The sequence below is a fragment of the Anarhichas minor genome, unplaced genomic scaffold (assembly GCF_050575085.1).
Source record: "Anarhichas minor isolate MPS153535 unplaced genomic scaffold, ASM5057508v1 ptg000006l, whole genome shotgun sequence".
NCBI lineage: Eukaryota > Metazoa > Chordata > Actinopteri > Perciformes > Anarhichadidae > Anarhichas > Anarhichas minor.
The window spans coordinates 593,660-665,748 of record NW_027466452.1 but is presented as its reverse complement, the minus strand read 5'-3'; the positions used below and the strand labels follow the sequence as shown (position 1 = coordinate 665,748).

The 72,089-nt window shown below is 42.4% G+C and overlaps 2 protein-coding genes across 7 annotated transcripts in view; both read left to right on the top strand.

Moving 5' to 3' along the window:
- The first annotated feature begins 17,384 nt into the window (after window positions 1–17,384).
- Window positions 17,385–47,252, top strand: paxip1 (PAX interacting (with transcription-activation domain) protein 1). 6 transcript variants are annotated; one of them, XM_076078846.1, is made up of 23 exons: window positions 17,385–17,578; window positions 19,332–19,478; window positions 19,787–19,830; window positions 20,069–20,132; window positions 20,547–20,657; window positions 20,778–20,853; window positions 21,873–22,403; window positions 23,787–23,899; window positions 25,788–26,649; window positions 27,707–27,801; window positions 28,022–28,117; window positions 28,754–28,891; window positions 31,413–31,534; window positions 31,814–31,998; window positions 32,310–32,353; window positions 37,494–37,552; window positions 37,666–37,768; window positions 38,045–38,213; window positions 38,344–38,444; window positions 38,663–38,797; window positions 40,752–40,827; window positions 44,313–44,377; window positions 46,933–47,252. In XM_076078846.1, exons 1-23 carry the CDS (start codon window positions 17,498–17,500, stop codon window positions 46,942–46,944), a joined length of 3,429 nt encoding a protein of 1,142 aa, XP_075934961.1. In that variant the 5' UTR covers window positions 17,385–17,497; the 3' UTR covers window positions 46,945–47,252. The 6 variants fall into 6 exon arrangements, 5 of the variants coding, with proteins under 5 accessions (XP_075934961.1, XP_075934971.1, XP_075934953.1 ...); XM_076078856.1 differs by having other exon boundaries at window positions 19,344–19,478; window positions 44,313–47,252; XM_076078838.1 differs by lacking the exon at window positions 46,933–47,252 and having other exon boundaries at window positions 44,313–44,395.
- Window positions 47,253–69,173: 21,921 nt separating this feature from the next.
- The window catches only part of LOC142934048 (voltage-gated inwardly rectifying potassium channel KCNH2-like), an 88,320-nt gene continuing 85,404 nt past the window's right edge, over window positions 69,174–72,089 (top strand). Inside the window, exons 1-2 of the mRNA XM_076078405.1 lie at window positions 69,174–69,249; window positions 70,121–70,351. Coding sequence (XP_075934520.1) covers window positions 69,174–69,249; window positions 70,121–70,351 — 307 coding nt within the window. The remainder of the gene's footprint in view (window positions 69,250–70,120; window positions 70,352–72,089) is intronic.

Genomic DNA, 72,089 nt, shown 5'->3' with positions numbered 1-72,089 from the left:
AGACAACAAAACAGCAATCACAAAATCCAAAAAAAAGAAATGAAAAAAAAGAAAGCAGGAGGTGTGAGTGTTCCTGAAGTAGTCACAGAGCATCACAGCTCACACACACTCACTAAACACTCACGTCCCGAGTTATGAATATAATGAGAGACACGCTCTGTAACTGACATCATGATGGTGAGAGACAGACTGCTGTGTGCACAATGTGTTGATCTGATTTATCAAAAATAAATAAATATATAGATCATACAGAAATTCATATTCATTGAAACATATCGAAGACGAAGGTACCCTGAATATATATATATATATATATATATATATATATATATATATATATAAACGATACCGGGTTTTATAGATATATCAGACTATATATAATATGCACGCATTCATTATTATAATTATTAGTATGCATATAATGTGTTGTAAATATTTATGTATTGCTATTTAATGTGTGTGATCTTATCATCTAATATTGATTGGTTATAGTTTTGCACACGTCACTAACACTTCTGCTGCCTCGTCTGAAACAGTCGGCTGTGATTGACTAAAGATAAACACAGCACTCGTTTACAGGAAGGTCTGACTGCTGCTGGTCTCAGGTGTGTTCACCACCAGACGTTCACAGTCCTCACAGCACAGTCTCACTCTCAGGCCCACCATCATGTGTGTGATATAAAGTATTATCTAAAGCAGAGTGTGATCTAAACAGTCTGTTCACTAATGTAATGACAATAACAAGTCATGTAAATACACTTTGACAAATGTGATTCCATTTCACAATGTGTTATGAAAGTTAATAAGCTATATGTAAAGAAAGTGTAACTATGTCTGATCCCATAGAGGTAACGGTGAGGTAGAGGAGCAGCAGCAGTCACATGTTTCCACTGTGACAGCATCCTCAGAGAGCAGCAGGGACATTTCCTCCTCATCACAACCAGAGGACATGGAAGTGTATGGGAAGCAGCATGGAGGAGAAGATGAGCGGAAGGATTGAACAGGTTTTATATATGTGAAATAAAAGGCAGCAGAGAGCAGACAGGACGGATACCTGATGACCAACAACAACATCTCTCATATCAATTCCATATCTCAGCCTCTTGAGAGACGGGCTTTGTGACACGCTGAATGCTGCTGTCTCCTACATTGTGCTGAAGCCCAGATGTGAGATGAGCCGGGAGACAAAGCAGAGGTCAGCCGGGACCATCAGCTTCCTGTCCGCTTTACAAAAGCTCCCTGAGGGGGAGGAGGGACCAGGGGAGCTCTGAGGTTAGGGGACACTTCCTATTCCACTCTGTCTGCTCCGTGTACGCAGGGACGGGGGAATTAGTGCAGGGACACACACTCTGATGAAAACGCTGGGTGAACTATGACCACAAGGCTAACCAAGACCAACAGAAAGCTTCTGTGTGTAGTTTATGATTTGTATGTTTCTTTTATTCTGTCATATCTTTAAGAGACCGTCTAACTGCAAGAACAGCTGGCTCACCTCGATTTTTTGGTTTTATTTCTTTAAGACTTATTTTTCTCAAACAGCAAAAAATGGCCAAATGTCACTGAAGCAGATCACTACAAGAAGAGAACATCTTCAAACAGATGCTGAATAAAATGTGAGTGTGGGCTGAGCCAGACCTCATACATGTTGAGGAGCAGACCTAACACATGGCTGAGACATCTGGATATTAATATTAGTATGACTAAGGACACAGTTTGTTCACATCTGGATACTCATGTTGATATCAAACTAAAAACATTCATGCTGTGTTTAAAAGGCTCTATTTGCTCAGGAAACCGAGGTTCTTCCAGGTTAATATAAGTCCTGTTTGATGCAGTTGTACGATGGAGGAGCAGCACGATTGCTGAACCAGACTGACATGAGGGTCCAGAAGCTGGCTCTGTAATCCGTTTCAGGAGAAAAGGTAGAGCAGGAACAATAGTTCTATTGGTTGGAGGAGCCGTCAGACCAGAAGTGTTTCCACTCACACACTCCTTCCTCATTCCGTCTCTCAGGCCTGATCTTTATGTAAAGTGTCTTTATTGTGTTTCAACTGTATTCTAATGATACACATACACATCTTTTTATTTGTGAATGACACAACTATTGGAGAAGTACTTTTCAGAAGGTTAGTTAACAGCTGATTTAAAACCAGTCAGGGTTCTGAGATCTATCTCAGAACTTTGATATTGACGGTCCTAACCTGACATTTATTATATTATATTCTTTATCTTTTGTAACTGAAAAACAATACTGAATTAAAGTGAAACATTTACAAAACTGAAATATAGATAAATATGAACCTCCACCACCTCGGTATAATGAATGTAGGTGCATTCACCCTCATCTATAACAGCATAAAGTCTTACTGTAACACTCAGTCCTACCTGGACTCAGTCCCCGTCCTCGTCCTCGTCCTCGGCTCTTCCAGCTCCACTCGGCTGTGTCTTTCTCTCCTGGCCTCTGACAGCATGTTCAAAAGGCCGTGAGCAGCCTTGTTGCTATCAGTTACTGCTCTAATCCTCCTGATCGTCGTGCCGTGGATAAACCCGGGCTGAAAGCAGCCTGTAGGCCAGACTGATGGGCCTCCTGGGCTCCAGCGGAGCTTGGCATCCCAGACCGTAGCTCGGTCCTGCATGAGTTCACAGCAGTGCTGGCTGACAAAGGAAGGTTTTGCTCCGTTGCTTTTTTAATTTTAAAGGGCCTCCCTAACCTTCTCCTCTTTAGAAGAGAAGGATGCAGCACACAGGCCTCTATAGCAGGAGCCTAAGGGATGTGTTTGAAGTGGAGGAAACGCTTGTTGGAAAGGCCAAAGCTGAGCTGCTGTTTGGTCCTGAAGGAACAGGACCAGCTTCTTAAGGCCAGCAGAACCCTCTATGTGCTCTGGTTTCTCCACATATGCACTGCCTTGGATCCCGAGTCCTTTATCATCTAAAAACGATCCACTGTTGTGAATGCAGATGTGAGGAGAGTGACCTGATATGATCAGAGGCGGTGCTCTCATTTCTCCTCATGTTTTACATTCAAATGATTCATTCATTAGTCACACATGGCTGGTGTTGAGGTGGTGTGTAGTGCTGCTTTAAACTCACTTTACTCTTGTTGTATCTTATATTTCTCATGTTCCTTCATGTGTTTATAACATACCTTGAAAAAAGTTTTCCTGTTGAAGAATTCTGAATCTAAATAAGCAAATATCTTTTTGTTATAATATTATACAATGAAGCTGCAGTGGGTTCATATATATTATACAATGAAGCTGCAGTGGGTTCATATATATTATACAATGAAGCTGCAGAGGGTTCATATATATTATACAATGAAGCTGCAGTGGGTTCATATATATTATACAATGAAGCTGCAGAGGGTTCATATATATTATACAATGAAGCTGCAGTGGGTTCATATATATTATACAATGAAGCTGCAGTGGGTTCATATATATTATACAATGAAGCTGCAGTGGGTTCATATATATTATACAATGAAGCTGCAGTGGGTTCATATATATTATACAATGAAGCTGCAGTGGGTTCATATATATTATACAATGAAGCTGCAGTGGGTTCATATATATTATACAATGAAGCTGCAGTGGGTTCATATATATTATACAATGAAGCTGCAGTGGGTTCATATATATTATACAATGAAGCTGCAGTGGGTTCATATATATTATACAATGAAGCTGCAGAGGGTTCATATATATTATACAATGAAGCTGCAGAGGGTTCATATATATTATACAATGAAGCTGCAGAGGGTTCATATATATTATACAATGAAGCTGCAGTGGGTTCATATATATTATACAATGAAGCTGCAGAGGGTTCATATATATTATACAATGAAGCTGCAGAGGGTTCATATATATTATACAATGAAGCTGCAGAGGGTGAGTTGAAAACAACAAGTTGTACATTACGTAACACCGTGTCATATATTTATGGCACAATGGAGTCAACATCATCACAGTCGAGGAACACAAAGTGAAACACTGTTGTGTGCGTTTAATGAAGTGGAAGCTGATGCCTGAAGACCTGAGATGTTTGAGTGTATTTCTACATTCAAGTCCTCTGCTTCTGCTTCTGTTTACTTCAGAGTTCTACTCTCTGGCTCAAGATAGAAAGTGTCCCAACGTAGAATATTCATGTGTGTGTGTGTTTGTACTTGTTATGGAACTGGCCTAGGGTTTATGCAATTACCATGCACACATGCAGCTGTGTGTTGTACTGTGTTTATTCTTTTGTGTGCACTTATTTTATTCTTATTATTAGCGGTCATCATTTTTCTATCATTGTTCTACTGCTGCTATTACTACTCACAATATGATCATGTTGTTCATTCTTTATGGCATCCATTGCTCTCCTGCCCAGCCCGGGAGAGGGCTCCCTCCTCTAGTGCTCTACCTCACCTTCCTTCCTTTTCCCTGTTGAAAGTTGTTTTGGGGGATATTTATCTTATCCAACGCCAATAAACATGTAAAAACAAATGAAATCATTGAAAGCCCCTCTGAGGGGATCTTTTGCCTATGAATTGTATTTATTGTATTAGGATCCACAGAGTCGTTGTGTGAAATGTCCCAAAAGCACATTTGCCTTCATCATGTGACACACATCTGAAAATGATGGGATATTTCTTACATGTGATATGGATTTCCTTAAGATGTGGTTTGTCAAACAAAAGTGTTCCAACAAGCACATAAAGTGTTTTAAAGTAATATCTGTTGATGGAGGATCAAAGGTTTAGTGCAAATCAAATTGCCCTTTTCAAATTTCTGAAATAATTTCAACACAAACTCTAACAAAGACATTTGATTAATATTTGGTATAAGGCAGTAGTGTATGACATTTATAAAAGAGAGTCACCGCAGCAGGAACGTGACCTTGGCCTGATGTATCACAACCATCTCCTCTTACTTTCCATTATCTTCTCTCCTTCTGTCATCTTCACACCAACCATCAGACAAAAGCTATTATCATTCCAGCTGAATATCATACTTTAAGTGCCCTAATTAAAACTGTGTTGCTTTGTGTCTTTAATCTGGTGGTGCTGATTGAATGTGGTGGCAGTAAGCACCACTGTCTGTGAAACCCTTGGGAGCTTTTCTATTAGACAATCCCAGGCTTCTCTCTCTCTCCAGCTCTGGCTCTTGGAGGTCATTCTCTGTTTCTCTTCTATTAACACCGAGGTATTAAAATGTACTGCTGCTCCATAATGGCCCGATGACAACATTTCGTCGACGGAGAACAGACTGTGTACGGACGTCTGTACTGGTAGAAGAATCTGTACAACAGGAGCTGTCTCATTTAAACAAAGGCCTATAACTCCACATCTCTCCCTGCTGTGATGCTTTTGCATGCTGCATCATACTGATCATCTGTCAATCAAACAGTGTGGGCGGATACAATTTGGATTTTTATGAGATTTCATCTTCATCTTTCCTTCGTTTGGCCATGGCTACCCTGTTCAGCTCGTCCTTTATATATTCTTCATTGTCCTACACTATTACACACTTCACTATTACACTGCTCAATATACATCTCTTGTTCCCTCTATTTAGTTCCCTTGAAATAATTAATTTGTCCCCTCAAAAAAAAAAAAAAGCATAAAATGTAAGCATTTGGAATATTTGGAATCATTTGGATTGTTCTGTTCAGTTCTGACCCTAACCCTAACCCCACAATGGTGTAAATGTTGCTTCAAGCGACTCAAACCTTGGTGCTCTCCGCATGGTACTTCTGCAGGTAATCTGAAGAAATATGACAGAACAGTGTAGCTCATGTGCTTCTTCGCTGTGGATTAAGAGCAAATGTTGCTATCATGCATGACAGTTTCTCCTGGCTTGATGTTACAACACATTATTGTATTTATTACCTGTTTCTATAAGAAATATCATAATGCATCACTGCAGAGCACTCTGGTCACAACCTGTTTCATCGTCTCCCCTCTGGGAGGCGCTACAGAACACTTTACTCTAAACAACCAGACACCAGACCAGTTTCCTGCTCCAGGCCGTCCCTCTGATGAGCACCACCAAAACATTCACTTACCAACAAATTATAAATGATACAGTTTAACACACACATTGTGCTTTAACATGTACATAACAACAGTGTTGTCAAATATAAATTCTGCATGTTATACAGTATAAAGACATGTATATAAACCAGTGGCGGGCCAGCAGGGCCTTCTCTGCTGGCCTAAACAGAATCACAAAGTTATAGCTATTTTATAATTTAATAATTCTTCTTAAATACACTACATGTATTATAATTTATAAAAATATTTTCCCCATTATCTTATTTTCTCATTGCACAGCTACTGTCTTCCTCAGTTGCTCTGCTTCCAGTGCAGCTTGTTTTAAGTAGAGCTTTTATCCAATCAGATTTCACCTCTGTGTCTCTAGGTAAGAACAGAGGCAGAGGCCTGCAGACTCATAAGTGAATCCATGTGCAGTTTAAGTGAATGGGAACGATATTGTTGATTGTCATAGTGTTCAACCAATCAGATCTTTAGTTTTACATGTTGGGCGTATTCTTTGACGTGTCAGAGCCTGCTAGCTGGCCTACAACTACGTCAGCATTAACGGGCAGCTCAGTTTTAAGGAGCAGCTCTGCAGTGAGGTGCAGCATGTGCTGTGATTGGTCAGTGGGCGAGCACGTGACTATTGTGAAGCGAAACTTAAAGTAGCCATCAGTTGGAGTAGTATTTTTTTTGCATTTAGCTTGGTGTAGATTATTATTTTTTTAGCTAGCTTTGTTTTTTTAACACTCAATGTCTGAAGGAGGAGAATCGGATTTGTGAGTTGGGATTTAACCGTGGGATTAAACTCTTTGTCAACAAAGAAAGGAGGATGGAGTTTGTCTTTAAGTGATCAGCATTCGGTAAGTCAACTGAGTTTGTTCTTTTACATCTAATATCTGAATGGCCCTCCAGTTTGCAGCAGAATGCGTGTTGCTGCTGTTGTTTTCCCGTTAAGCTAGTTTAGCGTAGCCTCCCAGAACACGTGCGGTGCCTCAGCTGTTTTTGTTTTTGTTTTTTTTGTTCTGGGTTCAGAGGTCACAGCCCGTTGTCTCCTACGTGAGCGCAGAAAACATTATATTTCACACAATTTAAGCTTCTGCATTTTCCAAATGTACTAGTATTATTCAAACATATTGTTCGGTTCGTAAACCTCGTACCGAACGGTTTAATACGAATACGTGTGTTCAGCTGCAGGACAGCAGTGAAGGCCCAGGTATAAAATGCACGGCCCACCACTGATATAACGTACAATACCGGTTCAATATGTATTGCACTGTGCTAGTTGTTTACAGTTTACAGACATTATTGCCATATATATAGATGTTTTATGTTGTTGGTCATTGTTTTCCTTATATACACTTTTCCCATATACATAACAGATGTATTTTTATTTTGTACCTCTCTTTGTTCTGCTTATTGTCAATGTCTTTAGCCCTGTTATCTCCCTGTAAATTGTTCTTGCAGCGGTTTGTAACTGTGATCATAGAGAGCAAGTTAAAACCGAAAGTCACATTGCTTGTATGTGTACACATCCCTAGCCTATAAAGCTTATTCTGATGGTGTATGTAATGGATGAAATCACCACAGCTACTGATCTGGATCCATCTCATTGACAGGGACTTCCTCTGCCGATAAACACTGTCATGTGATTGAAAGCTCTAGAAAACCCTATTCAGTGAATCTTGAGTTAGGATTGCAAAAGGATCTAAGCAACATTTGGCTACATGAACGGGGAACTCCGGCCATTTGTATGGCATTTCAATACAGCAGGGGGACTCACAAGAGACAGGTTTGAAAACAATGGTGAATGAAAGCAACACAGGCCGAGCCAACCTGACTCTGAAACTCCTCTCCTGACCAGATGATGGCATGGAGATGCACAATTTTGTTATTTGCTAACTGGAAGTAGTGGAAGAAGAAGCCGGTTCCATTTGGATTTTGTTCTTCATCAAAAGGCTTATGGTGTAAATAGTAGATTATAATCCACAGATGGGAAGAACATACATGTTCCAATCTGAAAGGCCTGTGAGTGAGTTCAAACCATCTTTCTGTGCAGCATGATTCTCAAGAAAGGTGACAGTATTAGTTGTTTAAGCAAATGCCCCGAAACAGCAGTTGCCTATGTTCAAGTGACAAAGCCCTCTAGAATCTGTAGAAGTTCTGACTCCTGTCTGTCTGAGGATTATTCATCTTGTCAACCAATTCTATGCGCAGCACCAAACCAACAGTGAATGTTCCTAATAACAGTATTTTGTGTTTCAAAGCCTGATATTCCTCTGTGCCATAGAGCTCCATTGTTGTCCCATAACTATTAAATCACAATGAGCCTCACTGTTGCACTAGGTGACATGTGTAGAAACTATACACAGTGTAGTTTATTTTGACTCAATCCCACACCGTCCTGCTGCCCCAAATACTCACTAGAGCAGCAATCCACCAGACTGAGACTATGTATTTATGAAGCGTTTACAATGACTGACATCTTGAGGTGTGACCAGTGTGTTTGGAGCTGAGAGCCACAGACAGAGTAGGTCTTTTAATATGTTTACAATAGGTCAAATGCAGAACAATGCTAGACTGGTCCTTTAGATACATCAACTCTTCTACCTGGAAAATGGCTGCATAGAGTAGTTAACACGTAGTCACATGAGACATTTTCTCCTGATAGGGCAGGATATCTGGAAAATGTTAAATGGACATTTTTAACGCCTTTCTAGTCTTCCAACCACTCAAAGCTACAGTAAGAGCCAAAGACAAAATTGGTGTTCAACGTCGAGCCCAAAGACACTTCAAAGTGCTGATTTGAAAAGTCAGGGACCGAACGCTGCTCTACCCTCTGAGCCACAGCTGCACAGAGAAGGTCATATCAGTTTACTGTCGATCGTAGCTTTATGTGTAACATCCTGGAGAAATGACAGGGCGGTTGAGATGTGTAAGTGGGTTCCCAAAATGAAATATCACCCTGGTCCCCATAAAGATGTAAGGCCAGCCCTGTTACACCAACATACATCACAATGGTAACAAATAGAAGACCAACTTTGTCTTACTGTCTCAATATTCATTGACTGTTATTGACACATTTCTTCCTGTTCATCAGCTTTCATTCAGAATCAGCTGCTGAGTTCTGGACACTCAGCATGTGATCATTATTATTGTGCACTGTGTGCGATATACACACAAACAGTCTCATGGCAGTTAGTGAAATAGTCACCAAATGCAATCTATTGGTTCTGTGCACAGGGACACAAAATTTAGTTGCAAAACAAAAGTAATGTTTAGGCAACAGAACCTCTTAGTTAGGGTTAGGAAAAACATCATGTTTGGGCTTCAAATAACTTCATATAGTTATGTTTAGACAACAATACAAACGTTAGGTTTATGCACAAAGAGAAACCTTTAGGAAAACTGTCACAAACTTGATGATGAACCAGTTTAATGCACAACCACCAGGGACCCCAGTAAAGCCAACACACCCACAAGGAGACAGGGATCATTTCATTGTTCAACACTACAACTGGCATTCTATTGGTTGGGTCATTTTGCCAGAATTATTGCACAAAAGCATCAGAGAGCAGAGGAGAAACCCTAGAGCAGATCATTCCTGAGTGTGAGGGCAAGGGCTGAAGCTGGAGCACAATCTGTGCAACAACAATATATCAGTGTGCACGCATACAGTCTGAGCAGAAGTAGAGCAAGGTGGGACGACAGGGTTCTGAGGGAAAGCCTTACAAGATCTCAATGTGAACTCAAGTAATTATGTTCTTTAATTGTAGGAACACTACATTTTGAATAAAGATAGAACAAAAGCTCCATAGTTTTGAAGACCTCTAGCAAACTATTGAATGATAACTGACACATATGATGGAAAAAATATATATGAAAGGAATAAAGAGGAAAATGTACTTGTAGTGTTTGTAGACTCTAGAGTCTAGAGTCTCTAACTATTATGATCCCACCAAAACGCCTTTCTCGTTATATTTTGCTGCAAGCCTACATCGTACTGCATGCTAGATTTGACTTTGCTGTATTTTTTCAAGAGGTAAAAAAGAAAGGCCTAGACGTACAGTATATCAGAAATGAGAATGTATTATGATCACATAATTGGTCTAGTCTTATTCTACCCAGATCTGGTCCTATCTTGATTATAAATCTGTTCATTTACACATTCACAGAGTCAACATGACAACATGTGTCTGTTTACCCAGCTTTGATTGGTCAGTAGTTGCTACTTTTATACCAGTTGATCTCTTATCTCCAACATAACCTGCTCTGGAGCAGTTTAGGTGTTCAGCATAAGTAACCATGGTGATTTATTCCAATAAGAAGTGAACCTCCATCGTGGAACTAAAAACCCAAAGTTAACCCTGAAGTAACCTTGATAACCCCAAATCCTGCTTCGTGGTACAAGACCCAGTTTTATTCTACCCAGATCTGGTCTCATTCTACCCTTACCTATCAAACCAATTACAGAATACTTTAAAATAATTGTATTACAAATACAAGTTGCAAAGACACTGCCCATCTGTGATTGGAAATCAAATATCAAATATGAGGGCAGACGGTGGCCATTTTGAATTTCCTGGATTTAAGTATTTTCCCTTTTGGGATTATACATGAATACATTTTGTATGTCGAAGAGGATATATTTAGGGGTGTGATGCAAGTAAAATCGTTTCAGTTGCAGTGTGAGGTCAAGTTACATTAATGCTGGACTATTAATCAGATCCTCTATGAAGAGAATCCCATACTCCTTACACAGCGTAATTCTTGGAAGATCTTGATTATTCTCTCTCTGGTGTTCTCGCCCATGTTATCTTTCCTAACGTGGATACAGAGATTCAAGTGCCGGCTCTTACTCTCCAATATGAGGTCTTCATTTTCAAATGTAACTATAGACACTTGCCCTTTCCAACGTTTTTTCTTTGCTTGCTCTTCACCTGCTGTCTTTGATTTTTATTTACAGATAGTATAGCAATCAGCAGGTGTTCCTCTTTGATTGGTACTCTGTTAACAGCCATTTCCCCAGAGGTTTGCATCAGTTATAGTTATCAGTTGGTTGGTTTAGTTCTCCAACAAGGTCCATTTTTACAGATGCTTTCCAGAACATCAGATCTCCAAAGGGTTCAGCTTTCCGGCAATCGTGTTTTGCATACGGTCAACTCGTGTCCAAAGGGAAAAGTGCAAAGGTCTGCAGATCTTAGATATGACCTCGGCCGCGCCTCGCCATTCTGTTTCCATGATGTTATTGACCCACATGCATGTGTATGTATTTATATTTTGTATAATACTAATATTGCGTTTTTATATGTCTAAGATTAGTTTATAACTAATCCATCCATATCATCTCTCCACTTGTTTAAACATGCTTTCTCTTCTTATTAGAAGTTAAATTGTACATATCCATAATAACACCTCTGTATACGCTCTTATTGTTTTGTGATACTTTTTCATATTCGGTCAGTACACATTACCTTATTTCAAGTTAAAAGACACACTCGTAGCCTGTTAGTAAGTTACAAAGGCTCATGGTCTGTGATTATGTTAGAGTCTCTGATGAGGTTAAAAAGATCATATTCATACATACTCGCTGATTTATTTCTTCTTAAAGTCAGCGCACCTCATTTACATGAACAGAGATAAAGTGATCAGATTAAAAAAAAGAAATTCAATTCACTTATAAAGATATAACTCCTGTAGCTGTGGGAGAAAACACCACATGGGTGAGTGCTCCTTAATCAGTCTGCTACATCATGTCAGATCCTAAAGAGACATGTCTAAATCGAATAGGTATACGGTCACCAGGTGACCAGCTTCAGCATTAATGTAGCTGTCAAATGGCTTTTCCAATGACTGCTCCCACAGCTGCGTCTCAGTTTGATCAGACTGGGAGGCGACTGAAATAAGGACCAATGGTGCAACATGGTGCATTATGACAGGTGGTGTGTCTAATGTAATGTCTGCATTTCATACCAACAAGGTCAAGAGGCCACCATCTACATCGGTAATGTAGCTGTCAGAAGGCTCCTCCAATTACTGCTCTCAATTGGCTGCAGCTTGTCAAGGTTCTTTAGCACTGATGCATCTACGATTCACCGTGCAGTGTGTGTGTGTGTGCGTGCGTGTCTGTGTGTCTGTGTGCGTGTCTGTGTGTCTGTGTGTGTGTGTGTGTGTCTGTGTGTGTGTGCGTGCGTGTCTGTGTGTGTCTGTGTGTGTGTCTGTGTCTGTGTGTGTGTGTATGTGTGTGTGTGTGTGTCTGTGTGTGTGTGTGTGTGTGCATGAGTGTGTGTGCGTGAGTGTGTGTGTGCCTGCAAGCAGGCTTACCTGTTAGTAGGGGCTTCACAAATGGCTTGACACCTACTAATGAATGAAGTAATTAACTACTTCAGGAACAAATTGTAGAAGAAATGACATCTTATAAATCAGAATGACACATCCTTCAGTAGAGAAGCAGAAGCTGTCAGGCTGGTTGTGACAGATATGTGCTGCTGGTGGTGATGTTTATGGAAAACAGAGAATGATCACGTTGTGTATAAAAACAATGGTGAGGCTACATTTCTACATTGTGCATGTTCATGAGGCTGAGAAACAACAACGAATCACATCGTATGAAACCGAACAAATAACAAACTAGACTAATGATACCCGATAAGTTCATTCCTTAACGGATAAGTCTGGGGATTCTCTCTTGTCCTTGTAATCTCCAAATCACATGTGCAGAGCCAAACCAACAACCAATGTAGCTATTAAACAGTATTGTGTGTGTATGAGGCAAACCAGGGGGAAAAGCCAAGCAGATCCAGCACATAGAGCGTATCCCAAGCTCAGGCTGAGGGAGGTGATAGAGGGAGTGTTCTCTCCGGGTCAGGTGCTGCAGCCACTAGGCACATGGCATTGATTACACCTGCTGCCCGTCAGGTGGTCAGAGCAGACATATGTTCCCCCAGCTTCTAAGCAGCAGTGGCAGACAGGCTGGGCAGAAGACCAGGAGGATCTCCCATACCACTGGAGACAAGGGGTGCTGAACAGGAGGTGATAAAAAAGACTCCTCTCTCTCTCTGCTCTACCAGGAGAGGAATTGACAAAGACCCCGAACGGGAAGAATCTTCATGCAGTAGGCCCACGTCAGTATGCGATTTACAACAAAGCAAATTGACTCAAAAGCAAAGGCGGCAAGTCCCGGCTTAAAACGGAGTAATTCTGCCGGTGCCAGTGCTATTACTGATAATAGCATGTTAAAAGCTAACACAATTTGAGGTGCAACAGCAGAGTAACACTGTTCCATGAAGGCTTCCTGCTCGTTCTTCTCTTCCAGGGAAGAGAAGAACAGTTTGGTTGCTATTCAGCGTCCATGTAGCATTAGCAGGCTAGATCCAGCATCCAGCAGCAGTGAACTGCAGTCAATGAGCTGCCGTGTGCTCGCTGCAGACGAAATGCTGGACTGCAGAGCCTCGAATCTGCGCCCTCGCTGCTGCACAGAGTGCTGTGTGCTTGTTTATTCAAAGTTCATTAATACAGAATGCGTCGCATGTCCAAATTGCACCAAAACCGCACTTCCTTCAGTGGCGGGCCGTGCATTTTATACCTGGGCCTTCAGTGCTGTCCGACTACAGTTGAACCACCTCCTAATAACCTCATTATGACCTAATAACCTCACAGCTACAGGTTATTATTTGTTTCTAGGGGTGTAACAATACACATATTCGTATTAAACCGTTCGGTACGAGGCTTAGGAACCGAACAATACGTTTGAATAATACTAGTGCATTTGGAAAATGCAGAAGCTTAAATTGTGAGAAATATAATGTTTTCGGTGGACTGCGCTCAACCTGGCAACATGTTGTCTGACCCCCCGGAACCACAACATTGTACTCTGGTGAGGCGCGTGTGTTCTGGGACGCACACCATGCTAAGCTAGCTTAGCAGTAAAACAACAGCAGCACACATGCTACAAACTCTCCCCGCAGCGTTTAGCTGTTCTCTACTGATTCAAACAGGGCTAAAGCGATCGCCACACAATCCCCATTTCTCCAGACCATAATTCTTGCTTCTTAAAAGAAAACAAAACCCCAACAGAGAATCACATGTCCGACCCTAACCCCGTGCATAACGGGATGCTGTGTCATTAACGGACAATGCATAGAGTCAAAATCAATGTAATTAACACAATGACAAGAACAAACTCACAAGAACCAGTCACATATATTTATATTACAACAAAGCAACACACCAATCCAGCAACACTGCAGCGCTACAACACGTATTCATCCGCACACTGAAGAGCACGAGCCATTCATATATTATTCACATCAGAGGGAACAATATTAACCATATCATAAACATTTTTATTTTTTATTTTATTATACTATATTCATCCCGGAAGGGGAAATTGGTCTCTGCATCACTGTATATAGGGAGCAGTGGGCTGCCCATGACAGGCGCCCGGTGAGCAGTTAGGGGTTCAGTGTCTTACTCAGCGACACTTCGACACAGGACACGTAGCAGCCAAGGATCGAACCGCCGACCTTGCGGTTACTGGATGACCCTCTCTACCCAGTGAGCCACGGTCGCCAAAATGACACCATTGACAAATGAACACGGTAGTAACGCTACTGCAGATGTAAAAACACAGAAGCACTTCACTTACCAAAGCTGCTGTTCACTTCAAGACAAAGTTTATCCTCCTTTCTTTGTTAACAAAGAGTTTAATGACGCGGTTCAGTTCCAGCCAGAGGTCCTCCTGTGAACGTGTTCGTTGAGTTGTAGATCCACTCGGTTCTCAGCAAAAGTTTTCAAAAGCACCGTAGCTTGTAAGTGCTATGGTGTCGTGTTGCTGCCTTGGTTAGCCACCTCAGGCTAGCGTAGCGTAGCTCCAAACACCAAGACGCTCAGTTGCAAATGAAACACATTCCCAGCCATAAAATGTGCAACGCTTCTCCGACGCTGATAGCCAGAAATACCATTCGTACAAATCCTTTTCGATGCTGGGTCAGGGCTGCTAGCTGTGGAGTTGGGCGACCCTTTGATACGATGTCCATTTTTTCCTGAAATGTCCTTTTCCAGAAAGGCGTTGCCAGTAACTCCGCCACCAAATCCATTTCTCCTCCTTCAGCCATTGAGTGTTAAAAAAAATGAAACTAGGTAAAAAAAAAAGAATCTACACCAAGCAAAACGCTAAAAATGTCATGTCAATGTCATAACGTCTTACATATCTTTCAACTTGAACTGTTACTACTAAGTTCTGCTAGCTAGCTTCAGCGTCACAACAGTCACGCTAGCCCACTGACCAATCACGGCGCACGTTATTGCTGAGCTGCACGTTAATGCTGACGTACTTGTAGGCTACCTCGGTAGCTCTGACACGTCAAACAATACGCCCAACATGTCAAACTACAAATCTGATTGGATGAAGACTATGACAATCAACAATATCGTCTCCATATACTTTAATCTGCAAAGTCTACCTAGAGGACATCGGTCCTCTCTTCTTACCTAGAGATTCAGGGCTGAATCTGATTGGATAAAAGCTCTCCTTAAAACAAGCTGCGCTGCAGGCTGGAAGCAGAGCAACAGAGGAAGACAGGAGCTGTGCTATGAGAAAATAAGCTAATGGGGGGAAAAATGATAATACATGTCGTGTATTTGTGAAAAATGATTTAATTATAAAATAGCTATAATTTTGTGATTCTGTTTAGGCCAGCAGAGAAGGCTTTGCCCAGAAATAAACCCGCCAAGTGTGAAGCAGATGAGTGGTTCTCCACATACAGTATACGAAGAACACACAGACAGACAGAAAGATGGAGAGAGAATCCTTGCATCTGTGAGGAATTAAAGTTTAAAAGCATTCTTAGTATGATTACTAGCACCCCTAGTGGTGGATATTCAATGTCACAATATATTCAATGTCACAATATATTTACTTATAGAGGATATTATATGTTACAGTATATTTACTTATAGAAATGTTAAACCATAAAGCATAATCATTGAATGTATTAAACTAAAAAGTACAGTACAGTTACAGTTTTGAACCATGAGGGCCAGTGAGGGATTTCTGAGCGAGGCTTTGCAGACAACCATATATGGGAGTACCTGAGACGCAGAGACGCCGTCAACAGGAAGTGGTCAGCGAGGAGGACAGACTATCGTGTCTGAAGCCAGGCGGAGACTATTGGATTTCAGCCAATCACTGAGCTGATACTGGACATTTGAAACTTTCGGACAAACAAGGGACATTGTTTCACAGAAGAATCAGATCACTTGGGACCTCTGGGCAGCTAACTAGCTTGGCTGGACTGTGTGGAGGAATTCATTTGATCCCTGCTCCATGGAACATATAACTGTTAATAGTGTATTCAGTTTGCAACTGTTATGCCTCTGTAGATATTAAACATCTTTTGATTTGATTATAACTCGAACCAGCCGTTTTTTTTGGTACGACTGCTGACGAAAGATAGCAGCAGCGGGAGACGTGCGGCCTTCCATGATTCAGAGAGGTTTTGGACTCAACACATCATAGTTAGTTTCCCATGAAAACCCCCATGCATAAATTCTTAGTGTCACCTAATAACAGTTGTTGTTGTTGTGTTGTGCTACTTGCAGCACGGTTGGTTGTGTTTTCTCTACTTGCAGCTTCTAATGCTACGCCCGTGTTGTCATATTAGTGATTATGTTTTCTTAAATTGCTTGTGTTTTGTCTATTTGCATAGGCCTACCTATTTTGTTATCTTGCAGTGTTGAGCTCCCAGGGACCCCATATTATTTTGACATTAGCTGATGCTTTCATAACAATGTACTATTTGCTTAACAGCAATTTATTTCTAACAATTCAAATTGTTCTTATTACCTCAGACTATTTATTATCACTTTACCATGTTTTACAGTACTATATGTTATGGGTCTATTTCGTTTTCTGCTAAATTATTAACGATGGGTAGATGAACACCGTCTACGACGACATGCTCCCAAACACTGACATACAACAACAGAGTTGATCTTGCCATGAATGTCGCCTTTTGGTTTTGTTTTTTACAAACGACGCGGAATAATGAAATGTCCTCCTCACCTCACTGTCTCATTGGCATGGTAATCTAGGTTACACGTTTGGATAAAACATCAACTCTCATATGACAGGGGGATTACATATCCATTAGAAAATATATGTATTCATTTCCGTTCCTGTAAGTCGGTGGTATTGTATTTCTGATAAAATCCACTTCATGCAGAGACACATAAGACAATAAAATGCATGGTAGGGTTATAAAAGACGAAATAAAGGAATATATGACTGATAACATAATACAGACCCCCCTCAGTATTCGGAATGTTGCAGTCCAAGGCGCGCTCAGCGATTTGGCGCTAGAGTGTCTCCGGTTTACTGTATGCTCTCTACCAGCTGCTCTGACATAGACTCTTTACTCTTTCAGGTTTTGCCTGAGTTTTCAATACGTAACCCTATGACGTTAATGGGCAATCATGTCTGAAGAGGGAAATAAGGTTTCCGACGAACTTTTCAAAGATGTCAAATTCTACGTCGTAGGGGACATTGACCAAAAGGTGAGGCTCTGGACGTTAGCTTCTTGTAGCTAAATTGGTAGCAGGCTAAGTTGCTAGCACCATTCAATCTAAATGAAGTGCTGCAGGAGAAGCTAACTACCTAGCTAACATGCTACATGGAAAACAGTGAGCTTGATCTTTGGCTAGCATTAAAGTATTGTGACGAACCCTACATAATGTCTTGCAAACATGTGAAGCTGTATCCATGATAGTCTACTTCACTGTGAGTAATATGTGCAGAAGCTAACTTACCTAGCACTAAGGTTACACTTTTCATGCAGTCCCTTAGCATTAGCTATGAGTTTTGTAGTTGCATAGATGGTAAACTGCTAGCTTATTGCTTGCGGTTTAACGTTTTATGGCACGGGGTTTGCTAAATTGGTAATAAAGATGGCGTGTGTTAGCTTGCTTTTTCCTAAATCATAACAGCTGAACAACCTCAGTACAGTAGTGCGCTGTTCTGGGGGAGTGAAATACCTATGTGCACAGGATTATGCACGGGGTTATTCTGCATCAACCTGTGACTATTAGCATCTTGCTCAATTGGGCGCCCCTTACTGCGCATGTGTCAATGCTGTTTCACTCGTTGGTGCTGGGGACCTGTGGCACGGAGCTGTACTTCCTGCCAAATAGTGAACCCCAGTCGCACCTCTTTCTCACCGTGTTTATATACAGCGAAAGTGATGTATGGGCTGATGTTAGTTAGATACACCACCCTGTGAGCTTATTGCTCAAGTGAAATAAAGACATGATATCATAACATTATAGTAGTTGTTCATAGAGACTTTTCACCTAAAACGTAAACTTATTGAACAGTCTGGCCAACATCTTATTTTGAATTCTTCGGGAACTATGGTTCAAATGTTGATAAATCATCTCATTTCCGGTTGTGTAATGTAAGCACAATTCTTTTTTTCTTCCTGTTTACATTTCGGTCCTAACACTGACTGTTTTAGATCGAAGATGGCACTGCATGTCTCTTCTTTCATTTCTTTTTGCTGAGGCCTCATGCATGGGTTTCGATGGATGCCTTGTTAAAATGAGACCCTTGCAAACAAATTCAGGGTTTGAGAAAGCTTTAATGAAAGAATGTCAAAATGTGTGAAACTTGCAGCAGTGGGTCTGTGACCAAGTAGCTGTTAGATGAGGGACAAAGTGCAGATGTATCTGATAGAAGTATCAGGGTTTGAACAGGATCTTTGATAAATGGTTTGTTGAAACGCTGCAGCCTTTGAAATCTATTAAAGTTTGATAGACACATAGTCATTACTAACTAAATTATTACAAAAGAGAGATGCTGTCGGGATTCTGTGACAGTGATTGATTTCTTTGCTTCATGGTTATCAGTCCCAGCAGCATGTCGTAATGCTGTGGAGATGAAGACCACACGGAGCCACAGCTCTGTCTTTGTGTATGAAGCAGCACTTGAAAACATCCTGAATTTCTAGCTGTAATCTCATTTTGAATATAATAAGTATCATGCTCCAAAACTTGTCTAATGACTTAATTTTCAAATATTCGTATGAACTGAACTGTGCACAGTCGCTTCATCTCAGACAGCTCCTATGTTAGTGGTGTTGCATTGCTATCAGAGTAACTCCCAGAAGTGATTCAAGTATTTTTGAGAACTTCCGTGCTTACTCTCTCTAAATTTTGAATGGTATGATCTTTGGCCAGAGTTGACACTGTGAAGAGTGTCTGCGTCATTGTCTCAGCTAGTCTGGACTGAAGTAGAATTTGACTGAACCTTCAGCTGATGTTCCAGGTTGTGCAGCTGCTGAAGGCAGGAAAAGGGAAGGAGGTGTCCTACAATGCTTTGGCCACTCACATCATCGCAGAGGACGGGGACAACCCCGAGGTGGGCGAGTCAAGAGAGGTTTTTGACCTGCCTGTTGTCAAGGTAAGGGTTGTACCATTTCTTCCTTTTTGTTTTGGGCTAAAAGTGGTTCTGCAGCCGGTCAGCTTATCCCAGCATAAAGACTGTAAACAGAGGGATGACGGATGAGCATATTTTCCAACATGTCAACGTATTCCTTTAATGCATAACGATAGAGCATGTGGGAGGCGATCACTTGGTTAGTTTCCTTATTGTTGGTGTTTAACCTCTCTCAAATAGTAGCAGTGAGTTAAAGCCACTTTGAACGAGTGTAACTAAGAGAAAGAAGTAGAAATCACACATTAACATGTTTTTCTCCTCATGTTTTCCAGCCGTCCTGGGTGATCCTCTCAGTCAGATGTGGAGACCTGTTACCGTATCCTTCCACCATCTAGTCCACAAACGCCTCAGCTGGGTGTCATTTAAAGACGTTTTGAGAAAACAATAACTGAATATGACAGCTGAATATTAATGTTTAGAATTCCATAAGTAAAACAAAACAAAAAAAATGTTCTTAGGGAATCATTGACAAAAAAAAGATTATAGAATTCGTGGAATTAATTAAAATGTCACAATAAGAGCGTGATGTTTTTCCATAACCATGTACTCCACAGAGTTACAGGATTCTCCCCAGAATCAGGACAGATATTCTTTGGTGTGACAGCTTGTCTTCCCAGGGTAAGTGTGTGTGTGTGTGTGTGTGTGTGTGTGTGTGTGTGTGTGTGTGTGTGTGTGTGTGTGTGATTTGTTCTCTCCATGAACTTATCATGGGATTTGAGAGATATGCAGATGGAGGGATTAGTTTAATTATTCTGCAATCAAGACGAGGCTTGTTTCTAAACAGAAGAAGAACACTCATGTTGCTTTACTCCTCTATTTAACTTTGGGAAGTATGTCCTTGGGCTGGTATTGTTTACTTGTGAAAGACAAAAACTAGTCCAGCATCTTCAGCTCATTATTGTGTGTGTGTGTGTGTGTGTGTGTGTGTGTGTGTGTGTGTGTGTGTGTGTGTGTGTGTGTGTGTGTGTGTGTGTGTGTGTGTGTGTGTGTGTGTGTGTGTGTGTGTGTGTGTGTGTGTGTGCGCGTACACAGCTTCCAGACGATCTCAACACTTTGTGGGCTTACATAACATTTTATGGAGGAGAATGTCAACTTAACCTCAACAAGAAGGTCACTCACTTAGTAGTGAAGGAACCAAAGGGGGTAAGTGCATGCTCCGTGTGTGATCTTTACCATTTAAGTTCAACTGCGCATGTTATTGCTCAGAATCTTTATCATTATGTGCACTTCTAATTCAACTTTTATTTATTTTTTTACCTCCAGGCCAAGTTTGAGTGTGCCCTGAAGCACCTGGGCATCAGGATTGTCACCCCGGACTGGATAACAGATTGTGTTAAAGGTAATGTTAGTGCTGCTTTAGCTGAAGAATTCATGCATTCATTTTACTTTTGGATTATTATCTGATGTGCTGACTGAGTTTTGAGGATGTGTTTCTATAGTTGGGCTAAAAGTAACGACCAATCTGCAGATTATTGTCTCCATTAATTGATGTATTGTGTGGTTATAAATCAGAGAATAGTGAAAAATGCCTGTTGTAATCTCCATGTGTTCAGATAACTTGTTTTATTGGACCAAAAGAGAAAAAAAGGAATCTTCTGAATCAGAAGAAGCTGCAACCAGAGAATATTTGGCACTTTTGCTTGAAAGATGTTGAAAAAGATTAATCAGTTATTGAAATTGTTGCATAAACATTTCTTGCGGATTTATTGGCTTATCATTATAGCTCTTAATCCACTAATAAATTCATAAATCATCAATATATATAATATATATTATGTTCTTTTAATAATCCGTAATCTGTTTTATTTTCTTCACGTTAAAATATCACAATTCCACAACGCGGCTGTAATTACTGACCAAATATATACTGATGAAATCAGATTTACCATCTCTTCTGAGTCCGTCCAAGCAGCTATTTGACAAAAACATAATTGACAAAAAAAAGCATGTTGAAGTATTATTTCACTGTTGTCTTCCAACAGTGAGAGTGACATTCTCTTAACAAACACCACTTCAGCACAACTCAGCTCTTTCTACAGTTACTGTGGTGTCTTCCTGATGTCAGCAGCTTTTCTCTCATCAACTTCTCATAGAACTGAATTTATTTTCATTTTGTGGGTTGTCGTTTTGAAAGACTCGTCATCGTCCTAGCTGCAGTACCACTCTCTGCCTGAACTGTTATTGGTGGTGGGGCGCTGTTTTTTCAAAAAAGCCTGATGAAACACTGTTTAATGTGATATGTGGTTAACTATCAAAGAAATCACATAAACCATAGAACCATGGTGGCCGACGCGAATGGCGCTCTCTATGATCAGATACAAACCACTGTGACTTATTCCCTCTTTCCACCTTTTACAGACAAAAGCAGGAAAGATGAAGTGCTCTATCACCCCAGACTCACGTATGTGGAGCCTGAAGAAGAGGAGGAGAGCGAAGCAGAGTCATATGACCAGCACTCTCATTCAGATGGAAGCTACAGCCCCCAGCGATCCCGGCTGTCCAGCGGCAGCTCGTCTGGTGAGGAGTCCAGCCCCCGCAGAAGGCCAGGACCCAAAAAACTGAACTCTGTCTCCCCTTCCTCTCCCCGCAAGCCTGAGCGCCGCAGCGAGCGCATGTTCGATGATTCAGACGACGACTCCTCCACAGAGAAGGAGGGCACCAACCTCAACTGGACGCCGGCTGAAGTCGTCACGCCGACACCCCCTATTCCGACCGGCACAGCCAAACGGCGAGGTGGGCCGCCCGGCAGCAAAGACCCGGTTTCATCTGCAGGCAGTGGGCTGATTAACCTGTGTGCCACTGTGCCTCCTGTTCCTGGCAGTGGAGGAGCCATGCCTGCAGAGGCTCGCTCTGCTGCTGCTGCTGCCATCAGTCACACAACACAGCAAGGTCAGTATGTCAGGAACGTTCAGACACGGGTCCTCCTAGATACACTTCTATACCACCATGAGGCCTACGGTAAAGTGTGGGAGCTACCACCTGACAGGTCCAAGTCTCGGTCTCAGTCTGAGTCCATACCTGCAAACCTGTCGCTTTTCGTTGAAATATTTTGAATCAAAATATATCATCCACGTTTCTTTTAGGGGGGGAGGGGGCAGGCAGGCAACTGGCCAGCCAGCGTTTCTCAGATTGGAGTGAGACGAGGAGAAAATGTGATGTTGTGATCTTCACAATAAATAATCTTTGATGTGACGTGTTGAGTCTTGGCCAATCAGCGTTAAGATGTGTACACCTAACAACTAACGTTAGTGGATTGTGTATTGGCGTTAAAGTTTAAGTTACGTCATGTTCCGTCACCGTTCAGACTTGCTGGGTTAAGTTAACGTCCACTGCATGCAAAACTTTGTCGACTGTTAACGTTTGTCATTATCGCGATTTAGGAGAAAAAAACGTAACGTGATGAAACATTCAACCCGAACAACGAACAAAGGTTATGTCCACTTACATTACGATGCGTTCAGGCTCTGTTCAGTGAAAATGACTATTGGACGAAGGTAAATGATACCGTTATCATGATGTGTTCGCATGTAATCTCGTTTTCAATAGCATTCATATTGGGAAATGAAAATCTATGACCTTATAACTTTCTACCAAAGCAGAGGTCTAATCAGTCAGAAGAACTGAAAACTCCAGTGTGGGTGTTCAGAGGCTTTAATGAATATCGACAACAAATAAATAAATGGAGCGCTTCTTAATCAGACCTGTGACTGCGAGACTGCGGTCAACTCAGCAGACACTTACACTTTAGTGCACCTATATGCTGACATTCATGGTAAACGCATTTAAACGGCACAGATCGGGAGCGAGCGAAGGACTTTGAAAGTTAGCGGAAAGATTAACTTGAGACAACATCCGGTTTCTTCAGACGAACATCCGGTTTTCAGAATAAGATGCCAACAAAGTATGAATTATATTCACATTAAGTATAAAACATGCTACCTGCATCTCGTGAGTTAAAGGGAAAATACATCTAAATTGTGCGTGAAGTGTCTTTATTCTTTGATTTGAGGGTTGCTAATGAATAATACCTGACAGTCAATTAAGATATTTTACTAAGTAAAAACTCTGAACTGAATTTGTACCTTCAAATGGCACATTTTTAAAATTTTTAAGGTGCTATAAAAATGTTGTACTTGTACTTGTCCACTTCCACCTCCTCACCCACCCAGAAAGTTAAGTGGATCAACAGCAGTCCTTGTTCTCCTGAACTTTGTTCCATTTTTCTAACACAGTATCCTGTTAATGAAGGTTTCACCTTTTTCTGATTTGTAGGTGCATCCGCTCCAGAGGGCATCCCTGGGTGGAGCCCGGCTGCTAGAACCCTCCGCAACATCACCAACAACTCTGACATGCCGCCAACCAATCGACCTGCCAATGTAGCACATGTAAGAAACCCAATGCTTCTCCCCACACGTTTAGAACAGCAGTGCTCTGTAGGGATTACAGTACTAGTGCTCTTATCTTATCCATACTCTTATCGGTTCCTTTGGATTATTTTGTGAGGACAAAAAAGAATCAACATTGCTTTATTATTCATATGTAAACAAATTGTTTTTCTTCAACGGCAACTGCAGAAATCTTTAAATAACTCACTATTGTTATTGTCATAAACTATTATTCAAAATAATTTATATGTTATTTTGAAGCTGCTATTCTGTATTGTAATAAGTTAGTGTTATAAGTTATAACTAGTGCTGGGCAACGATTACAATGTTTAATCCCGATTAATCGCATTGTAATGCGCAAAGTTCAATAATGAATTCAAAAGTAGTGTATTAATTGCGCACTTATATTTTAAAAGTACTGCTATATGAACAACAGGGCAATAACATTTGGTGTAAACACTTTAAACACATCAGGTTGTTGTTAGCAGCAGTGTTCTCTTTACACAGCAGCAGTTCTATCTCTTCACTATCTGTGCTCAGTGTGTGACTGTATGTGAAACGTTCCACTGCTTTGCAACATGAACACAATGTGTGTCTTGTGTCTTCATGACAGTCAGAGCATGTGAATGCAGCTCTACTGTTCATCACTATAATGCTGTAACTCCGAGGTGATGATGGTGACCCAGCGATGTCCAGTAGTCTCCAGTGAGAGCAGCAGCTGCTGCACGTTGTAACGCCGTCGCTTTAGTCGTCCTCTCCTTTCATACAACTCGTGTATTCTTCTGGTGACGGTGCGTCTTGAGGCTCATACGTGACGTCATTCATTGCGATCCTAAAGGTGCGTTCACACCAAACGCGACGTGAACACATCTTGAGAACGTTCCTCAGACCGACTTCTTCCACAACACTAACCTGCAGTTTGTCTCCACTTCTCTGTAGCATCTGTTAGCTTGTGTTGCTTTAGTTTATCTCTACTTCTCCCACACACTGCATCAACGTAGTCTGGAGACTTCCTCCACTGTTTGTTTGGGTGATTTGCTGCATCAACGGTGTGTATTGCATTTTTTTTAAAAACTGCGTTAATGCGCGATAAAATAATTGTCGCCGTTAATTAATTAATGCGTTAACGCGACAATAGCGTGTTAATTTGCCCAGCACTCGTTATAACACTAACTTATTACAACACAGCTGCTCCACTTAATAATAACTATGTATGTATGTATGTATTTATGTATTAAACAACTCCATATACACTGACTTATTAGTTGTTACCTAAATCCCTTTGACTCCACTGTTGAGAAGGGGTGCAGGCCTTTAACAATAAACTGGGTAACAGTCCTATGACACTCATTCACCCTCTAATGTGTCATCTTCCCTGGAGCTGCTAGCGTGAAGGGACTTGGGCTGGGACCGGCGGCGGTGGTGGTGGGGTGGCTGGGTAATGGCTGCCGCCTCAGCCCGACTATCTACAAGAAGTTCCCAAATCCTTAAAATCAAAGCTGTATTTAGCCGGAGTCAGTGTGTGTGTGTCAGAGTAAAGCACAAAGAGACAGCGAGAGGAGGTTTGCAATGCTGCTTTTTTCCGCTTAGCTCTCACTTCGTAACTTACAAAGTACCTATAGCAGAAGCATTAACTTTGGACCTTATCAATACTCTAGGTATTTACCACTGTCTTATCGGTTCCCGTTTAGAACCGGGTATCGGGGGGCATCCCTGGTGCTCTGACTGAGTTCTCCCTACCTGCTGTCACTGAGGATACGACCTGAGGAAGAGCAGGGCCACATTTCATGTTAACATTATTCAAGTATTACTGAATATGGACACTGATATCATGTACATCAGTGCCTGCTCTACGTGTTCACTTCTTTATCTTTGTCCTCTGTTGCAGATCATCCAGAATCTGTCAGCAAATCAGACAAAGCCACTGGAGCAGCAGACCAATCAGAGCCATGCTCCGACCCCGAACAGTACCAACCCTCTTCTGTTCAATCAGTCCAAACTGGCTGTTCAGCCCCTCACAACAGAGCAGCAGCAACAGTTATTGCAACAGCAACAGTCACACCAGGCTGCCCAGCAACAACATCAACAGTTACCACAGCAACCGCAGCATCCCATGATGCACCTCCAGCAGCAGCAGCAGCAGCATCAGATGATGCAGCTACATCACCAACAACAACAACAACAACAACAACAGTCGCAGGTCGCACAACAACAAGGGTTTGCACAGTTGCCCCAACAGCAACAACAGTTTCTGCAGCAACAGCAGCAAATGCACCAACAGCAGATGTTTTCGCAGCAGCAGCAACAGCAGCAACAACAACAGCAGCAACAACATGCCTTCCCCCAGCAGCAGCAGCAGCAGCAGCAGCAGCAGCAGCTACGGCCCCAGCAGCTTTTGCGACCTGGTTTACAGCAGCTGCAGCAGCAACAGGCACTACAACAACAGCTCCAGCAGTTCCAACAGCAGCAACGCATGCAGATGTTACAGCAACAGCAGCAACAGCAGAATCAACAGCAGTTGCATCAACAGCATCTACAACAGCAGCAGCAGCATTTCCTACAGCAGCAGCAACACATGCAGCAGATGCAGCAGCAGCAGCACCTGCAGAATCAGCAGCAGCAGGTTTTGCAGCATCAGAACCAGCAGGCCCTGCAGCAGCAGCATCATCAGCAGCAGACAACACTGCAGCCTCAGCTCCAGCAGCCTCCTCACGTCTCACAGCTTTTTGGACACGAGCCAGGACAAGAAAGTGAGTACGCCCACAGTTCGAGTGGAGGGTGATTATGGTCTAGACCGTTCTGTTATATATACTGTATACAGCAGTGGCGGGCCGTGCATGTTATAGCTGGGCCTGCACTCGTATAAATGAAGCCCACCACCTACAAATACACTATGAGTGCAGATACATGAATACCCGCATGACGGGATGGGGCGGCATTAACGAACAATGCATAAAGTCAAAATCAATTCAGCTAAAGCACGCATTCCGCCACACACTCAAGAGCATATTATTCATATCAGAGGGAACAATATTACCCATATCATGAAGACGACACCATAGACAAATGAACTGAGTAGTAACTCTCCTATCACTCCCTCCAGGAAACACACGACTCCGTAGTTCTTGTTACTGACGGATTTATTCGTCTGTCAACACCGAGAGGGAAAATGAGTCCACTTGAAAACACATGAACCTTCAAAGTAGATCACTTAAACACTTAAACTTTAACACTTTGTGTGGAGTATATAGACCGCTGCTGCTTCGTGCATCTTCTTGTTGCTGTGCACCGGCTAAATGTGTCCCCAGTGCAACATAGGACGTAACAATAGTTCCTATCACATATAAAACCAAATGAAAATCCATATTCATAAAACAAGTTGTACAAATAATAATATAGAATATAAACAAGCATATTAAATAATGAGATAAATAATATTTATGGCAGTTAAAGCTACTGCAGTTCACTTACCAGAGCTGCTGTTCACTATTTAAAGACAAAGTCCTCCTTTCTTTGTTAACATATATATATATCTCGGCCAGGTAGGTTATGTTTTGAGATTTATCCATCATGGAGAAATCTTTGGAAAGATTTGGTTTGAAGAGAAGAATGAGAAGAATGTGGAGTCTCTCCATAGACCCCCATTTGATAATAAGAACATGAGAAGATTGAGTTGTGTTACAATTGTCTCTACGTTGGGTAGTAAAACTGGTTCAAAATTCAGCTCCAAGTGCAAGTCCATAAAAAAGGTGGTATGAGGGTTTTAATTGAACCTGCAGATTCACTTCTGTCTCTTCTAATTCTCAGTTCCACAGGACGGCTTCCTGCTCGGCTGTGTGTTTGCTATTGCTGACTACCCAGAGCAGATGGCTGACAAACAACTCCTGGCCACATGGAAGAGGGTGAGACAATCACTCAGTCACACAAAGAAGTCATCTCCATGTAGAACTGTTTGGGAGAAGCGACCAGTAGCTTATGTTATGAGTGGTTCTATTAATGATGAAACACATGTCAGCCATTGGAACATAGATAAACACGTGTATAATGCAGCGCAGCAAAGATGGAGAAGAATCGGTAGAAGATGTTGTGAATCAGGTTATGTTTCCTAAACCCCTCCCTCAGGTCATCCAGGCGTGTGGAGGTGCTGTTGACCCCACCCTGACCAGCCGCTGCACACACCTGCTGTGTGAGAGTCAAGTCAGCAACATGTATGTACAGGTAAGGATGTGTGCTATCAGAACATACACAGCTCTCCAAGTAGTCACCACTACAAGACATTTGAACACTGCAAACTCGCAGAAATCAGAATTAGAAACGAGGTTAACACCAAGTTTAAAAAAGAAAAACACTTCTGCAAAAAGTGAAGAATCATAAATATAAAAAAGAAATCTACAATTAAAATTGTATAAAATATAGTATCATCCACAACCATCTCCACTGTCTTTAGAGCGTTGAGATGTAAGTCGGCTGCAGGTCACCAGATGGTTAATCTCCCATCTGTAGACGGACTCACCCCCTCCAGAGATGAGTCCAGTGAGGGTGGTGCTAGAAGCTTGACAGACTGATGACTGGAGGTGCAGCTGTTTATGTACAGAGACGAGAGTAAAAGGGAAAGGGTGCAGCTTCACATGGAACCAGTGTGTCGGGCATCATAAGAGAAGGAGACAATATAGAAGATAAAGAGGTGACAAACTAAACATGCTGACAGGAGAAGGGACTGAGTATCTGACAGTTGAATTTATATCTGAAGGGAATGGATGATTCTCTACTCGCAGCTGGAACGTTTGAATCATTTTGCCAAAAACATCCCATCTTTGTCATTGTTGTTGGTGTTTGTGGTGTTTTCTCTGCCAGGCACTCAGAGAGGGGAAGCGCTGTGTAACAGCCCACTGGCTCAACACTATACTGAAGAGGAGGAGGATGGTTCCTCCTCATCGGACATTACATCTACCTTTCGCCTTCCCCCCTGGAGCCAAACCCTGCTCTCAACACGTAAGTCCAACTCCCACAAAGATCTACTTAGGTTCACTCAGTCATCTTTGTTACCAGCCTGAACTCTGTTGGTGAACTCGATAAAGGCACTGACTGTGAAAATCGACTTTTCTTTCGATACAAAGGAGATCTCCCACTTCCCATCTTATTTAACCTGGTAAAAGAATGAATGAGAATGAGATTTCAAGACGTCTCATTCGTCTTTGAATTTCCAGGAATGCCTTCACAGGGAGGTAACTAACCAGAAACCTGAACCACTTCAATTTTACTGTGATATCTGAGAGGAATATAATCCTTAATAAGATGTTCTCCTGAGAAAGAATCCAGGATACTTAAACTCCATGTTCTTAGCCAGTGATGGGGCCCTACCTCAGTGTAGGCTGGATGTCCCAGGCTGATAGAGCCAGCAAAACTACATCACTAGCAAAGAGCAGACGTCTCCAAACTGGACACGCTCCAGTCTCACACTTTGAGATTCTGTCCAATAGGGGCGGAGGAGGAAGAAATTGATTCTTAGATGCATTACGATTCTCTCTTGAACAATTATGACTGGATGCAGAAAACTCAATAATCAGAAATTGAAAATGATCGCCTGTAACAATTCTGTGACAGCGGGGTTCCTGTTTGTAACCCTGTTTTGGTGAGGGTGGCTGAGCTTGAGCAGCCTAATGTGGATACCATCTGATCGGCACCCCCTGGCTTAAAAGCTAACGTATGGAAGCATTTTGCTTCTTCTTCTTCCGCCAAACTCGGAGAGGGCGAAGTGAATCACAAAGTAGATTTGCGTCCCTACTCGGTCATTGAGAAGCAGAGCTTTCGTGCTATGTTGCACACGTTGGAACCGAGATACAACATTCATCTCGACATTTTTGCGGACATGGAGAGACTCTACAACTGAACCGAAGCTAAAGTCATGGAGTCACCGAGGAACTCTGGTTTGATGGCAGTAACGCGCTACAGAATCTTGTGTGATTGTAACTGCGCACTTTATCACCGTATATATAGTTTCACCACATGTTTCAGAAAGTGTTATTTTTGTACAAGAGCTGAATGCTCATTGCCTTTAACAGGGGATTTGTTTGAAGATAATTCTATATTATTGTTAGTGAATAGGAGCAGCTTGTTATGTCACATGTCTCAGAACATGCTGAATTCTGTTTTTACTACGAGGATGCTGCTACAGGCCCCATTTTATTTATTTTCTTGTTGGTTCTCTTTGCAGTGCGTGGAAATGTAACCTTCCTATTTGTTGCTAATATTAAATTAATACAAGATAATTGAAGTAAATTATGAAAAAATAGCAGATAGTCGCAGTGGGAAAAAATAAATTATGTGCAGAAACATTTTAATTAGTGCTGGGCAACGATTCAAATTCTTAATCGCATTGTTATGCGCAAAATTCAATAATGAATTCGAAAGTAGTGTATTGTGCACTTTTATTTTAAAGTGCTGCTATATGAACAACAGGTCAATAACATTTGGTTTAAACACTTTAAACACATCAGGTTCTTGTTAACAGCAGTATTCTCTTTACACAGTAGCAGTTATAACACAGTTATAATGATTCTGATAATAGATATTCAGCCGGTGTTCACAACTTTATGTGTGTAATAGATGATATTTAAATATACACCTTGAAAACTGCAAACATATCTACGTCATGTTTTTATGTTTGTTAAATTGTCAGTGGTGATAACTAAATGATGCTTATTATACATATTACAAACAAAACACTTTAAAACTCTAAAAAAATCATTTAAATGAATCATTTATTTTTTGCTTTTTTTGGTATTTTGGTCAGACATATGCATTACATTACATTACATTACAGTCATTTAGCAGACGCTTTTATCCAAAGCGACTTACAATTCAGAGTCTATCACACTTTAGGCACAGCTACGGGAGCAATTTTGGGATTAAGTGTCTTGCTCAAGGACACATCGACATGCGACTAGCAGAGCGGGAGCCGGGGATTGAACCGCCGACCCTCTGATTGAAAGACGGCCCTGCTATCCACTTAGCCACAGTCGCCCACAACGCTGCTTACCGTAATATGTGTGGTATTTGTTATGTACTTTGGTACATAGAGGGTGATAAGAAGCTGTACATGGAGGGACTTAGGACCTAGGGGAATGTAGGTGAAGGAAACAGGAAGAGACGCCACACAAACAGCTGTTCACCGCTCGCTGCCGGCCGGTTCTTGTGTTAAGAATGTCCGCTTAATAATAAAAAACAACTGCGTTAATGCGCGATAAAATAATTGTCGGCGTTAATTAATTAATGCGTTAACGCGATAATAACGCACTAATTTTAATGCTTTAAGATGAATCGATAATGGTTTTATAATGGCATCGTAGCCCTCTGAATCAGAATGGAATGGTGAGGTCTCTAGAGATTCCCCCCCTACTGTCCAACAGCCTCAGAGAAGCCCAGCACTCGCTCCCGATGTTCGGTGTCTTAATCTTGTTTCTGACGTGTGCTTGTCATCTCTGAACTGGAACCCTTTCTCTGTCGCTCATAGATCATATCGGTGACAGGCTTTGTGGATGCTGACAGGGACGACCTGAAGTTGATGGCCTACCTGGCTGGTGCCAGATACACCGGATATCTGTGTCGCAGCAACACTGTCCTCATCTGTAAAGAGTAAGATTTGGGGGGATGGATGATCATGTTTGTAGCTCTTGTAGCAGAAGATCGACACCTGGGTGTCATCAAATTCAGTTCTCTGGGATACTCCATGCAATGTGATGTACTGACTAACAGGAGTGCTGGAGAACAGGAAGTCTTATTCAGCGAGGCGTCACATTGATAAGTGATAAATATTAGTATTTACACCATGAGGGTTTTCTGCCACCCAGCCATGTTGGCCTGTGAAGGACCAGCTGCAGTGCTGATATGGTCCTCTTGCTGATCTCTCTTCAGACCCAGTGGGCTTAAATATGAGAAGGCCAAGGAGTGGAAGATCCCATGTGTGAATGCCCAGTGGCTGTGTGATATACTGCTGGGGAACTTCGAAGCACTGCGACAGATTCAGCACAGCAGATACTCTATCTACACACATCCTGAACCTCTGGTCCCTAACCCACAGCTGGTCCAGAACCTGCTGGGTATGTACACTTTCATCTGCCTTAATCAAAACAGTTATTTTATGTTGAATGTTGAGCAATGAAAAGGCCTCAAGCTTGATATTGTATCAGAAGAATATTTGAATATTAGTCTTTGTAATTGCCAAATGTTTTGTGTGTGTGTGTGTGTGTGTGTGTGTGTGTGTGTGTGTGTGTGTGTGTGTGTGTGTGTGTGTGTGTGTGTGTGTGTGTGTGTGTGTGTGTGTGTGTGTGTGTGTGTGTGTGTGTGTGTGTGTGTGTGTGTGTGTTTGTGTTTGAAACTGTCCTGCATTGACTTCAATTTTTTTCTGTAGCTGCTTGGAGAACGCCAATCAAAGTATCTTCTGAAGCTTTGGCGGTGAGTTTGTTAGCTCACTGTTTCATGAGATGATGCCAGTCAGCTCATTCTGTTTAAGTTGTTAAAGTAGTTTCTGTACCAACGTAAAGACAGTGTTTCCCGTACTGTTGCAAACGGCCCTCCTGGCCCCCTGATAGATGATTACCATTTTATTTACCTCATTTCTGCCGCTTGTTCTAAGAGTTTCTGCTGCGTTCTCCTCTTCTCTGTGTTTCACTGAGGACGGTCGAGCACCCCATTCCAGACAGCATCTGTATATAAAAATGATCCAGATTTCATGGAATGCTTTTTAGGGTTTCACATGTAGCTTCTACTTGAGTTCTGTCTCGTGGTGCAACGGATCCTAAAACTCACTGTTCGGGTCGGATCACGGATCGGATCAGCACTAAATAAAAAGGGAGCAAATAGAGCGTTTAGAGATCCCTAAACACGCTTTTCTTTGCTGCAGATACTAATTGCTGATCATTGATGATCAATATCAGCAGATACAGATCTCTTTGTTGTTTGAATATAGCAGCTGGTCCACCCTCCAAAAATCATTTCAACCACCTTGAAGTCTGTAAACCATCAACAGCTCTAAATGTTATCCTTTTACTTATTTATAGTCATTTATAGGGTTTTATACCCCTCATAAAAACACACAATTCAAATGATAAGGAAATAAAATATTGTATATTTATGGATTTAAACAAATCTTGTCATTAGTTGTTTTAATCATTTTTTATAATGTGCTTAGAGCTGGTGTTAGGAAGTTACAGCTCATAATTCATCTCTAATCTTTATATTGCTGTGAAAACATCTCCTTCAAACAACAATGTTTGAAGGAGATGTTTCTTCAAACATTTTACTAGATTACATGTGAATGTGTCGTGATAACATTATAATTTACCTTCACCTAAAGCTCGTTTTTACTGAGCAGAGCCTGAATGCATCATGATGTAAGCGAATGGAACCTTTGTTCTCCTCCTGTCAATTTAAACAAGGATTGGTTGTTTTCAATGTAACATAATCAGAGATCAGCGACTAGAAAAGCATAAATGATGTCCTGATCTCACATTTTACTGAATATTAGTGGATAACGATCGTCAGTAAACGTTATTTCAGACTGATGGTTAACGTTAAACTGTGTAATTAATCTGCGGTTCACATGCGTGCCCAACCATGAAGGGGGATTGGTATGAATCAAGGATCGACAGTGGTCCGTTACACCAGTGTTTTTATACCTTTTCTGAGCCACGACACATTTTTTACATTAAAAAGATCCCGCGGCAAAAAAGTTATACAATAAACAAATTGCAAAATAAAATAAACAATTGGGACTACGTTGAGGGCCAAATAGGGTCAACATTTAATAAACAGGATATTTGAGAAAGTGCAAAAAGAAATAGGCTACATTATTTTATGCATATGTACCAGAGCCAGATGTTTGGCATCTTTTGGCTGCCAGTTCATGAATGTTTGGGGTTCAGTTCTGTGCTGTGGAAACCCTCACGATGGAGTGAAGGTGAGCATCAGTGAGACGACTCCTGTGTGGGTTTTTGTTCATCTTCATCACAGAGAAAAGCTGCTCACACAGGTACATGTATGTGCTTCCTACCATGCAGAGCATTTGAGCAGCATGTAGGCGGAGTTAAGGCATCATTTCGGGGATGACGCTTTGAAACTGTGCAGCGTCCTCAGAGTCATACTTTGTCTTCAGTGTGTCATCACACTGGAGGTCTATCAGCTCCACAGGTGCTCTTTCCACGTCAACTGCAAACGGATTGCTGAGCAGTTCAAATTTAAATTTCTGAGGCAAATCACCGAGTGAACTCTGTACCAAGTGCGCCCAGTTTATCAGCAAAATGCGCAGTCAGGAACACAGCGGTGGAGATACGGTTTGGCAACACGGAAAGTGACCCAAGTTTCCTGTCTGCATCTGAGTGTCCCACAGGCACAGCTTGGCTTGGAAAGCTCTCAATGCATCACACATGTCTGTGATCACACGTCCCTGAAGCTTAGTTTAGCGCAGTGAGATGCTTCGTTATGTCGCACAAAAAGGCCAGCTCACATCGCCACCTTTCGTCCCAGAGCTCTGTATATTTATAGAGCTCTGTATATTTATATATATATAATATATATATTATATATATAATATATATATATATATATATACAGTTGTGTGAAAAAGTGTTTGTCCCCTTCCTGATTTCTTATTTTTTTTGCATGTTTGTCACACTTAAATGTTTCAGATCATCAAACAAATTTAAATATTAGACAAAGATAACACAAGTAAACACAAAATGCAGTTTTCAAATGAAGGTTTTTATTATTAAGGGGGAAAAAAAATCCAAACCTACATGGCCCTGTGTGAAAAAGTGATTGCCCCCTAAACCTAATAACTGGTTGGGCCACCCTTAGCAGCAACAACTGCAATCAAGCGTTTGCGATAACTGGCAATGAGTCTTTTACAGCGCTGTAGAGGAATTTTGGCCCACTCATCTTTGCAGAATTGTTGTAATTCAGCCACATTGGAGGGTTTTCGAGCATGAACCGCCTTTTTAAGGTCATGCCACAGCATCTCAATCGGATTCAGGTCGGGACTTTGACTAGGCCACTCCAAAGTCTTCATTTTGTTTTTCTTAAGCCATTCAGAGGTGGACTTGCTGGTGTGTTTTGGATCATTGTCCTGCTGCAGAACCCAAGTGCGCTTCAGCTTGAGGTCACGAACAGATGGCCGGACATTCTCCATCAGGATTTTTTGGTAGACAGCAGAATTCATGGTTCCATTTACCACAGCAAGTCTTCCAGGTCCTGAAGCAGCAAAACAGCCCCAGACCATCACACTACCACCACCATATTTTACTGTTGGTATGTTCCTTTTCTGAAATGCCGTGTTACTTTTACGCCAGATGTAATGGGACATACACCTTCCAAAAAGTTCAACTTTTGTCTCGTCAGTCCACAGAGTATTTTCCCAAAAGTCTTGGGGATCATCAAGATGTTTTCTGGCAAAACTGAGACGAGCCTTTATGTTCTTTTTGCTCAGCAGTGGTTTTCGTCTTGGAACTCTGCCATGCAGGCCATTTTTGCCCAGTCTCTTTCTTATGGTGGAGTCATGAACACTGACCTTAATTGAGGCAAGTGAGGCCTGCAGTTCTTTGGATGTTGTTCTGGGGTCTTTTGTGACCTCTTGGATGAGTCGTCGCTGCGCTCTTGGGATAATTTTGGTCGGCCGGCCACTCCTGGGAAGGTTCACCACTGTTCCATGTTTTCGCCATTTGTGGATAATGGCTCTCACTGTGGTTCGCTGGAGTCCCAAAGCTTTAGAAATGGCTTTGTAACCTTTTCCAGACTGATAGATCTCAATTACTTTGTTTCTCATTTGTTCCTGAATTTCTTTGGATCGCAGCATGATGTCTAACTTTTGAGGATCTTTTGGTCTACCTCACTTTGTCAGGCAGGTCCTATTTAAGTGATTTCTTGATTGAGAACAGGTGTGGCAGTAATCAGGCCTGGGTGTGGCTAGAGAAATTGAACTCAGCTTTCCAAAGATGTGATAAACCACAGTTAATTTATGTTTTAACAGGGGGGGGGGGGGGCAAATCACTTTTTCAGACAGGGCCATGTAGGTTTGGATTTTTTTTTTTTTTTCTTAATAATAAAAACCTTCATTTAAAAACTGCATTTTGTGTTTACTTGTGTTATCTTTGTCTAATATTTAAATTTGTTTGATGATCTGAAACATTTAAGTGTGACAAACATGCAAAAAAATAAGAAATCAGGAAGGGGGCAAACACTTTTTCACACAACTGTATGTATGTATATATATATATTATTTTATTTTATTATTTTATTATCAGAACAGTGAAGAAAACGTTACCCTGAAAATGCACACTCCGGTACAGTAGGTGGCGGTATGCACTATGCAAGTTGGTTGCCATCCGCCAATGTAATTTAAAGAAGAAGAAGAAGCCGCTACATGTAGCCTACAGCTTCTTATCACCGTCTACACCGTGTACATTTATAACAAATACCACACATATTATGGTAATCAGCGTTGCATATGTGTCTGACCTAAATACCTTTTATTGTTCAGTCTTTGTTCATCCTGCATCGCTCTTTTCTGTTCTTTAATGTAACGTTACTGCCGCGACAGAGCCTCTCACAGCTGTTAGCGAGCTTTACCCAGCATGCAGTTCGGCGGAGAAATTGTATAAATGTACAATTATTAGTGCTACAAATTGTTTATCTGTCACAAACTGTTGAGTCGTGGTCTTTTGCCCTGTTAAAGAGCATTAGTTGTGGGTTGTTAATTGCTGTTATAATAATTGTTGTTATAAAGTTATAAAGTAAACCATGACTAGGGCTCCCACTCAATACAGGTAAGACGACTAGCTCCGTCCGTAGCACTGGTAGGGGCGAACAATATATTTTGCTGCTTGTTGAAGAGCAACAGAAGTTGTTTTGGCTGTGCACCGTTATGACAGAATATGAAAAATTCATATCATACGTGAAATTGATGCCGGTTGAACCGGTATACCGCCCAGCCCTATGATAGACACATGATATTTTCTAGCTGTCCGGATATAATTGTACCGAGGGCCGGTCTTGGTCTGCGGGCCTTAAGTTTGACTTGTCTGATATATGCTGACAATTTAATGACAAGTCTCTCAATGTGTTGATCCTTATAGGCTTTTCATCTGGGTTATTTTGTCCAGGGCCCAGTTCAGAGTCTGTATTTTACCTTTTAAATATTTCTCCATCGCTGTTCGTCTTGTCACCACAACCTCTCCCATCATTTACTTCTACTGTCTAAATGAACACGGTCATTACTGCGCTACCTACTGCCACCCACTGGCATGGAAGAGTATTTATTACTTAGCCAGACACTATATTGCAGCTCAGACGCTCAACAATGGCAAAGTATTTGCAACAACTAAATAATATTTTATTGGACTCATTAAGTGAAATTGGACATTTTCCCACAGCACACCTGACGATCTCTCACGGTACACTGGTGTGCCGCAGCACAGCGGTTGAAAATCACTGCGTTACACCACTAGTTCTGTCAGTACAGAACCAAACAGTGAATGATAGTTGCTGCACTGCTTGCGTTTGTGCTGTGTTGGCTCACCTGTTATGATTGTGTGGTGTTTAGAGTCTCCAGCTGTTCCAGAAGCAGAAGATAACTGATCAGCCTGCAAACAAGAAGGCCAGGTCAGTACAGCAGATCTGGGCACAGGCCATGTGTCACTATGAAACAACACGTTAGATCCACATTGCCGTCTTATGATGATTTTGAGGCTAAAAGTACAATTGTGTGTGTGCAGACTGGAGGAGATCCAGTCGCCCAATAAGAAGCTTCCTCCAGAGTCTACTCCCCGAGTCATGTTTACAGGCTTTGAGCCCACACAAGTGCAGCAGTACACAAAGGTAAAGTCAGCTCATCACTCACTTAAACACTACATGTTTCATGTCTTTTTGTCACTTTTATCCGGATCAGCATCAGACTTCTCAAAGCAATGTTAACAGGACAGTCACCAACCATCAGACAGGATTCTATTGTTACACTCACTTTGTCACCATCAAGTACTTTAATGAGGTCACTAGCTTCCTGTTTCTAAACATGAGTAAACATAATCTGTTTCTTCTCAACATAAGCTTCTCCGTGTTTGATGGTGTCTGTCCTCATCTCCTCCTCCCCTGCAGAGGTTACACGCTTTAGGTGGAGAAGTAGCAGACAACAGTCAGAAAGTCACTCACCTGGTGGCTAGTAAGGTGACTCGCACCATCAAGTTCCTCACTGCCATGTCTGTGGTCAAACACATCGTCAGCCCAGAGTGGCTGGAGGAGAGCTGGAGGAGCCAGAAGTTTGTGGGTATGTGTTGGTTTGTGTGTGTGTGTGTGTGTCTCCCTTTTTCCTAATAAAAAGAATAAAAATGTGTCCCACACAGCAGTGAGCTAGCTTAGTGTGTGTGTGTGTGTGTGTGTGTGTGTGTGTGTTGCAGATGAGCAGAGCTACACTCTGAGGGATGCAGAGGCAGAGGTGTTGTTTGGCTTCAGTTTGGAGGAGTCACTAAAGAGAGCACACAGCGCACCGCTCTTCAAGGTTAGACGACAAGCTTCACACCCACACAAGTTCCCTCTGAAACCAGCTGGACTGGAGCTTTTACCTGATGGACAGAATGATTCGGGCAAAATGTGTTTTTCATTGAGATTGTTCTCGCTGGTTGAAGCACTGGAAAGACCTAACAGTGGTGAAAATGTATGGACTTGGATTGGTTCTGATGAATGTATTTTGTCTGTTTCATGTGATGGTTGATGTAGGGGAAGTACTTCTATCTGACCCCGGGGATCTGCCCCAGCCTCAGCACCATGAAGCCCATCCTGGAGAGTGCTGGAGGGAAACTGCTGGCCAAACAACCCTCCTACAGAAAGATCATGGAGCATAAACAGAACAAGGTCCTTCAAAATACCTGCAATACTTTAAAATGCACCCATCCACAGTCTGTCCTTTTATGTCCTGAAAAACACTGATTCTTCTTTAAAATGCTTTTAATATGCAGCACAATTAGGTTGGTAAAATGACAGTGAAAAGGTTTTAATGGTACCTAACATACCAAATTGATCAAAAGTCCTTACAGCCAATGAATGGAAGGTGGTGTTATTTAAGGGGCAATGTGTAATTCAGCATTTTACCTCTAGAGGTGTCAATACAATCTAAATTTACAGTCATCAGTTATAAAATAAAAAGCCAACTACTAACTAACAGCAGCGCAAGAATACGTGAAATCAGCCAAACTGCTAAAACTCTGAGAAACAAACAACATTGCTGTCTTCTAATCTTCTCGCGTGCCGTCGGCCTGTAGTTTACATTAGCTATCTATGTGTTTGTGCCACCAACCGGGTCCGTCTGCGCTTTGATAGTTATTTATTGGATTAAAACCAAAGTGGCAGAAACGAGAAAACGACTCGTATTTTCGTTTTTTCCTCCCCGACACCGGGAGACTACTTTGCAGTGAGAACAACTGGTTGTTCAGGGAGACAGACCTTCAGTTAGCAGCTGTAACAACAGAAATTTAGCCAGAGCAAACGCCAGCACCGGGACTTTCAGACTTTCTGTTGCTTCCGTTACACAGGTTAGACCCAGCGCTCCAGCAGCCTGCTGTGACTCCCAACACTGGGATTTGTGCTGACTGAATGCTAATTGTTACAGCTAACCGCTAACTGAAAGTCTGTCTCTTGGAGCCGCCGCCCGCCCTCCTCCCTGTGAAGTACGTTAGTCTCCTGGCAGCGGGAGACTTACGTTTGGATTTAATCAAATAAACAAACCCTTCAATGTGTTTGACAAGCTCTCTGGACAGCTCTGCTTCTTCGTCCTCTCATGTTGGACTGAGGGCACACTGTGCATTACAGTGACTCACTATCGCCTGTCGTGGAACAAGTGGTATTACAAGACAGGATGGGCCAGGGCTAACTGGTTAGCATGCTCAATTCAGTAGATATCTCTGCAACACAAAACATAGCAGGGCGCTGGCCCGGGGCAAGTAAACTCTTGAAAAATTTGGAAAAACATGCGTTGGGAGATCGCCTTTAATGCTTTCAGTCTCCGATCACGATAATGCTACATTGTGAACATTAAGTCTGTTGAAATCAGCAAAAGGAGAGCTAGTTAACGTTAACAGTCCTGCTTGGCTAAATAGCTCACAGCATAGCAACATTTGGAACAACTAACTTATTCAGACAGGTAAACCTATTATATTGTGATTCATGGTCATGAATGCTGCTCAGATTAATCACAGTGACGTGCTCTTCTGCCGACATCACGGAGTCTCTCCCTAGAACAGTCCTGCTTATAAAGCAGCTAACAGTGAATGTATGGAGGTTCCACTCAGTTACAATATGTTGCCTTCAAGCTGCAAAAAACAATAGAAAATGAGTATTGGGCAAAAGTAAATGACAACATTATCATGATGTGTTCAAATGTAATCTTCTAAAATAGAGTTTTGGTGAGAAACTTCAATGAATCCAGATGTTTTCACAGCAAGATATTAGAGATGGAATTATGACTCGTTTAACTTCCTAACACTGGCATTAACTAAGCCCTTAATAATACATCATTGAAATGACTAATGCCCTCCCACAAATGTTTAATCAAAGCAAACTTCTGCACTGTAACTTCTTCACATGCAGTTCATTTGTTTTGTTTTGAACTAAATTCTGGCCTCATACACAATGCACCTTTTAAGCAATGATGATCATTTATGTTTACGTCAGGTTTCCCAATAGAACTAATACAGTACTAAGCATTAGTACTAATAAAGAAATGTAAACAGCAGAGAGTAAAACTTATTTTATTAAATACATAATACATTTATTTACAAAGTACTAACTACATGTTGGATTTCTGTTGCAGAATCTTCCAGAGATCATCTTAATTTCCTGTGACAATGACCTCCACCTTTGTAGAGAATACTTCTTGAAAAACATTGGTAAAACACACACACACACACACACACACACACACACACACAGAGAGAGACAGTCTTACTCCTGTCCTACGTTCTGAGTATTATCCACTTTTAGAAAGCAATTGTAAAATCACTTGATATTAGATATGTCCTAAACCAGTGGTGGGCTGTCAGGGCCTGCAAAGCCTTCTCTGCTGGCCTAAACAGAATCACAAAGTTATAGCTATTTTATCATTTAATAATTGTTCTTAAATACACTACATGTATTATAATTTATAAAATATTTTTCCCATTATCTTATGTTCTCATTGCACAGCTACTGTCTTCCTCAGTTGCTCTGCTTCCAGTGCAGCTTGTTTTAAGTAGAGCTTTTATCCAATCAGATTTCACCTCTGTGTCTCTAGGTAAGAAGAGAGGCAGAGGCCTGCAGAGTCACACGTACATCCATGTGCAGTTTAAGTGAATGGGGACGATATTGTTGATTGTCATAGTGTTCAACCAATCAGATCTTTAGTTTGACATGTTGGGCGTATTCTTTGACGTATCAGCACCTGCTAGCCGGCCTATAATGACGTCAGCATTACGTGCAGCTCAGTTTCCATGTGCAGCTCTGCCGGGAGGTGCAGAGTGTGCTGTGATTGGTCAGTGGGCGAGCACGTGACTATCGTGAAACGAAACTTAACAGCAGAGGCTTAGTCGGGTAGTGAATCCCATCACGTGATGCAGCTCAGCCAATCAAATATGGGCATTCTGACCCGAGTGAGATGTACCACACACCATGACACAGGGGGCTGAGATGAGGAAAGACACTGCAGAGCAGTACGTACAATGTTTAAGTTGTGAAAGTAAAATCATAAGACAATCTCTTTGGGCCGTGACTTGTCATTAAGGAGTGATGGTGGGTCCCACAGCCAGGCCAGCTGAGAACCACTGTCCTCCATGAGCGCAGTAAACATTAAATTTTCCTGAATATAAGCTTCTGCATTTTCCAAATGCTTAGTACTAATCAAACGTATTGTAAGTCTTGTACCGAACGGTAGGTACATAGGTACGTACATTTAATACGTACATAGTTACAGCCTTAGAAACTAATAATAACTGTGGCGCCATCATGTGGTTATAAGGTGGTATTTCAGCTGCAGGACAACAGTGAAGGCCTAGGTATAAAATGCACGGCCCGCCACTGTCCTAAACGGATCCTAAGAATCAGTATTGGGGCCGATCAAAATCTTCTACTCTACTCTACTGTGTTTCTTTACTGTATTCTACTGTGTTTCTTTACTGTACTGTACTTTGTTTCTTTACTTTACTCTGTTGCGTTTCTTTAATGTACTCTACTGCATTTCTTCACTGTACTCTACTGTGTTTCTTAACTATACTCTACTGCAGAGGTCTTCAACAGGGGGTCCGCGGAGGTACTGCAGGGGGTCTGCGAAATTTTTGGTTGATTAGACAATTAAAAAAAAAAAAAAAAATGTTTTTCTCTAAACATGAATGTGTCCATTATTGTAATAGTTCAGTATTGTATGAAAGATAACAGGTATTTTTATGCATGGCAGTGGTACTAATAGGCCATCACTCATTTTTCATTTCCACATTTAAAATTAAAACGTCAATTTGAATAGTTTGTATGCATGATTATCATGCAATTGACAGACAATGTTGATATTGGCATTAGTATCAGCTGACAAGGTATGTTTATAAAAGGCAGTGGCACGGCCTCCCTACTCACTGTACCTTGCACATGTTTAAAATAACAACATGAATATATGAACCTGTGTATTATTTGAATAGCTTAGTATGAAATGCACAATAAAGAGGTGTGTTTATACATGGCACTAGGCCCATTTAATATAAAACACATTTTTATACAATATATATAGTCGGGGGTCCCTGCTCCATCTCTCTATCAGTTTGGGGGTCCTTGGCCTGAAACACGTTGAAGACCCCTGCTCTACTGCATTTCTTCACTGTACTCGACTGTGTTTCTTCACTGTACTCTACTGGGTTTCTTTACTGTACTCTAATGTTTACTCTACTGCGTTTCTTTACTATACTCTACTGTGTTTCCTTACTGTACTCTACTGCATTTCTTCACTGTACTCTACTGTGTTTCTTAACTATACTCTACTGCATTTCTTCACTGTACTCAACTGCGTTTCTTTACTGTACTCTACTGCGTTTCTTCACTGTACTCTACTGTGTTTCTTTAATGTACTCTACTGCGTTTCTTTACTATACTCTACTGTGTTTCTTCACTGTACTCTACTGCATTTCTTCACTGTACTCTACTGTGTTTCTTTACTGTACTCTACTGCATTTTTTCACTGTACTCTACTGCATTTTTTTCACTGTACTCTACTGCATTTCTTCACCGTACTCTGCTGCGTGTCTTTACTGTACTCTACTGTAGTTCTTCACTCTACTCTACTGCATTTCTTTACTGTACTCTACTATGTTTCTTTACTGTACTCTACTGCGTTTCTTTACTGTACTGTACTGCGTTTCTTCACTGTACTCTTCTGTGTTTCTTCACTGTACTCTACTGGGTTTCTTTACTGTACTCTAATGTTTACTCTACTGCGTTTCTTTACTGTACTCTACTGCATTTTTTCACTGTACTCTACTGCGTTTCTTTACTGTACTCTACTGTGTTTCTTCACTGTACTCTACTGCATTTCTTCACTGTACTCTACTGTGTTTCTTTACTGTACTGTACTGCGTTTCTTCACTGTACTCTACTGCATTTCTCCACTTTACTCTACTGTGTACTCTACTGTGTTTCTTTACTGTACTCTACTATGTTTCTTCAATGTACTCTACTGCGTTTCTTTACTGTCCTCTACTGCATTTCTTCACTGTACTCTACTGTGTTTCTTTACTGTACTCTACTGCGTTTCTTTACTGTACTCTACTGCGTTTCTTTACTGTACTCTACTGTGTTTCTTCACTGTATTCTACTGCGTTTCTTCACTGTACTCTACTGCGTTTCTTCACTGTACTCTACTGTGTTTCTTCACTGTACTCTACTGCGTTTCTTCACTGTACTCTACTGCGTTGCTTCACTGTACTCCACCGTGTTTCTTTACTGTACTCTACTGCATTTCTTCACTGTACTCTACTGTGTTTCTTCACTGTACTCCACCGTGTTTCTTTACTGTACTCTACTGCATTTCTTCACTGTACTCCACCGTGTTTCTTTACTGTACTCTACTGCATTTCTTCACTGTACTCTACTGTGTTTCTTTACTGTACTCTACTATGTTTCTTCACTGTACTCTACTGCGTTGCTTTACTGTACTCTACAGTGTTTTGTATATATCAGCCTGTTAGTGTTGCATAAGTTCTTTACAAAAGCCTACAGTGCAGCATTTCACTTGTTAATGCGTGAAAATGTGTTTGTACACATCGAGAATGTTTACAAAGAGCATTGAGAGAAGTGTGTCTGTAAACCTGATGATCAGAATATGTACTGATGTGTTTCTCATTCTGTCTCTGTTGTCCAGATGTCCACAACGCTGAGTTCATCCTGACAGGAGTTCTCACCCAGAAGCTCGACTATGACTCATATCCTTTACAGCAATGACAGGTCAGGACAAAAGGCTTATTTTAGGACAGTAACTGCTCCTTTGGCATGATAGCAGATAGAGATACAGTTAGTGGAGCCATAGTTCTTTTGGCCTTCATTTTACACAGCTTCTACTACCAACTGTACTACCTGCTGATCAAACATTAGTACGGAGTTGTATGTTGTTGTTTTTTTGCACAATAAATAATAATATAAGGATACGACACATATATATAATATGTTGGGAAGGAAAGGAGCGTGTTTGAGTTCTCAGCAAATATGAAAAACTAAATTATTGACATCAATAGAATTATTAATGTCAGTAAGATTATTAACGATTATTAATAATAACGGGGCTCCACCCTGAGAACAGGGACCAATAACCAAACGATAAACTAAGTCTCATAATTAGTGTTCACTCACAATGTCAATAGTCTGAGTACTATTACACATTCAGAGTGAAAGTGAAGGTTTAAGTTTAAGAGCACAGACACATACCAGCTATTATCACAATACACATGCACAAGGTAATCACAGACAGCTGCTCTTTAAAGTACAACAGAGTTTACTAAGTTCCAATACCAATGATCTAGTCAACTAATATCTAAAACTAACAACTATACATTCATGAGCACGCTATCTAAAATCAACAGACTATCTGTAATGAGAGAGTGGGGAGAGAACAGTTCAGACAACGTATGATGTCATCTAAAACTGGGCTACGTCAAGTGGGACTACACATTAGAACGAACTATCAAAATGGAGTTTGCACGTGACCACCCTCGCAAGACCACAAAATGGCAAATATAGAGGTCTCGTTATCTACACGTGTCTGAAGCAGTTAGCCCAACCCGGAGCTACATGTAGCTTAACGCTATATGTGTGTGTGTGTGTGTTAGTAGAAGAAGAGAGAAAGCAAAACAAAATAAATCTTCCAAAACAGATCCTCACCACCGCCCTAATATACGGAGATTGCTATCTCATCACAGAAACGCGGCTGACGATCTTTGACTCGCCCAAAGGTTCTGACCTTTGAACCGATGAAACAACAAGCTACTGAACGGGGACTGAACTATCTTAAAACACGATTGCAGCAGTATGAAATACACTCATTTCTACACAACATTAACCATCTCGGTCGTTAATCTTGGAGATTATTATACATACACAATACCACGTTATGAAATGTAACTAGCAAAACACAAAGAAGATAATGAAACAAAAGGGATCTAACGATCTAATGACCTAACGAAGCCCGGACACCCTAAGTAAGCCTTACGATGAGGTGGCTTTGTGGCCGACGGTGTGGTCCTTCTGAGCTCCTCGGTCCTCAGGCTCAGGCTGCACAGCTCCGTGCTGAAACTCTGTGTGTCAGAGATCATTTCTTCGGCTCAGTAAGGGAATGTTTCTTCCTTACGGCTGGCACAAAGTGCACTTGGTTGGAAAGAGAAGTGTCCTCGTTCTCTGAAGAATCTGTTTTATTCAATTCGGCAGGCAAATTGTCCGCTTCCTTACGGAACAAAAAACGAAACAAATAGTCTCTATTTGTCCTGCCAATGTAAAACTGACCTAGGATCCTTTTAAAAACAGCAACGTTGCGTGCCCCCTTCTCTGACGTGAGTCAGAATGTAAAGGCAGAGAGTTAGGGCTGAAACAGTTTTGTAGAAGAATGGCTGAGCCACAGGGGTCTGTGGCCCTGACCAATGGGAGGCCAGCGTTGCGTTTGGGTGAAGATTTCACAGGTAAGTGTGGAATCCTTTCTGGTGGGGGTTTGAATGCTATCTACCCAAATCAGGCCCCTGAAGGCCAGATCCCTTTGTTTCAAAGCACATGGGCCCAACAAATATATGATTTGACACACATGCGAGGTCAACTACGACAAATTGATCTGTGTGAAGAGGAGTTGCAGGATGAAGAGCTGTAGTTAAGCTTCCTTCCTGACAGTGTACTCAGTGTATCCACACTTGACTCAAAGTGCTGCTCACACCTGCACAACAGTCTTCTTAATATCACACATATGATAGCAGCAGTACATATTAACTGAAATTAATATGATCATATTAAAAAAACTAGTTTCTACACGTGCTTATTTATCTGCTGATGATCACTGTGTATTTACTACCAATCACATCCTTGACTTTACATGACTGCTGTCCAGAGGACTGATGGACGTGTTCTCATCTCACTATGGCACTAAAATCAACTGTAAACCTTCAACACGCTCTTTATTTTTATTCTGACAGTCTTGTTAATGTCTGAGTGATACTGTAGTGCAGACTCTAGACAGCAACAATAAGACTGATGATCACTGAAACAAACATGCAGAACAGTGTGAGAGCAGTCCCATCCAACAGCTCTGCAATAACTCCTTCCTTCATTGAATTCTAATGTGCTAATATTCAGTTCACCCCATTTAAATGAATGAGTGCAGACTGACTATCGGACATGCCAGCGTGTTGAGTAAAGATGCCCTTTAGACCCTTTAATGGTGTTGGTACTGTGCCAGCAGTGATATGTGCTGTGGACTAAAAGTGACTTTCCTTGACAGTCACACATATAAATTCACTTGATGGTGAAGCAGTGATGACACGAAGAGGAGAGTGAGGAGGAGGAGGAGCCCGTCAGGAAGCCGCCTGTGTACAGTCCAGCCACACTGACTTTTCTATGTTTTTATTTCTGTGCATAGATCTCGAGTCTCCATTTTGTAGCTTTTTATTACCTGTTTGAGAATAAATAAATGGATGTTATTTTTCTGAAATGAATGTTTAAATTATGGAGGATTTTAACCCTTTTACTGTTGTTGAAATCGAACGTGTAAAGGCTTCAGCTCGTACACACTGCTTTTTTGGAATAAAAACTGTACATTGTTTGTGAAAAATGTCTTTGAATTTGAAGAATAATGTCTCCAAAATGTTCTTTTTTAGTCCGTGTCTTCCACCTGTGAAATAAGCCTCAAGTAAGAAAGCTCAAGTATCGACCATGAACAGACGTTTTGGCAATCGATGACTGAGCTTTGCTCGTAGGTCAAACAATCAACAATCAAAGCTTAAAGGAAAGGTCACGTTTCAGGACAAAAGCTCCGTCTCTGCTGGTTCCTACTTCTGAGGGTTTGAGAGCTTTCTTGAAGGTATTCCTCACAGGGTTAAGCAGATAATTCCTGATAGATTTGATTTAATTAACTGGTAATGAGGGTCTGGGGTAGTTACTGGTGAAGTTCTAATTGCTGGCTGTCAGACAGATAGCCTGGGGTCATGTGTGGTTGGGGGTGCAGGATGGGAGCGGGGAGTGCAGCGTCGCCTGCAGTGCTGCCCTCAAAACTACAGCAGACTGAATTAGATAGTCTGAGCCAAGGTCATGTGCTACATATCGGATGTGTGCTGCCGAACGAGTATTTACACGAACATGAGATTCATTCCGTTTAGTCTGAACATTTCATGTCAAAGCAGAACCAAAGCTCTGCAACTTTTCAGTACGGTTGCCACTGACAGAACAAGTAGTAGCTTCACAACCCTTTCTGTTTCAGGCTTTTGGGTGATTTGTTCTTTTGACAAACCCGTCCAGGAATCCTTTCATAGTGCACTGAACCTTTATTTCTTTTTCACTAACTGAAAAGTGACACCATCTAATGGTCTGAACCTAAAAAGCCACCGTCCTCCATTGCACAGTTGGACCCGAGTGTCTCATTGACATGTAGTTGGATTCATTACTGGAGCTAAACATGTTCTCCCTCAGTCTTTAGAGAGCAACGGGGTCCAATGTTCGGTGAACAGGTTGTAAATACACGGTCTTCAGAGGGCTACTCCAGACATCTAGTGACATGTCCATAAAAGGCGGGGACTCCCAAGAGAGACTCAGAATATAAGCAGCAGAAGCTGAGCTTTCAGAATAAAACAATACTGGATCATAATCTTCCCATAATGCAACTTGATATGATCTTTTTATTGGGCGGACCCTGCCACATTGTTTGTAATGTAGGCTGTCTGTTATAGATTTGAGATGACCCTGATGACATCCCTATGACACCATCAGGGTCATGCCCTCTGCACTAAACATGACTAGTAAATATATGTTTGCTATGTAAAATAGTACAAATAGTTCACCGGTCTGGTTCCTCACGATGTCTCGCTCTAAACAGACAGAACTGTGAGGATGCTCTATATTCTAAAAACATTAAATATCTGAATATCTAAATCTAAAGAGCTTTAGAGCATGTTGGCTCAATAAACAGGAACTGTTCAAAGACATGTCTGACCAACAGTAAAATAATGCAAACATGCAGTGAGTGTTTTAGATGAATACTACATGATTGTGAGAAATATAGTATACCAGCCACATTAACGTCTCTTTCTGTTATGAGTAGATGGTGAGACTGGAGTTGTACATACTTTTACCTTTCACATCATCTTCATACCTCACTTTCATTGATTTCAGTTTTATTGTTGTGGCAGGGGTATCACACTACTCAGCCTCCCGGGGAAGCCGTATGCCAGGGTGCTGGAAAGGAGGCTCCGACCGTTTGTCGAACCTCAGATTCAAGAGGAGCAGTGCGGATTCCGTCCCGGCCGTGGAACAGTGGACCAGCTCTTTACCCTCGCAAGACTACTGGAGGGGTTCTGGGAGTTTGCCCAACCAGTCTACATGTGCTTTGTGGACTTGGAGAAGGCTTTCGACCGGGTCCCTCGGGGGTTCTTGTGGGGGGTGCTGCGGGAGTATGGGGTGCCAGAGCCATTACAACGGGCGATCCGGTCTCTGTACGACTGCAGTAGGAGCTGTGTCCGCATTCTCGGCAATAAGTCAGACACGTTCCCGGTGGGTGTTGGCCTCCGCCAGGGCTGCCCTTTGTCTCCGGTCCTGTTCGTGACTTTCATGGTATCTAGGCGCAGCCGGGGGGTGGAGAACGTCAGGTTCGGGGGTCTCGGGATCGCCTCTCTGCTGTTTGCAGATGATGTGGTCCTGTTAGCCTCCTCGGATCGTGACCTCCAGCATTCACTGGGGCGGTTTGCAGCCGAGTGTGAAGCGGCGGGGATGAGAGTTAGCACCTCCAAATCTGAGGCCATGGTGCTCTGCCGGAAACCGGTGGATTGCTCCCTCCAGGTGGGGACGGAGTGCCTACCTCAAGCGAAGGAGTTCAAGTATCTCGGGGTCTTGTTCACGAGTGAGGGTAAGATGGAGCGGGAGATCGACAGGCGGATCGGTGCGGCTGCAGCAGTAAAGCAGGCGCTGCACCGGACCGTCTTGGTGAAGAGGGAGCTGAGCCGGAAGGCAAAGCTCTCAATTTACCACTCGGTCTACGTTCCTACCCTCACCTATGGTCACGAACTCTGGGTCGTGATCGAAAGGACAAGGTCGCGGCTACAAGCGGCCGAAATGAGCTTCCTCCGTAGGGTGGCCGGGCTCAGCCTTAGAGATAGGGTAAGGAGCTCGGTCATCAGGAGGGAGCTTGGAGTCGAGCCGCTACTCCTTCGCGTCGAAAGGAGTCAGCTGAGGTGGTTCGGGCATCTAATTAGGATGCCTCCTGGACGCCTCCCACTGGAGGTTTTCCAGGCACGTCCAACTGGGAAGAGACCCCGGGGAAGACCCAGAACACGCTGGAGGGATTACATCTCCCAGCTGGCCTGGGAACGCCTCGGGATCCCCCAGAATGAGCTGGAACATGTTGCCGGTGAGAGGGAAGTCTGGGTCAGCCTGCTTGACCTGTTGCCACCGCGACCCCGGATAAGCGGAGGAAAATGGATGGATGGATGGATGTTGTGGCAGGAAAACCTTTAAATCAGTATTTCAGACATCATGAAACTGGAAGTCAGACCAACAAAACTGAAGTTAGTTGACTGCAGCTATTACACGCTGCTGAAGGATGAGCACGAACCCCTGTGGGATGAATCACATTGTTGGGATCTGACTATATGGTTTCGACATGTGTTGTGGAACAAAGAGAGTCAGGCCTTCCCTTTTGCAAGCAAAGGTTTCATCCTGATTGTAGTTTGATGAGCACCAAACCCCAACTCTGGAGAAATTCACAATAGGGTGTGAGTTTCCTCCCCCCAAATGCAACACTGCTCTCATTGGACGGGAGCAGGGATGCGGAGGCGGGGGAAGACGACCCTGCTCCCCCAAAAAACTATGCTTCCCTGAAGTTACCTGAAAGCAGCGCTGCAATCTAATTGGCCGAGGGCCAAGACACCCCAGGACCCCTGTGGTTCAGCCACCGTTCTACAAAACTACCTGCAACACCCACCTCAATGCTTTTTCCATCGATCCCTCCGGGGTAGCAGGAGGCACACATGCAACGTTGTTCTTCTTTTTAATCAAAACCTAGGTCTAACAGTTTATATTCGCTGGCCGAATTCACCAAACTGTCTATTTTATCTTTGTTCGTATCCACGAAGCGAACCCCTTTTTAGTCCTGCAGAAGTGAAGAAGCAAGACTTCTTCAGAGAGAGAGAGAGAGAGAACTTCCACTCTCCACCAAGCGCCTCGTTTGCTCCGGCCATAAGGACGCGAAAATCCCTTATCCAGACGACAGCGAGTCTCTCCTACCGAGAGAACACCTCCCGCGGCCCGCAGCCGCGCTGCCCGAGCCCACGGAAGCTCAGAAGAATCCCCCCCCCCCCCCCCTCAACCAACACGATCGCATCGTACCGTAAGGCGAAATAGATTCTGGGCAGAGTTAGAGAGAGTTTAATTTGTGTTTTATCTTGTTTGTGTGCTTAAATTACTGTTCATTTTTATAACGTGGTGTCTGCTTAATAATCGCCGACACTAACAGTCGCTGAGATCGTTGGGGAGAAGTGGGTGTATTTCATGCTGCCGTGATCTGTGTTGAGATAGATGCCTCGTGAGGTCGAAGTTGCTTCTCATCAATTCAGGAGGTCAGAACCGCCGGCTGAGACAAAGAGTCGCGGTTCTTGCTCCCCTGGCTGAGAGAGCAATCTTCCGTACTCCCGCGCGGAGCGGAGGATCTTAATCTCTTGTTTTATTTAATTTTGTTTTGTTCCTTTCCCTTCTCTTTCACTAATCCACACACACACACGCACGCACGGACGCACGCACGCATGCACACACACACACACACACACACACATAGCTGGCTACCGGCACTAGACGCCGGGTCTCCTGTTGGCTATCCGCCATTTTGAGTCTCGCGCATGAGAGACGTCACCACGTCCCAACTACGTCATACGTCGCTGAGCTGTTCCCTCGCTCCTCCCCCTACGCACACACACACACACACTGCCCCCCCCCCCCCCTCTTTTCAATAGTCTGTTGATTTTAGATAGCGTGCTCATAAATGTATAGTTGTTGTTAGTTTAGATATTAGTTGACTAGATCATTAGTATTAGAATGTAATAAACTCTGTTATATTTTAAAGAGCAGCTGTCTGTGATTACCTTGTGCATGTGTATTGTGATAATAGCTGATATGCGTCTGTGCTCTTAAACTTAAACCTTCACTTTCACTCTGAATGTGTCATAGTACTCAGACTGTTGACATTGTGAGTGAACACTAATTATGAGACTTAGTTTATCGTTTGGTTATTGGTCCCTGTTCTCAGGGTGGTGCCCCGTTATTATTAATAATCATTAATAACTCTATTGATGTCAAGAATTTAGTTTCTTAGATGCTGATAAAGCAAACACGCTCCTTTACATTCCCAACATATTGCTGATAACCCGTGTCAGGCTATGTTATTCCCAACAACATCGAAGGGAGAGAGGCGCTTTCTCCTCAAAAGATGACTGCAGCTGGAAGATAGATTGAGTACAGCGGGAAACCTGCTCATCACATCAACATACAGGTGACTCCAAATCTGACCAGATGTCTGTCTTGGAGTCTTCCATACAGGTTGCAGGGCTCACTAAATGAGGCTGAACATGATCAATTTTTGTTATGGTCTTCACCCTCCATCATCAAACCACCAATGATATGTGAGGGGATATCTTTTTGTGAGAGGGCTGTTGATCCCTCCAGTAGAGTTCCACACGATCTCTGAGGCTGTTCTAGATGTTTTTGATGGAACACTGCACATCCTTTTTATTTATCACCCACCTCTACATGTCAATAGTAGTAGTTGTAGTAGTAGTTGTAGTAGTAGTAGTAGTTGTAGTAGTAAATACAAATATTTTTCACAATCTGGCAACCCAAAAGCTGCTTTAATGAACAGCTTATGGCTCATCCATAGAGTGCTAGTAAATCATGTATTAACCATTAGTGAAGCATAGGTTCATTATGTATTGTCCATTAGTGAAGTGTTCATGAGAGCTTACAGACCTTTCTATAAATGCTACCTACCTTGTTAGAAAGTGGTACCCTAACATGTTGTAAGGGGCACCAGGCCCAGAGAGTAATAATGATAATAACTACTTTATACAACACCTTTCTTAACAGTTTCAAAGAGTTTAACAATGAAAGAAAGACAATAACCAACAAATGGCAAAGGACGCTGCAGTAATGTTCAGACAGGCAGCTATTGTTATGCATAACAGAGTTTAACATGTTGCTGTTAATAGCAGCTGATTCACTCCAGATGTCCTGCTGCCCGTCCACCGTTGATGACATCATCAGCTGAATGAAGAAATCCACATGAGCAAGAACATCTCTGAGAGAACACACACACACACACACTATTTGTATGATCCTAATTAATTCCAATTAGAAATGCAAATAAGGAGCCACATCTTTGATTAAGCAGCAGACAGGCTCCTTGTTGGTTTGTGATGTCCTCCTCTGACGCAGCCCAGTTGTGGGGAGAAGGAATGACAGAAGTATTGGGACATAGAAAATGTTGTAATTAATGTAGAAATGCTTCATGTGAGATATTTCTAATTAGTCCCCAGTCCCTCCCTCTGTTGCATCAGACACACTTTTGGCCTGCCAACTTCGCTGTGTTCCACAGGATGCAGAGGAATTACATACTAATTACACAGAGATGGGCTCTGGGATTCATCTGGCCCCGCAATTTACATATGAGCTAATTAGCATATGATGGAACTAATGACTAGTAATTTAACCAATTACAAGGCTGGGCTATCTCATTACACTTCTGGAAAAAGGAGGCTTCGAGAAAAATGCTTTGTTTCAGACAAAGCAGAGAACAGGAGAAGACGTTTCCCCTTTATGTATCCAGGTTCACTACAAACAGTGAGCAACTCCGCTGGACACAGACGAAGGTTTAGTGCCCTGCTCGGGGGCACTACAGTAGAAGTGGAGGTAGTGGTGAATATTGAACAGATAAGAGACCTGCCATCCTCAAAGTACTGAGCGACTGCTATAATAACATAACACCATATGTCATATGTAACAAAACACTCTAAATAATATAACAGAAAGCAACACTGTATACTACAGCACACTATATATACCATATGTATAACAGGACACAACACACTATATACAACTTATGTATAACAGGACACGACACACTATATACAACATATGTATAACAGGACACGACACACTATATATAACATATGTATAACAGGACATGACACACTATATATAACATGTATAACAGGACACAACACACTACAACATATGTATAACAGGACACGACACACTATATATAACATATGTATAACAGGACACAACACACTATATACAACATATGTATAACAGGACACGACACACTATATATAACATATGTATAACAGGACACAACACACTATATACAACTATATAACACTAATAACAAATATTGTTTAGCGTTAAAGTCCAAGTATTTGTTTATAATTTGGGTTGTTTTGTGTTAGTCTCTAATTATCCCCCAGACCAGAAAATAAAAGGCACGAAACATAATCTCCAAAACAATTCAGTGTATTTTATGTCAATAAAAGTAATTTAAAAGACCAAGTATAATATGTTGAAAGAAAGTCATAGTATAGTAAGTCGAAAAAACTCATGAAAAGTCAAAAAATAGAATGTCGAAGAAACATAGTATAGTGTGTCAAACACGCCCTGATGGCCGTGGTGGAGGAATTGCCGCTCTTCACCGCCAACACATCAAAACCAGCCTGACTAACATCGAAAGTCCACTCTCATTTGAACAGCTCACATTCAAACTCTCTGGTCCTAAACCCCTGGTCATTGCAATTATCTACCGCCCCCCCAAACCCAACCCTGCCTTTCTCTCCGACCTATCTGAATTCCTCACCCAGCTCTGCTCCGTCTCACCTTCCATCCTGTTGCTTGGTGATTTCAACATCCACATCGACTCCTCAGACTGTAAAACTGCCACAGAATTTCTGGACATGCTTCAACTTCACTCAACACATTGACTTCCCCACCCACAACCGCGGTCACATCCTGGACCTGGTCTGCTCCACTGAAATAACCATCAACCACCTCTCCGGCTATGACCTCACCATCTCTGACCATCTAGCCATCATCATGGAGATTGACATCCCCATCCCAGAACCCAAACTCACGCGCACCATCACTCTCCGTAATATCAAGTCTGTCTGCCCCTCATCCCTGTCAGCCTGTCTCACTGAAAAATTCTCCACACTCACCCCCTCCCTTAGCCCCTCCCCCTCAGACCTGGTCAACCTCTACAATAGCACACTATCCTCCTGCCTTGATCAGCTTGCCCCTCTCAAAATCAGAACTCTCTTTCACCCACACTGCTCCCTGGTTCACCCCTGAACTCCGCCTCATGAAATCCTGGAAACGCAGACTAGAGTGACTCTCCAAAAAAACCGGCCTCACAGTTCACACCCTGGCGTACAAGGAACACATACAGCAATACAAACTGGCTCTAAACTCTGCTCGCTCCACCTACTACTCTGGCATCATCCACTCTGGTTCCGCCAACCCCAAAGTCCTCTTCTCCACAATACACAAACTCCTCAATCCTATGGACAATCTCTCCCACTCCTCCACAGCAGAGAAATGCAACTCCTTCCTGACGTTCTACAAAGCTAAAATTGACACCATCTACAACCAACTGGCCACTTCCAGCCCCGCTTCGTCCAACCCTGTATCTGCAAATCCTCCACTAACTGACCGGTCACTCTTACGATTCTCTCTCATCTCCCCCTCGGATCTCAATAAATCACTTTCTGGCATGAAGACTCTAACCTGTGACCTCGACCCTATTCCTTCCACTTTAGTTATGGCCTGTCTCCCGGCCCTCCGCCCGCACCTCCTCTCTGTCATCAACTCCCTGTCTACTGGCTCCGTCCCTCCCGCCCTCAAACTCACCTCAGTCACACCCATCCTCAAAAAACCTGGCTTTGACCCCGACAGTCACAATAATTACAGACCCATCTCCAATCTCCCTTTTCTGTCTAAAATACTGGAACGCACTGTTGCCCGTCAACTGAAAACACACCTGGACTCAAACCAACTGTATGAACCATTTCAATCCGGATTCAGATCTCATCACAGCACAGAAACTGCCCTCATCAAAGTCACCAACGACCTCCTCCTCTCCTCTGATGAACACTCCCTCAACATCCTGATACTGCTCGACCTCAGCGCAGCCTTCGACACCATCAACCACTCCATCCTCCTTTCCCATCTCGAGTCCTCCCTCCACATCACTGGCACAGCCCTCCTGGTTTAAATCATACCTCTCCGACCGTGAACAGTTCATCAGCATCAACAAATTCAAGTCTGACACAGCCCCAGTCTCTCATGGTGTCCCCCAAGGTTCAGTACTCGGTCCCCTCCTCTTCATCCTATACCTGCTCCCCCTTGGCGACATCATACGCCACCATGGTCTCCACTTCCACTGCTATGCTGACGACACCCAGCTCTACATCTCCACCAAATCCATCACCCACACCATCCACTCCACCATCACCAACTGCCTCACAGATATAAAAACCTGGATGCAAGCAAACTTCCTCAAACTCAACAGCGACAAATCTGAAGTCCTCATCATCGGCCCCAAATCATTAAACGAATCCCAGCACGTCTCCCTCTGCATCGATGGCACCACTGTTCCTGCCTCCACACATGTCCGTAACCTTGGGATCATTTTCGATCAAACTCTCTCATATGAACGCCACGTCAATCACATCACAAAAACTGTCCAAGCATCGGACCTGGGGGGACAGGGCCTTCTCCATTGCTGCCCCCTCCCTCTGGAACTCCCTGCCCCAACACCTCAGACATTCTCTGTCACTCGCCACTTTCAAAACTGCACTTAAAACTCACCTATTCAAATCTGCTTTTAACCTCTAAAGTCAGTCATGTATTCATTGTTTTCTTTCTTTCTTTTCGTGTTTATTTTTCTTTCTTACTGTTATGATGTCATAGATTTTGTTCTTATTATAAATGCTTTTATTGTTTCTGTTTTTACCATGTAAAGTGTCTTTGAGTGCCTTTTAAAGCGCTATATAAATAAAATGTATTATTATTATTATTAAACAATTCATTGTATTTCATGTCAAAAAAATGTCATAAAAAGACGAAGTAAACATAGTTTCAAAGACTTTCTTCAACAAAGTACCTCAGGACAGTTGATTTAACAGTTTCATGATGTTTTCATTAGAACATTCATTAGAATGTTACACACCTTTACTCGTTTAAGGTACATACTCAGCCTTTTATGCTCTTAAAAGACTTTACAGGCTGGCAAGAGGCCAAAAATGAATTTTGTGAAAGTAAACACAGTTTCAAAGACTTTCTTAACAAAGTGCCTCAGGACTGATGCTTTCATGACTTTACTGCCGAAAAGATGCATTTTCACTTTTTATGCTCTTAAAGTCATGCTTTCATGACTTTACTCAAGGCAGTAAAGTCATGAAAGCATCAGATATTCATGAAAATGACATGAAACAGTGAAATCAACTGTCCTGAGCCACTTTTTTGAAGAAAATCTTTGAAACCATGTTTACTTTCACAAAATCCACTTTCAAAACTTACGTTTCTGCCTGAAACGTAAGACGTTTCAGGCCTGAAAGAGGCCAAAAGTGAATCACTTCATCTGTGCCTTTGCAAGTTGTCTGTGTTGGCTATCTGGTTTCTTAATCCCTCTGTCTACCCATACTATCCCTTCTCTCAAAAGAGGGGGGTTGTGGTTAGATTTGTCAGGGATACAAGCAACTATTTCAGGCATAGATACATTCTAATCTAATTTCAGGTTTATATGGTATTGAGTAAATTATTTCACATCCTACTTGTTCTAATAGGTTTGTGACTGTATCACATTCCCGCACAGCCATCTATTCTGGTGTCTGTGGGGCGCTTTGAGCTGCAGCACTCATAAACACACACAGAGACACACACACTGTGCTCTGGTTCTCCTCTTTTTAAGCTGCTGTGGTCATTTTGTGGTGTTTTGTTTTGTCTCCACTTTGAAATATCTGGGTTGTTCTTTTTAGTCCCTGCTAATGTTTAACCCTCGCGGCAATGGTTCCTCAGACTAACGGGAGCTCTTCCGTTTCCTTCTCCTTGTTTTATATTGAATTCTACGGATTCGTATAATGATTGCCTACAGTATAGAACAGTTAGCGCGTCATAGTTTCACCTACTCTTACCTTGATCCTAAAGTTAGTCAGGTATCACCCCGTGTCTAACACTCTTACTTGATGGACCGGTTAAGTAAGGCTTCTAATCCTTACCGTTTTAACGAGACTTTTCTAGGTCGTATTTCTTTTTTAAATGGGTCCTTGATGTTTAACTCGAGGTTCGTGATGTGTACTCGAGCCCCACGTTGGGCGCCATGTAGCGTGAGCGGCTCCTGCCCCGTTTCTAGGCGGGGAAGTCTTTCGCACCTAACACGGTGGTTACTCCGTTGGCTGGCCCACCTGCGAGGATATGCGTTCCTCCTTGAGGTCTCAGAACAATACCTTCGGCCTTTTATCTCACCCCGTAGCTAAATAGTTAGGATTTCGGAATTAATTGTGTTCTTGAAAGTCTTTTAGGGCTAATGCCCTAGGCGCTCTCAATGGGATGTAACCCTAACACCCTGTATGTAATAGTTATGTACATCGTCTATACTTTACTATTGCCTATTGTGAACATTCTCACCATTTATGACTAACACTGCAAAGTCTTCACCCAGAGAACTCACCTTAAGCTCCTCTGCATGTTTCAGTCGTCACATCTTATCGCACCATTAACGGACAAGGGAAGAGGGGTACATTGTTTTAAAGGACCGGAACACTGTTTTGGTTTCAATCACTTACAAAATGTAAGGCTGTGTTTTTATTTAAGTTTTTCACACAACAATCATATTAAACAATTTCAATTCAATGAAACAGTCACAGTGCTACAATAACTAACTCTAACACTCCTACTATAAGGAGTTCTCCTCTTTATCAGCTTTCACTGATTTTGCTATGAGGTGTAATCCAGTCACTCTGGAATTCTCCCCCCCCCCTCTCTCTCTCTCTCTCTCTCTGCTCTGCTGTTTTCCTGTAAGTGCAGGCTCTCTTAGGCCCTGTCCACACTACTCCGTTTTTACTCCGTATTTGCTACGTTTACACTGAGCGGCCACACTACGCCGGAGTTTTGGAGCACCCTAAACGGAGGAATCTGAAAACTCCACCGAGGTTGGAGGTATTTGAGAACTCCGGGGTTGCGTTTGCGTGTGGACGGTCGGATACGGATGTGCTTAGAAAAAATTATGCCCACACCCGTGTTCGCTACTGGATTGGTTCTTGGCAACCATGACGTCTCCGTCCCTGATTCGTCACACTCACTATCACGTGACCCGTACCCGGAAGAAAACAAACTGGGCTACCAGCGATTCATTTCAACATGGATAACTAATTGCAAGCGTTGCTGCTAGCACAACAGCTACATGATGTTGCTGCTAGCACAACAGCTAGCAGCAGCTAGCAGCTGTTGTGCAGTAAAAGTCTGCATTTCTGTGGAGGTAGCAGTTGTTATTGGAGTGATTAGCGAGCGGCGTGACCGGCATCAGCCCTATGGAGCAGCTCGTTGTTTTTAGATTCTAATAAGAAGACACGCTGCACTAACGTTTTACTTCTTCCGTTTGGTAGCCTTGAGAGACCTTAGTTTGTAAGTATGTATTTATGAAGCATGAAAAGATGTACGTAGATATATTCTATTCGCGTGTTTAGTATAACATTTGTGTTGTATTAAATGCTAATCGCGGTTAGCATTTCTCCATTGGCAGTAATGTTAAAATTAGCTTAGAAGCTAGCTAGGCGGACATGATGTTCAGAGCTACTAGTGAGAACAGACATCAACAACACGGAGGAAACGAATGAGAGACCACATTGATGGACCCATAATCTAGTAAACGTTTACGTGTAAGTGTTGATGTTAAAGTAAATTTGATGTGAGAGAGAGAGAGAGATAGACCTGCAGCGCTATAACTACGTCTGAAAAATAAAACTTCTAAACCTTTCCACGAACTGTCTGTTTGAGTTTATAGAGGGAGATTTTAGAGGAAGATCTTAAGTATCAAATACAACCTTTCATTATTAAAGACTACTTTATTACTCTGTCGTATTTTTTTTTTTTAACTAAGCAAGCAATCCACTTCCTGTTTACACCGTCACGCGCATGCCCAGTGTACGTTAATGGTCACGTGCTGTCCGCCTTCGAAGGCTGCCGTGTGGACGCAGATCAACTCGAGAATGATGCTGAAACTCCCGTGTGGACGGAGATCGTTTCTATTTGACAAATCTGCATCCAAGGAGAAACGGAGTAATGTGGACAGGGCCTTAGTCAGCTCTCTGACATTCCTGTGTTTTTGGGGGTCTATCTTTCCTATGATAGCAGAAGTGTCTTCTATTCCCCACCTCTGAGGGGTAAGACAGTAGAAGGGTCTTCTTGTTCTCTATTCTAAGGGGGGTAAAACCCCTAAGGGTCTATTCAAGAAGTCTATCCCATTCTCTCGTTGGGGAAAAGCCCAACTCTCACAGTTTTTCTGCCTCTTTTATCCTGGTCTGATGCTGGTAACTTCCCTTATTTCATGTGTCACTCACACATGAGTCCTCTTTCTAAGTCAGACACAGAATGTAACTGGTTTGAACCTGTTAGAACCAGAAGCATATATATATATATATATGGCTCAACTGACTATGTTACACAAAGTGTCTAAGCAGTTTATATGTTAAATCACTTCTATTATGAAATAAAACAGTTTATAGGTTTAATGGTTATACTTTTATGCTTTCATACTTTTCTACGATCTTTCAACACTGTCTTAAAGGTCGACTCCATCTGCGTTCTTTCCCGGGGTTTGGGTAAGGGTTAGGGTTTCTAAAGTAATCGAATCAATAAGGTGGTGAAAAATGTGAACGCTAGCGCTTGCTGAGTCAACGTTAGCTTTGCTAATTTGGAAATAACTGAAGTTAGTTCAAATTTTTTGTCGTTAGTTTGTCTGTATTCTGTGAGTTAAAATGACTGATGAGAGCAATATAACGGAGTAGTAGAAGAGCGTATTTTAGCCAGTTTAAAGTTTACTATTTAATTGCCTCCACACAGCTGTCAACATGGCGATGCCTGAACCATTGGCTGGTAGCTAATGTGTTAACAGCGCTAACAGTGCAAACAATGGCAACAGTGCTGACAGAGCTAACAGTTTTAGCTGAGGGGGAACCGGAGGGTGGGTGCTATAGGCTTTTGCGATGGTCGGGATGGCATTATCAGCTTTTACCACCGTATAAGAGCAGTGCTTAGCAGCAGCCCCGACTTAACCTGTGGGGCACACTCACATAAACTAACATGCACCAAAAGGCACCTAAGGGGAGGATATTACCTGACGTTAGTGTTTGTGTATTAAATCTGGCGGTCTTATTACTTTTCAAGGGTAACACCATTCAGGCCCACCATATTTATTGCCCCATATCATGCACAGCTATCATCCTGTCACAGGCTTGGTGACTCTGGCATGCCAACAAGTGAGTAAAACATAGCTAAGATTCGTTTACGTTGGCAATCGTTAGCTATGCAGATTTCTTCTTTGATACTAGAGCTAAGTTATGTAGCTAGCTACAGGTGTAGTTGTAGCAGTAGAGGAAAAAAATAAATGTCCAGAAAACCAGTAAAATACCTGTCCCAGAAAGAATTACAAGAGCTTCTGTTCAGGGAAAGCAGTGATGAGGATGTTGCTATGGAAGCAGAAGTGATGTGACAGTGATAAAGACTACATACCGGAACCGAGTGATGATGATGATGATGAGGAGGATGATAGTGATGGCATTGAGCCTAGCACATCAAGTCATCAGAGAAAGAAAATACGACGTCATGATTCCGGTAGGCCTACCACCAGACAAATGGCCACCCCAGGACCTGTTACCTCTAAGTCTACTGCCCATCCTACTTCCCCTGACATATGTCCCGTATTGATGCTGAAGCGACGAAATATCAGAGCGGAACAGCTACAGTTCAGTCAACAACAGCAGCAGAGGTGCGTGCGATGCTGGGGATTTTTATCTTTAGTGGTTGCCAGATGGACAACCATCTGTCTACTAAAGCAGTGATTTTCAACCACTGTGCCGCAGCACACCAGTGTACCGTGAGAGATCGTCAGGTGTGCTGTGGGAAAATGTCCAATTTCACTTAATGAGTCCAATAAAATATTATTTAGTTGCTGCAAATACTTTGCCATTGTTGAGCGTCTGAGCTGCAATATAGTGTCTGGCTAAGTAATAAATACTCTTCCATGCCAGTGGGTGGCAGTAGGTAGCGCAGTAATGACCGTGTTCATTTAGACAGTAGAAGTAAATGATGGGAGAGGTTGTGGTGACAAGACGAACAGCGATGGAGAAATATTTAAAAGGTAAAATACAGACTCTGAACTGGGCCCTGGACAAAATAACCCAGATGAAAAGCCTATAAGGATCAACACATTGAGAGACTTGTCATTAAATTGTCAGCATATATCCGGCCCTCGGTACAACGGCCCGCCATAAAATGTCATGTTTATCATACCTGGCCCGCCACACCACAGAGCTCCGGGACGAAAGGTGGCGATGTGAGCTGGCCTTTTTGTGCGACATAACGAAACATCTCACTGCGCTAAACCTCCAGCTTCAGGGACGTGTGATCACAGACATGTGTGATCACAGACATGTGTGATGCAGTAAAAGTCTCCACCGCTGTGTTCCTGACTGCGCATTTTGCTGATAAACGGGGCGCACTTGGCACAGAGTTCACTCGGCCATTTGCCGACGTTACAGCTCAGAAATTTAAATTTGAACTGCTCAGCAATCCGTTTGCAGTTGACGTGGAAAGAGCACCTGTGGAGCTGATAGACCTCCAGTGTGATGACACACTGAAGGCAAAGTGTGACTCTGAGGACGCTCCACAGTTTCCAAGCTTCACCCCCGAGACGATGCCTTAACTCCGCCTACATGCTGCTCAAACGCTCTGCATGTTAGGAAGCACATACATGTACATGTGTGAGCAGCTTTTCTCTGACGAAGATGAACAAAAACCCACACAGGAGTCTCACTGATGCACTTTCACTCCATCGTGAGGGTTTCCACAGAACCTAACTCCAGATATTAATGAACTAGCAGCCAAGAAAAGATGCCAAACATCTGGCTCTGGTAGGCTACATATGCATAAAATAATGCAGCCTACCTCAACATGTATTCTTTTTGCACTTTGTCCAATATCCCTTCTATCCTGTTTATTAAATGTTGACCCTGTTTGGCCCTCAACGTAGTCACAATTTCTAATTTTGGCCCTCTCTGGGATTGAGTTGACACCCCTGGCATGTTGTGTTATGCTAAAAAGTGTCATTTTGTAACGTTTTTGGTTGTTGGTGTGCCGCGGGATCTTTTTAATGTAAAAAATGTGCCGCGGCTCAGAAAAGGTCGAAAAACACTGTACTAAAGAACTGTGGAACCCTGGTACTGGTGCACCTGTGTGCCGTGCTGCTATGTCTGAGGGTCGCTTTTCGTTCCTCCTTGCCTGTCTGTGATTTGATGACCCTGACACACGGCGGGAAAGACAGGCCATGGACAAATTTGCTCCCATTAGAAAAATATGGGACATATTCATTGACAGCTGTAAAAAGTTGTATGTGCCCATAACTGTGGATGAACAGCTGCTGGCATTTAGAGGGAGGTGTCCAACAAACCTGCCAAATATGGAATCAAGCTTGTCCTTGCCAATGATGTCCACAGCAATTACCTGCTGGCAGGGATACCATACCTGGGGAAGCAGGTGACAACCACAGGGTGTCCAAAGTCTTGGCCATCATTTCACCAAGGAGCTGAGCAATATCACCAGACAAACAGGAATGTGACCACTGATAATTGGTTCACCTCTGTGCCACTGGTGATTGACCTGCTGGAGAACTGTGGCATGACCCTTGTGGGGACGGTGAAAGCAAACAAAAGGGAGATCCCACATGTGATGAAAGATAAAGAAAATCGCACGCCAGCTCCAGTGCTTTTCTTTTCACCAAAGAACTAACTTTAGTGTCCTTCCTCCCTGACATGCATACACAACCAAGCATAGGACCCACTCGCAAGCCTGAAGTCATCCAATTTTACAACCAAACGAAGGGAGGTGTCGATACTTTCGACCAGATGTGTGCTCACCACGGCTGTGGTCCAATTTTTTTTATAGTAAGCTCGGCATTTTTCCCCTCTCAAAAAATGTATCTTGTTTATCTTTTTTTCGTTAACGAGTCCCTAACTTTTCACTCATTTTAGAGCCTTTTTATAGGGTAGCCCCATGATACCATTTTTTCGTTTTATGAGACGTTAAAATAAAAGAGGAGTACTTCAATTGGCCATGTATTGTTGTATATTATATCGGGTAAAATAAACCCGACGTTAGTGATGGTGTTACTAACTGTTACGTTAGTGTTGTAGGTTAAAGGACTTGAAAGGATTTCATCAGACTACTTTCAGTATTGAGTCTTTACAACAAGAAGTGACACATCTAACTTCACTCATCATGTCAGAATGGATAAGAAAAGAAAAGATCAGGGTTATAAATGCCAAATGATAACTCAGTCCCTCCATTTCAAATTCTCCACCTCTCTTCCTTCTCTGAGAGATCAGAACTGCCAAGGACAATTGGTCAGTGTCAAGAATTTGCATATCAAAGATCACTTGAAGTTGAACTCGACTCACAAGCACTGCATGCATTTACGTTGGCTCCACAAGCAGTGACATCCCATGGCCCTGATAAATGAGCGTTAACATTCTTTTCTTGTTAAAAAGAAATCTAGATTAGACATAGATTAGTCCCAACCGTCAACGTTACGTCAGCATTAGCCTTTTTCAAACAGCAGACGGCCTGTTGAGCCGTTTTCAACCCATGAAATACAGATTTTTCCTAAATTTTGTAAGAAATGTCAATTTTACATTGATGTGCATCATCACAGTACAATCATATAATTTAGTTTACAGCTCAAAGAACATGTTGACGTGTGCAGTACCTAATTCAAGAATACTATTTATACCACTCCTGCTGACGTGCCATCTCTTTAGTGGAGCGGTTTATAGATGGTACCACACTGATAACATGATAGCTCTATCTGTTCCCTCCGGCACGGTAAAGACAGTCTGGTCAACTTTACCCAGACAATCAAAGTTAGTGGTGGCAGCACATCCATCCCACCTCCCTCCCTCACCTCCCTCGCCTCTCTCCGTCTCTTTGTCTCTCGCTCCTTCACAGGTGATACTGAAGCAGCTGGTTGAAGCAGCAGTAGAGCTCGAGTCCAAACACATCTTCCACCGGGACATAAAGGTTTAGAACGTCCTGAGAGAGACCGGCTCTGTCCGCCTCATCGACTTCGGCCTGAGCTGCTTCTTCAAGAAACAATCTTGTTATGATGTGTTTTATGGATTTTTCATATGAACTCTACTTTTACATTCACACTTATGGAACATTTGGTATTTTTCAACCTGGACCCTTTTTCCCCGTGTGTTTGGGTCTCAATGGCAAATGGGGACAACTCTTTTTTAATTGGTCCAGTATTCTGTGAGAACACTGCTGCTTGCAGGCGCAAAAAGAGCTGCAAGGGCAATTGTGCTGCTTCATTGTAACGTAATGGCCACTAAAAGTGCTTATTTTATCCACTGACAGGCTCAGATTGTTAGAACAAGTGTCTGACAACTTTATGCAAAGAACCCTACAGAGAATTAAAACCTTTTTCTTTACCGTTCGCTTCATCTGGTCTGTTTGTTACTGTTCCCAGTCACGCTCAAGGAGAAGTCTCTTTGTGAAATCTTAATATGGGGCGGCAAAAGTTCCTACTCTTTACAGCATTCTTGAAATCATCTTAATATTCAGGCATGATGTTGAAAATCATTTAGATAACACTGAGCTATGCTTTCTATACTCCGACACAACAAACTCTGCTCTACTCTGCTGTGTTTCCACCGTTGTCTTCCAGCAACACGTCACGACTCTTTCCATAATGTTATCAGACCCTTCTAATAACGATCACAGCCTGTGAGCGGCTAAAATACGCACTTTTAGTGGAACCCAACTTGCCCCGAGGATTATATTGCAGCATGTGAGCGGCTGCCGTCCACAGCACTCTCGCTCAACACTTCACAATTTCAAAAATTGTAGCCCACATTAGTCAGTCAGACACACAAAAAGTGGGAAAATATGTTCCAGGCTGAAAAATATGTACGTTACCCTTTAACAACAAAGACATGGTCTTCATCCTCCTTTTTTCTTTGGGTGTGTAGCGCACTGAACTATGTCATTTCATATTTCTTGCTAATTTACTATCAGGGTGTCTATGTAAAATCATTTGCTTTAAATATGTGTTTAAGTTCATTCATATTTGTATTACTTCAGTAGGTAATGTTATTAACTACTGAACGGTATGCTTGCTAACTGTAAAGGGAAGAAAGTTGGTGTACTGACCCTTTAGAAGAAAGCGCTGTCACTTTAAGAGAGTTTAGAGAGAACGTGATGTATGCAGGCTGAAGGAAAAGATGTGCTTGTGCTTAACCGTGGGGTTTGAAAATAAAAGTTGCAAAACGAAGATGGACGTGTTGTTGGACGGTTCATTTTAAGGGTGCAACAGGTGCAGCCGCTCACATCCATCCACAGTGGTTGAGCAGTGGGCCTACATGGCCCTGTCCCACCAGTGTGGCGGATGGGAGTGGTCCTGTTCCACCAAAAGCTTCCTCCCACTGAAGATCAGTGAGAAGCTGTCCATAGGTAAAAAACAAAATGAAAATAGAAACACACGCAGAAGGTTTGGGCAAAAGCAAACAGCAAGATGAGGCTCCAGTTAAAGAAAACAGACCGATTATTGTAGACAGACCTCAGTGTCAACATAACAGGAATGGAACGACATTCTGTGTTATTCAGCAACAGTGACACTGTTGCTGCAACAGTGACACTGTTGCTGAAAAGGGAGGACTTTTTACAACCTCATTTCAGAACAGACTAAATGTCCTTCACTTCCTTTGTTTTGTGGCAGGAATCTCAGAGACTGAAAGCTCAAAACCTGGACAAATAAAGCCAAAACAATAATACACCACTAGAGGGTAGACGGACAAGTGAAATATGTCTTTCTGATCTCTGTTCTCCTTCTGTGTGTCCAGGTTGTCAGGATCTGCTGAGCAGCATCCCAAGCTGGGGCAACATCAGGCGCCACCCCAGCGCCACACCCAGGGTGTTGTGAGCTGTACAAGTTTCTCTGTTAAACATCTGCTCCTGTCACTGTTTTCTTCCTGACAGCAAGGGAGTCATATCGGCGTTAAATCATCAAACTCATGCGATTTGTTCTCCTGCATCGACCCCAGCCGTCCGAGGAGAGGGGATCTGAGAGCTGGGGCTCGGCCAGGAGCTGCTGCAAAGGTGGAGCTCTCAGCTCTACTGAGTCACTGGATGCCATTGAGGTCATAGAGGCCCATACTAATAAATGTGACATAAACAAACACCGCATGGGTCTTCTCTGTCTTTAGACTGCAGAGAATCATGAAGGTCTTTTGAATCCTTAAGTAACAAAGACATTTTAGCTCCAAAGACACAATAAAAGTAATTGTGTTCTGGCAAAAAAACCACATAAACTAATGAGTAGCTGGGCAGAGCTTTAATAACTTTCCAGTTTTAATGCTCGTCTTTGTTTCATTTCTGCTTTTAGTACAGAACAACATCGTTCCTCTTGGTCGTGAATACTCTTCACAATTTAAATTGACTAATTATACATCCATGTAAAATAAATAAAGTCATGATTACAGGTAATCATAGCCTACATGATTGATAGGCTAAAGTGAAACATCAAAATTGTCATTTGCTGTGTTGGATTTGATTGATTGGATGAATCAATATCACATACATTTGAGATGACAAACTGGTTGAAGGCGCTTTGCTGAAGGATAAGAGTCTCTTTGATAAGTTCGTCTTAACACTTAACACTCAGTTCATCTTGGATGTGAGATGAACTGTTGTGCTAAGTTGCATTTTGGTGACGAGAACCGTGTGAAGAAAAAAAGTGAGCTCAATATAGAGACATGTGGGTTAACAACTGTAAAAACACAATAACAAAAAGGACTATTGTGATAGTCAGCTGGGTAGATCACACACAGGATGTGAACATTTCATTCAAATAAAACACTTTCAATCGATGGGTTTTCTCTTTCCTTTACACTTTATGAACCCAAACTAAAGCAACTCTTTAGTCCCTTACAGCACACACACTGTCATTACAACATTCGTCCAGTAGATGTCCCTTGGTGTAAGTAAGAAGGAGCTGCCCCACATCCCCCTTCCTTTAGAAACACAGCAGCACTGAGAGAAGTGATTCTACTCCTGATGTGACCACTACCACTCCTACAACACTCTTCTCTTGTTGTCCTAATCCTGGTGTGAAACTGCCACACTCATTTGATCTGATAATGTCTCTGCTTTTCTTGCTTTCTCACTTGTGACACCCACATTTAATCTGAAACAATTCATTTTCAATTCAATTTAATATATTTTGTATAACCCGAAATCACAAATTTGCCTCAGAGGGCTTTACAATCTGTTCTCATGTGACATCCTCTGTCCCGGGACCCTCACATCACAACAGGAAAAAACCTTTAACGGAGAGAAAAGAGAAAGAGCAACAGAGGAGGATCCTCCATCAGGATGAACTGTGATAGACGTCATGTGTACAGAATGAACAACATAACAGAGTTACAACACAGTCAATGCATTTGACAGAAATGATTGATGTAACGAGAGTAGTAAGTGTAATAACAAGGCACAGGGACACCAGTGAATGCTGTCTCTAAAGGACAAACACCTACCCTCATCTCTGTAAATGATCTTGCCTCCTTCTGAAATGATTAAAGTCCCTTAACCTTCATAGGAGGACATGTGGGCTGAGTCTGTTAAAGAAGAAACAAAATGTCTGGAAGAATAAACATAAACTCTACTGGTCACATGTATTTCTCCTTTTCGCTTACAGAGGATTTAATTACTTGTCTTACTTTGGAAACGTATTTATTGGTTTTGTTGTGTACTTTAACCTGTAGATAATACTAAGAAGACATTTCTTACTGTGAACTGTGTAGAATGTGTTGGGTCGACCGGTTGTTTAGATATTGATAGTAGTATTATCAGAAGCAGCAGTAACAGCATCTATGGATGCTAGTTATAGTTAAGAGATACTACATCGTAAATAGCCTACTTTTGCCCGGACCAATCAGAGGAAAGGATTCGGATTATGGGCGGGCCTGCGGTCAGGATGGAGAGAGCGTTAGAGAGGAGAGAGAGAGAAAGAGGGGAGCAGACGATGTGGTGAAGTCTGACCGCACAGAAGCCCAGGGCACAATCACAGCTGAGACAACTTTTTATTTTGCAAGAGAGCGTGTTTGACGGATCAGAGCAGCTCGGAACAGTTTGGGTTTCAGCCAAGTAGAGCCCGAGGGGGTTCCATCACCGAGTCCGAACCATGCCGGTGAGACGGGGCCATGTGGCGCCTCAGAACACTTTCCTGGACACCATCATCCGCAAATTCGAGGGACAGAGTAAGTGCAGCGGTCCGTCATAACAATACATGGATCACCTGAGAGCACACGGCCGCTCTGGAGACAGAGGTGCTGTTAGGGTCTCTGAAGCTGGCGCCCGCTCTCCTCTCAGCAAGGTGATCCATGGATTGTAGTCAAATACAACTTTTTTTTTTATATTGAAACATGTCAATATAATTCAATACTAGGTACTATTTTAAAGGGACCCATTGTGTACACAACACAGGCTCGGTCTATATTCTGCATTAGATATGATATCTTATTATGAGCTTCATTTAAGTTGATTTCATGGTTTTGCTGATGGGAGCAAAGATGAGCGCCAGACTGAGCAGCCATGAGTCAGAATCAGGCATGGAAACTGGTAACGACTTCATTATTTGGTGTAACTTTGTAATACTTTGTGTATCAGAGAGTCATTAGCTAAAGTGCTAACGATAGAGAGTCACTGTGGCGTCGCTGAGTACCTGCTACGGGGGATGTGTTTTAGGGCTTGGAGATGTTTTGATGGTTTTCTTCATAGTGCTTAATAAGGTACTGAACTCATTGTAGGGTGTTCAATTGGTAGGGGTTTGGTTATGGGCTTGTTACTGCATAGATCAGGTGTACGATGTGGGATAAGGTCAAAATAAAGTAGAGCAGCGCACACTTTGCCAAAGGGCCGGTACCGGCATGAGTAAACCAAATGTCTGGCCCGCGGGCCACCTGTTGGGGTTTGGTGAATGTGCATCTGTCAAAGCTATGTTTCATATACTGACACTATTTGGGGGTGATTTTTTAAGGTTAAAAAATGTCAGTCACACACCATGTGTGTTTGCTGTGCTTTTTTTGTCCTCCTAATCTCTCCTTTCTTCTCTTTCCTCTTCCTCCACAGATCGAAGGTTTATCATCGCCAACGCACAGGTGGAGAATTGCGCCATCATCTTCTGTAATGACGCCTTCTGTGGGATGTGTGGTTACACCCGGGCTGAGCTCATGCAGAAGCCCTGCACCTGTAGCTTCCTCTATGGCCCTCACACCAAGAGACCGGCAGTGGCCCACATGGCTAAAGCGCTGCTGGGAGCCGAGGAGAGGAAGGTGGAGATTTCCCTCTACACTAAAGATGGTAGGATCCTGTCAACCCTGATTTTCATACACTCGTACAGTGCCTGTTAAATACTTGCTGGTTCAGAACGGGCAGAATGTTTGGCTTGTGGTGTTGCTGCTCATACAAACCACAGCAGGGGGGGGGGGGCGCTGCCTTATATACTGTCGGGTTCACATGTATTCAGTGGAGACACGTCCTGATTGATTAGAGAAGTGTATTGATCGTTATTGGAAATGCCTCCAATACAGCCTAAAGTACTGGATCAGGTATCTTCTGTACTTCCTGCCTGGTTGATACTGCACACGTACAAACTAATACTACATACCTGTGGTTAAACACTCTTGTGAACCTGTCACAGCTCTGTCACTTCTTCCCACCTTTCACTCACCTAATTAGTTCATTCAGGGCACCTGCCAGTCACACTCACCTCATCAGCTCATCACTCTCACCTGCTCACTCTACCTCTTCACTATTTAAACCCCTGCCTCAGACACACTCACTGCCAGATCGTTCTTTGCTTACATGCTCAACTTTCCCGCACTCACCCTTGGACTGATTCCCTGTTGCCGACCCTGCCTGTCCCGGACTACCTCGCCTTGCTTCTGCCCTGGAAACTTACTCAGCCCTTCTGTCCTTGACCCCGAGAAACCTGTCGTGGATTCTGCCAGAGCATATTCTACCTGTCGTGCGTTTCTAATAAAGAACTTAAATCAAACCAGTCCGGGTCTTGTCGTACTGCTCCTGGGTCCTAACTACACCCGTAACAGAACCCTATTTTTTCCCTTATGATGCTACAACAAATTTGTGTGAGCAATAAATCCATACGGACGTTAGCTGTTGGGCAACACAGTCCTGATTGACTAAATATCGAAAGTAAAAGCTAACATTAACGGAGATCGTGTTGAGTTACTGTATGATGCGTTCAAGCTCCATTCAGTAAAAATGAGTATTGGGTTAAGGTAAATTATAATATAAAAGAAACAAACATGGGGCTAAACTGCACCATCAGGGATGTCAGTGTAGAGTTAGTCGTAAATAGAGGAATTTGTCACAGAATATGTAGGCAATTTATGACTAAACCACTGCACACAAACTAAAATCAAATCAAATTTACCTACGCACAGCACGCTAAAGTGACTCAAACCACACAATAAGATATGCATGCAAGAAGCCAACTCTACCGTCCTCCTTCAGCACAGCACAAAGCCCCACAAGACAATAAACAGAAAATGGCCCAGTCAATTGATTTGTTTAAATAAAACAAACTAAATCTAATAAGCATGGGAAAAACAGTGGTTGGCTCCTCTAGTGTCTTTGTTTAAAACTAAAAATAAACAATACATTATACCAAAAGGAACCTTTAAACAAACATTTGATAGAACATGCAATGTAAATGTAATTATCTACCTTTCTAGACTGGCCACCGTCCCCTCTAGCAGATAACACATGTTTAACCATTATCTCACACACCTTTGATTTAATGCTATGACCTAAAACGAATACATCATGTTTCTACAATTTCACTCTTAAAATCATGCTTTTAAACATATTTAAAAAAGGAAAGAAAGAGAGCTACCAAATCAGTCACCAAACAAAGGCTGGCCTCAAGGCTGATCAGCTGCTCTCTCAGGTTTGTCTGAGTTCAGGAGGAAAGGCCCAGGTGAAGGTACCACCCCCTTTTATTGCCCCCTGTTGCGTGGGTCCTAATGGTAGGCTGCCTGTTACCTGCCTTCAGTATTTGACCTGGGAAAAAAAG

Coding starts and splice junctions, on each gene's coding strand:
- paxip1 (XM_076078838.1), top strand. CDS start 17,498: ATGTCTGAAGAGGGAAATAAGGTTTCCGACGAACTTTTCAAAGATGTC. Junction 22,404..23,786: donor CAGTCACACAACACAGCAAG/GTCAGTATGTCA, acceptor TCTGATTTGTAG/GTGCATCCGCTCCAGAGGGC. Junction 27,802..28,021: donor TCCTGGCCACATGGAAGAGG/GTGAGACAATCA, acceptor CCCCTCCCTCAG/GTCATCCAGGCGTGTGGAGG.